The sequence below is a fragment of the Pelodiscus sinensis genome, chromosome 16, assembly GCF_052426305.1.
Source record: "Pelodiscus sinensis isolate ZL-2025 chromosome 16, ASM5242630v1, whole genome shotgun sequence".
NCBI lineage: Eukaryota > Metazoa > Chordata > Testudines > Trionychidae > Pelodiscus > Pelodiscus sinensis.
The window spans coordinates 39,394,915-39,454,471 of record NC_143067.1 but is presented as its reverse complement, the minus strand read 5'-3'; the positions used below and the strand labels follow the sequence as shown (position 1 = coordinate 39,454,471).

The 59,557-nt window shown below is 41.5% G+C and overlaps 1 protein-coding gene, 1 long non-coding RNA gene and 1 other non-coding gene across 6 annotated transcripts; all 3 read right to left on the bottom strand.

The window, feature by feature from the left end:
- Nucleotides 1–5,537: 5,537 nt before the first annotated feature.
- MATR3 (matrin 3) lies at nucleotides 5,538–51,310 on the bottom strand. 4 transcript variants are annotated; one of them, XM_075900122.2, is made up of 15 exons: nucleotides 51,171–51,310; nucleotides 41,521–42,585; nucleotides 31,179–31,240; nucleotides 30,483–30,524; nucleotides 26,637–26,737; nucleotides 24,202–24,254; nucleotides 21,771–21,896; nucleotides 20,300–20,425; nucleotides 19,897–20,067; nucleotides 17,235–17,366; nucleotides 12,692–12,735; nucleotides 12,210–12,600; nucleotides 9,846–10,239; nucleotides 8,906–9,027; nucleotides 5,538–6,584 (listed from the first exon to the last, which is right to left on the bottom strand). In XM_075900122.2, exons 2-15 carry the CDS (start codon nucleotides 42,421–42,423, stop codon nucleotides 6,534–6,536), a joined length of 2,718 nt encoding a protein of 905 aa, XP_075756237.1. In that variant the 5' UTR covers nucleotides 42,424–42,585; nucleotides 51,171–51,310; the 3' UTR covers nucleotides 5,538–6,533. The 4 variants fall into 4 exon arrangements, with proteins under 4 accessions (XP_075756237.1, XP_075756238.1, XP_075756239.1 ...); XM_075900123.2 differs by having other exon boundaries at nucleotides 51,103–51,217; XM_075900124.2 differs by lacking the exon at nucleotides 8,906–9,027.
- A 3,781-nt stretch (nucleotides 51,311–55,091) lies between these two features.
- Nucleotides 55,092–59,051, bottom strand: LOC102461701 (uncharacterized). The gene is made up of 3 exons (XR_331525.5): nucleotides 58,566–59,051; nucleotides 56,732–56,837; nucleotides 55,092–55,378 (listed from the first exon to the last, which is right to left on the bottom strand). It is a non-coding gene; the product is annotated as an uncharacterized LOC102461701 (long non-coding RNA).
- On the bottom strand, nucleotides 55,582–55,780 carry LOC112544599 (small nucleolar RNA SNORA74). The gene has a single exon (XR_003087942.2). It is a non-coding gene; the product is annotated as a small nucleolar RNA SNORA74 (small nucleolar RNA).
- Nucleotides 59,052–59,557: the final 506 nt, after the last annotated feature.

The following is a 59,557-nucleotide window of genomic DNA, read 5'->3' as shown; positions in this document are numbered from 1 at the left end:
GTGGCTTAGCCAAACCTCCAGCACGGGTCAGACAGCTCCAGGCATGAAATATTAATATTAATTCAATCTTATGCCATTAATGCTCCAGGGATACACCAACCAACACAGGCAACTCCATGGTAGAGCTGGCCCCATTAGCATAGGAGTTGCCAACCCTTCAGAATTAGCTTGGATACTCCCACAATTGCCATCAATTCCTCAGCACCTGTAGCAAGTATGTCCTAGTGATTTTAATAAGATAGTTCTGCAGCCATGTGCAGTAGTGGCTGGGGTAGAAGAGTCTTGTGCTGAGGGGGGGAAAAAAGCCCACCCTGGAGGGATCAGGCCAAAACACCATATGAGGTGGTGGTGGGCATGGAAAAGGTAGTACACTGATGTTACAGTAGACAGAAGACAGGCTAGGAGGGTATTTGGTTATATGTATTAAACAGTTAAAGTACATACACCATTCAACAAACAGCACTTTCTCCATTGCTGTTGAAAGTTAATACGTGATTTAATGTTTTTACATGAGAACATTTTCACACTAGAAACAGCATTGGTCTTGGAATAAAAGAGCCATGGCCATTGTTCTAGTCTCTTGAAACAAACTCACTATTGTAATGATTGTTTTGTTGCTGATATTTACAAGGCAGGGATTTATAACCTTGTAGAAAACCTCCTAAAACTGTTTTTTTTTAAATATCTGAGTCCTTCAAAGAATAATCTTGCACACAAGACAGGGCATTACAAGGCACTACACTTCAGTCAGGCCTGCTCTGGGATGCTATGCAACAGACAAAAGAAGCCTCTTACCACATTCAAGCAACAAGCGAGGGAGAATACTAAGAGGTAGACTTATGTATGAGATGTGTCTGACATGTTGCTTCTCCTAAACTTCCACAAGCCAGCTTTGCATGCATCACCTGCAGCATCTGTTGATAGATCAAGGTGCCTTTGCTTCTGCTCCCCGCTGTCAAGCCTCAGGCAGCCCTAGCGGAATCCTGGTTCAGGTGGCAGGAGCCCTGCAGCAGAGAAAACCCTGGGAAATCTCTCTGCTTCCATTGGTACAACAAAATTTGGTACACAAGCACCTGGCTTGCTTGACATGCTGGGTGCAGTAGCTCTGGGGTATTACCAAATGTTTGTCTTACTGCTCACTGTAAATAACTTTCAGCTCATGTGACTGTTAATGTTCTAGAAACACACAGGAAATGTGCCTTGAAATCAGTCACACTGAAGACAAGTAGCACTTGAAAGTTCTTTCGGGGCATATCCAGAGTGTTCTGCTGGCAATAGTAGCAGGACCGCTTCCCAGAGGACAGGGCAGAACCACAGCAGCCTGTGCATGGTAAGGATATAACAGTGTAGTCAATTAACCGATAAGCCAAAGCATATAGGTTAATGCCATAGATTACACATTTTCTCCCCCTCCCACCAAGTAAATTTTTTAGTAGGCTGGCCAAAAGCCTGGCTCAGTCCTGGCTTGCAATGGGTTCAGGACCTACACTTGTGGCAGCTCTATATTTAAAGTGTATTAGGAGCTAGGCAGGCAGCCGGCCGACTCAGTCATGGCTTGCGCCAGATCCGGGAGCTCAAACCTTTTTTAGAGGCAGCAGCACAGGCCGATAGGCAACTGGTCTGCAAAGGAAGCTGGTTTTTAAACTGGCTCCCCTTGTGGATCAGCTCCTGCATGGCACCCTACACTGAAACCTCTGACAGAGGCAGCAGCACTGAGTGGCAGGGGGCTTCTCGGGAGCGGGGCCAGAGTGCACTGGCTGCTAGCCCTGCCCCCAGGTACTATAGAATAGTCAAGTAAGCAATAAGAATTCATGAGGAATTCTATATCGATATTTAACATCCCTAGGGCCTGTGAACATCCCATGGGCTATGGATCACAGCACGACAGGGCCTCTGCATGTCCACACGGGTGTTATGGAGCAAGGCCAACGGATGTTACAAGAGCCTTCCAGCAGCTATCAAGGAGACAGAACAAATTGGAGTGGGAGGGGGATAGAGAGGGTGACTGCAACCCGAGGCAGCATTAGCAAGCAACATGTAGGCTGATGGGGATTCCTCCTCTTCCTTCCCATTCTTTTCCTCTTTGGGAATCCCTATAACATAGTGCACTTCACCTGTGCATGGGGAACCGGCATTAGTTTATAGCACTGATGACAAGGGCCATATCAACAGTCCTGGGGAATAAAGTTTTTGGCATTAATTTCTTAACCTTAACATGGCTGATGTAGCCAAAAAAGTAACAACTATGGATGATGAGCAGTCATCCATTCAAAACTCAGTGAAATTAATTCTACTTTTCCCCCAAGAAAATAGCGCACAGCCTCTGGATGGGACCATCTCCCTCAGTACCGGTAGGCTGGTTTGAATAGGTAACCTGGATTGAAAGGGCTCCCTGTCAAGTCCCTTAAGAAGAAACATAACTCCTTAACTGATTTAAAAGGAGGGTAGGTGCAGGGAGTTCTATGGGAGATCTTTGAGATGTTGGAGGGGAAAAACACACCCTGAAGTGCAAACAAAATAGCCAGCCCTGAAATGTCTCAGGATTTTTCCAGTGTCACATGGTGCTTCCAGACCTGTCTGGTTTTGCTCTTGGCATAGGGCAGATAACCCATCATTACTTTCTCTATGGCATATCAGAGAATCACACCATTAAGAGCAAAGAAGATCATTTTAAAACAGACGAGAGTCAGACTGACCCAAAGAACCTGAACACATCACCACATCACAGTAGATAAATCATAGGCAGTAAAACGAATGATCCTGAGATTAGAGCATGTTAAAAAATACCCATTGCAAACACCGGGAATCTTTCCTTTGACTTCAACAAATATTGAATCAAGTGTCAACATACCATCCCACATTAGTACTTTTTAATTTCCCATTTAGATTCAATTTTTTTTTAATATAAAGAGGTTTTAAAGACAAATATTTTCCCATTTTCTTTGTGATTAAAGATGTTGGACTAAGACTCAGGAGATGTGATTTCAATTGCCAACTCCACTAAAGGATTTCTCCATGACCTCCAGCAAGTTACCCAATTTCTTTGGATTTCAGTGCCCAATCAGTAAAGTGGGAAGAATAATTATTCATGCATCCCATACTTTGTCTTCCTTGTCTATTTAGAGTGCCAAATCTTTGAGGTAGGAACTGTTCCTTACTGTGTACCTGTATAATTCCTAAAGGGGAAAGTGACTCTGATCTCCACTGCGGTGGCTCTATAGGCATTACTGTAATACAAATAATGCTCATAGTCTGAGGACTAGCTGAATTTAAATGAATCCATCACTATTCCTGGCTTCCTGATTGACAAGAGATCTTGAAAAAAAAACCTTAAGGGCCATTCTGCTGGCCAGTGACTGCTCACGCTGCCCCCGTGGTCATGCGTGAGTATAACTGTCTGCTCTCACTCACACGCCTCCCTTTCCATTTGATACGAAACAATTGCATTGCATGCACAATCCACTATCTTGGCACAACAAATCCCTGACTTTGTTCAAGGACTCCAAAAAAGGTAAGAATTAATTCACCAAATATGGAATGCAGCTTCCTTTATCATAACTTAACAGACACAAACAGAAGGACAAACAGCCAGACACATGCACATTTCTATAACAATACAATTTTCAAAAATTCTTTACTATATGCTCCAAAAGATTATTGGCTGCATAAGGTAGATAAAGTAGCCAAAAAGGGCACAGGTATCTGAATCATTAGGGCTAAATTTTCAAATATCTTTAGAGAACATGTCATTAGATTTTCAAAAGTTCCAAGACAGTTAAGATGCTTCTCTGAATCATTAGGTTCCTAAACACTCTTGAAATCTGACACAGTGTACAGTATTTCTAGAATAGCTGATTTCTAAACTAAAAATGTAAAAGTTTATCCAGTTAACCCGTTAACTAAAACTGATTATTATTAGGTTCTGGTTAACCTGCCACAGGCTGGTGGCAGCCCGTGAGGGGCAGACTGGGGGGACTGGTTTGCTGGCAGCCCAGGTCAGCCAGAAGCTGGCAGGGCCCAGAAGCTCATGCAGCCCAAAGCCCGCAAAGGCTGGAAGCCGGTGAAGCTGGGAGGCCAGCAGGGCCTATGCAGCCCAAAGTCTGGAGGACAAGATCCTGTGGAGTTGCTAAGTTTTTTTTTTTTTTTACATCTGTACTCTAGACTATGTCACCATAAAACAGCACTATTGTCTTTAATTTTCTAAAGATTCCTTTATGCTCAACACCTGAAGACCATTCCATAATTCCCACTAACAACTCAGCTATAATTTACCACTCCATTGAAAAAGCTGTGGTTATTTGGTCACTACAATAGTGCTGTATTTGGGAGGGCTATATGATGCCTAAATTGAGGTTGTTTTTTTTTTTTTAAACCAACAGCTCTGGGGGCATTTAAATACATCAGTCAACTACATATGCAGTTAGGAATCAGGTCTCTCCTTCCTCCAAAGGCAATTTTTCTCCCCACCTCCACAAAAATCTCTTGAGAAACAGAGTGACTGCCAATAATGAAGTAAAATGTGGGGGACAAGTTAACTCATGAACTCCTGGGACTCTCTCACATTCAACTGTTGCCTTTTGCACTAATGTGAGGATAATTTCTTATTAACTGATGTCAGTGCAACTTGCCTTTTTCTCAAGTCTTACTCAAGGACTTACACTTTTCTCATTCAAACAGATACAGCTTAGTAGCAGAATTGGTGTTCAAGATATTGCATGTAAAATCCCAGCGCAGTGGGCCTGCCTAGGGTGGGCCCACCATGCCATGGGCTGCTCCAGCTGGGCTGGGCACCTGTTAACTGGTTACCCCAGTAAGAATGGAAGTAAGCCAATGCTTCCTGGGTAACAGGTTAACCCTTTACGCCCCTAGTGTATACTTGTATTTCACTCTATTTTAATCCATTTAATTAACAGAAATTAATTAAAAAGACTGAGTGCAGAGCATAGACTGTCAGAACAGCTTGCTTGCTGAAAAGGAATCATGGAAAAATGAATTATTGGTAATTAAAATTTAGTTGTTTTGACAGCCTTTTAGGCTGTGCTATTTAATTAAGATTTGTGCACTCAATGTCAAAGCAGCATTTCACCCTCATATTTGGTTGACGTTGGGAAAGTTGCATAGAATAAGCATTTCAAATTCTCCCCTAACCCACAACGTAACACTTCTCAGAATTGTACCCTATGCCAAGGAACAAAAGGCAAGAAGTGTTACTCTTTACATTTCAGTCACTTATCTTCATTCATGAAAATCTAAAGGAGTTTGAATCTTAGCATTAATACATATGTATTACCTTCAAAGAACAATAATAAATTCACAAGCAGAAGTGCTTAGAACCATTTCATTAAGCGGCCTTTTAATTTATTGTGTTGCAGTGTGCATGCATTAGGAAGGGAAGAATCATAATGAAATACTAAATCACACAAAACTTAAGCAGAATTAAAAACATTTTCTAAAAGTTATGAGCTAATTAGATACCAAGAGTACACTGGACACAACTGCTGTAAACATGTTGCTTAACATGCCAAACAAGAACAAGATTACTGTTTCCTAGGTTTGTTTATTGATAAATCACTTTAGTAACCTGAATCCACAAATAAGCAGTATATAATCAGAAAGACTACAGATAACACAGATTATACATGCAAATTCCTGATCACATGTCACATGTGCAGGTACATTAATAGCACAGTTCTAGGATTGACAAACCAGTTTTAAAATGCAAGTATGAAAAATTACATGTGAAGAATATAAAGATACTTTTTTACATTTCAGGACTCAAATGCTGCTTTTGCTTGTATCAGATGTACGAAAGCTACAGGATTCAAGTAGCAAGCAGAAAGAGCTCAAGAAAATAATACTGGTCAGAGAAGAATAGGATTTTACATTTCACTAAAAGTATGCTGAATAATATAACAGGGAAAAATCTATCAAGAACCTAGAAAAGAATCACAAAATATTAAAGCTGACTACATACTAATTTTATCTAGAGAACAGCAAATGACATTAAAAGAAACTGCATCCAACATTTAAAAAAAATGCAACCTTTACATTTAAAGACTTTCCCAAATGAAATGCAACGACAGTCTCACACTCCAAATTAAATATATGCTAGGCTCAGACTGAAATACGGAATGTTCTAGATGAAAGTAATAAAAATACAATACCACGTTTTATTTTTTATTGAAGAATGAAATCAAAATTGCAGGATAACTTTTTGAAGCCTGAAAACTGATTTATATAAAGTTTGCTTTTTGTACATGAGCTTTCATAATGGTGCAATAGTTTCTATAGAAGTTTGAAATATCCATCTAAAGAAAACTTTCCTCTGTTGCCATTCCCATATTTTCCATCAACAAAAAATTTCTATTAGCTTCCTTTTTGTTATAACATTTAACACATGAACAGAGCTAGATGCCTACTATATTTCACTAAAACAAAAAAGTATAGTATTTGCCATCTACTATTTGTACTGCATTTAAAAAAGGTCAACATTAAAAACAAAAACCACTTTTCTTCAATTGAGTTTCTTACACTTAAGCTTCTTTCTTTTGCCTGTGATCTTCTGCCATTTTATCCAGAATTTTCTGTAGTAACAAAAAATAATTATTTACAATAAAGCCAATCTGGTTAGGGATGAATTACAAACTAAATAAGTCCCTTCTAAGTATAAAATAAGCCTGCCCCTGGGCAAAATATGCTTGCTGCTTTTCCTACTGTATTAGGTACATGGCAATTTTTACCACAGCGGATCAGTTAAAGCTCCTTCAAAAGTACTGCATTTTCCAGCAGCATATAGCTCCGAACAAGTACATTTACTTTCTACCTATGTCACAAGGGATGTGAATGACTAGTCGACCAGTCACTTCCCCCGACCCCTTGCTGCCTCTATCAGATCGAAGCAGCAAGGGGAGGAGGGTACAGAGGGAGTGCTTCAAAGCAGCAGTGCCATGTGGAGCCCAAATCCCCCGCTAACTCCAGGATCCATGAGGCACTGCTGCTTTGAAACTCCGTGGAGAGCATGGGGCCAGTGGGGGACTGCTTGAGTCCACCTGCTAACCCCATGCTCCCTGCAGCACCTCCGCCTTTGTAGCAAAGATGAAGGTGCCCTTGATGAATCGAATAGTCTGTAATTGACTGTTGCAAAGTGTATTGACTATTTGATTAGCCAATTAATTTAAATTTAACATCTCCATATGTCACCAATCAAATAAGAGTCTTCATGAACATTTACCCAGTTCATACACTAATATCTACCTGAATTAATCTAATCTGGGAATTGGGAGCAAGAAAAAAAAAATGTTTCCATGCCCTGTTCTGACAGATTCACATGTGGCCCTGGGAGAATGACTTATCCTGGGTCTTATCCATCTGTAAAGTGGGGAGAGTACATACTTTACCTACCTCACAGGGTTGCTGTGGGAATTAGTGCTTTGTGGAGCACTCTGAACAGATAAAGCACCATACCATGGATAAGTTTTATCATCTTTATCCAGCTTCATCAATAGGAAAATAATGAAACTAGGTGTATGGTCCAAGGTAGAGAACAGGCATTACACTTACGCAAGCACTGCTTTCTTTTCAATACTTTATTAAGAAAAAATCAAGCTCAAATGAAGAGAAAGGTGACTAACGGTGTATGACAACAAAAAGCTAATTAAATGGTAAATTTAATTGGGATAAAAATCTGAGACTATCAAAACCACTGGATTTGTTTTTCTCTTATACAAGTACCAATACTTCAGTCTCTCATTAGTAAGTACTCAAACTGTATAAAGCTATGGATGAGATGATTTTCTACCATAAGATACTACTGCATGCTTCATGGATTCTCTCCATTACTTCTCCTTTGCAGAGGCTTCATAATAGAGGCCAGGTCTACACTACAGACTTTGAGTGATGTAGTTATACCAATCTAACCCCCTGTGTAGACAGTGCTAGGTCAAGGCAGAGCACCTCCTGCCAACATTTTTTGGAGAGATCATAACTATGCTGATGGGAGCAGTACAAGCGTCTTCATGTACAGCGCTGCAGGGACATCGGTGTGGCTGTGCAACTATAGCACGATACATGAAGACATACCCATAAGTTGCCTTTCTGTTCCCTCTACCACTTGCCCTCTTTCAGTTCCTGAACCAGTGTGAGGCATTCCCATTCCCACAGATGCAACCATTCCCATTGGTTACTCCCAGACATGTGCCTGCTTCCTTCCTATGGAAGGGAGGGAACGAATACCTAGCTTGGCAATGAACTGAAGTGAAATCAACTAAATACAGATGCATGGAATAATTAACATGAAGTTTTATTATGTTTTAATAATGGTGGTAATTGCTGCTTGTTATCAGAATGCCCCAGCCCACACACTGAAAATGCACAATATGATAGGGTACAGAAGCAGCACTGATGACAGAATAAACATATGTTGCACTACTGCCCATTCATTCCATCAAGAACTCCAATATAAACCCATAAAATCAAAAGTTGTATATAAAAAGTCAAAATATGCATCAGTCAAGGTTCTGGTGACTACATAAAAAAAAGCACTCAAATTTTGGTCATGCGCCATCTTCAAAAAACTGCAAGGACAAGATTAACTCATCTTTAATTCCTTCTTCAAAACTATTCTACAGCTTATGTCTAATATAATCAAAAGGATTCACAAAGAACCATCGGGTTCCATACATGATTTGGTCACTATGCATTCAAATTCCAACAGTCAACCTTGGGAGAGGAGGATTAATTTGAAACTAAAATTATTGTGATATGAAGCAACAACTCTTTAGCATGTTTGAATACTCCAGTGTTTCACTGGGTGAATTTGTTTTTTGCTTTTAAGTCTTAACAAGTCTATTCCCCGATCCTTCCCAAACAAGAATCGCTTCACTTAAAATGGACTGTTTTGCCTTACCTTCAACTTTTGATAATGTGGAAGGCTGCTGCAATGGGTCTTTTTTGCAACATCTTCATTTGTGTAAAACAAGGAACACAGTTTGCAATAAAACCCTGTTTTGGGTACCACATAATTCACACCTAGAGAAGTAAAGACCACAAAGTAACTAATAGAATGAATTAAGATTTTTTTTAAACCTTAAATATATTGCTAAGTGAACCTTAAAGTCACAATTCAATTTTAATTGAACAGCTACTTTATTTTAAAAATATCCTTGTTTTCATTTGTTCAAGCCAGAAACTAAGTGACTATGTACACACTTGCTTTTACCATGTTTTTGGAGTAAAACATGATTTTCTATTGGCTCCCTTATCAGAAAGGTATGCAAAGGTTTTAGTTATAATAGTATTATTTTCAATACTGGTAATGAGGACTTCTACACCCCACATCATTACTGAAATGAATATTTTGTGCTGTTACAATGTGTCTCCATCATAATTCCAGGCTGAAGAGGAGCCACTGTCAAAGACTACATGGGAAGAGTTAGAGACCCCAGAGACTGCCACAGAGAGAAAGTAAAGTCTTAATATCCAATGTCTAAGGGCAAGTTTATACTTAAAATGCAGCTGGCACTGCTGTAGCGCTTTAATAACACTTTACATTGAGAGGAGAGAATTCTCCCATTGATGCAATTAATTCACTTCCCCAACGAGGTGGTAGCTATGTTGGGCGAAGAATACCTGCAGATAGAGTACTGCCTACACTGGGAGTTACATTGGTATAACTACACCCCTTAGCAATATAGTTATGTAGAAGTAAGGTCTGATCTACACTATAGACCAAGAAATGAAAAATGAAGTTATGCAGAAATGAAAAATGCAAAAAAAATGAAGTTAATGAAATGAAAAATGTTAGCGTAATGCAAAAAATAGGTTTGGAGAGATGGGAAAATTCTTACCAACAGGAACATTTGGCTGATACGGTCCAATTCTATATTCATCTGGCACAACAGCTTTCTCCTGGATGCTTTTTGTTTCTTGTTCATCCTGTGTATCTGTATTTTCATTTGTATTTTTCTCCGTATCCTGGGTTGCCGTGTTATCAGAAGCTTCAACAGGTTCTGTCTTTATATTCTCCTCAGTTTTGGTACCATTTTCCAATGTCTCATTTTCTTGCTCTGGTTCCTCAATCTTGTCTACTTTAATTTCAGCCAAACTATCATCACCTTTTCCAGCTGATTTAACCACCATCCCTGATTTACGCAGTTTCTGATGATCTGAGTCTTCTTCATCACCAACCTCATCTAGAGTGACAAAACCTTCCATGCTCTGGGGGAAGCCACCCACGTATCGCTGTTGAGAGATGAAGAGGTTTTTCATGCTCGCAACTCTAATTTTACTTGTAAAAGAAAAACAGACCTTTTAACTGCATTCTTTTGAAGAATTCCACACTTCCTCCTTCTGAAGCTACCTATGCATTTTAAACCCTTGTCGAATTGCTTGTTTTTTGCTTGATTTGTAGAATTACTTAGTTTCAAAATGAAGTATTTTAGCCTCTATTCAGAAAGATTTATTTTGCCAGGTTTCCACCCGGTCTTTAAGTTTGCAGCTTTCTGCACCAGTTTCACTGGGATTACACTGACTCACGAATTGTAGTAATTTATAAACTATTATGGATTATAAATACAATTAAATATTTGAAATTTTAGAATGGCAATTATAAGGCTTATCTTACAATAAGTACTTACCTTTCTATTGAAGTTCCATTATATATACACTAAAGCGATGAGCAGTCCTGTGGCACCTTATAGACTAACAGATTTATTGGAACGTAAGCTTTCGTGGGCAAAGACCGACTTCGTCAGATGCATATTTGTATATACATAGTTAGAGTTAGATATACTATTTCTTTTGTTTTCATCTGATGTATTCTTCAGAGAATAGATTCTTTGTGCTTTAGGGCTATACATAACAGTGAATACACGCTAGAGACAAATATTTTCTGAAAATATGGTCACTAATATCCTTCTAGCCTCGTGAAGTAGCTGGGGAGAAAAATCACTCTTACGCTGGGGCAAACCTCCTAAAATGTACCACTGAGATGTTGACTGCAGTCACACAAATGGGGAGGGGGACAGGACCAAAAGTTACATCATATTCCTATTAAAGGATTAACTGTGTTCTTTAAATCAAGGTGGATGGATTTAAAATCTAACTTGCTTTAACAGTGATTTAACTGGCAAGCAAGAAATCTTGATATAAGAATTTTAATCTTGTTTTGAATTTTAGTTACAGTATTTTCCTGAAGAATTGATTCTCACTCTTTCGAGCCTTCTGTTAACCAGGAGGATGCACTATATTTATACACATTTACTTAAGCAATTATATAATTTAATACATTTATTCAGATTCTTTTTTGTTAGAAAATGGTTACAGAATCACTTCCTGTTTACTAGATGAATTTTACTTGGGATTTTATCAAGCTATATTTCAATTAAAATTGCACACAAACAATTTAAGTTTGGTTAAATTAAAAAAGTACCTTAAAATGAACTGTAAACATAAGAAAAAGATTTATCAAAGCATGTCTTGCATTCTACTAAACAAAAGTAGCATTATCTATACTTAGTGAAGTCAACTGATTGCTTCTGGTTAGGGATGTGAATGGTTAATTGGTGGGGTCCTGCTCCAGCCCAGGACCTGCCCACAGCAGGGAGTGCTCCAGCCTGGTCACAGTGGACAGGGGCTGCTCTAGCATAGCAAGGCTGGAATAGTATCTCCCCGCCCCCCCTTCTCCCTCTATTAAGCATTTAAAGGGTTAAACAATGTTTAACTAGTCACATTGTTAAACCCATTAAATGTTTAAACTAGTCAAATGATGGGATTTTACATCCTTATTTCTGATCACCGTGTCTTGCAAGCTTTTAGGACCAGTATCTCTCATCCTCAGATGTTTTCTCCATTTCCAATCCATGGAGAAAAAGAAACTTTCCTGCTTTTACAACCCTGTCTTGTTTTTCAACTCTGATTGAACTAGTGATTTAACCTTGCTAACTGAATAAACTGAAATGAAGAAAATATTTTCTCTGCCTCTACAGAAGGGGCTAATACTTTCAGTTCAATTATTTGACTTTGAAAGTTTGGTAGCAAACATGTCCTGCTTGGAATACTATTTAAATAATTATAGCCAAACAAACTGTTTCTTTCCAGAAAAGGTGTGTGTCTGTTTTCAAGACCAGCACAAAAGAACTGGAACTACATGGAGGAACACAAATCACATAAATAAGGCTGCTCCCTATCCATACACCATGCCACAAGATTACCTTTTTAAGTTTCTTCTTTGCTGCAGGGGTAGCTCCAACATTTCCTTCAGTTTTTGTGGTAGTGTCATCTGCTGCATCCTTTTTTTCTTCAGCAGCCACATCACCTAAATTAGCAACATCAGTGTCATCGCCTGCTGAGCTGCCACTTTCCAGCAATGCTGCTGCTTCTTCCTCATCTACTAGCAGCTCATCTTCAGATTCAAGGAGTAAATTAGGTTCATCTTGGTCTGTCTGTTCACTACCCTTTGCAGCTGATTTCTCAGCATCATCTTCCTGTTTCTCCTCTTTATCTTTATCTTCAGCACTGCCACTTTCAGTTTTCTGAGTTCCATCTGTCTTAGATTTTTTATCACTTGGAGAGTCTTTACTATCTGGAGAATATGTCCTCTTTCTGTGAGGAAAAATATTTACCTTCATTATGTTTTGGTTTAATTATTTGAATTTAGGGTTTTTAAATAAATTATATTTGAAGATGACATTACCTAGCTTTATCTTTTTTCAGTAGTTCAACTCCTTTGTTGGGAATCTAAGAAATAAAAAAGCTTTTGTAAGTTATGGTGGATACATATTAAGTATTAACATAATTATGGGTTTCATTCAGAGCATGAATTACACCTCGGTTGCTCAATTCCATTCATTGTGTCCAATGTTTTCACCTTTCTTCCAGACATTACAGAGAAAACTCAAAGTGGTTGCTTTTCTCTTGCACCAGATTAACACAGGGGTGGGGAACCTTTTTTGGGTTGGGGGCCACTGACCCCCAGAAAAATCAGTCCAGGGGCCACACACAAGTGAGAAAAAAAACACACACACGCCCCTTAATGACATGGCCCCGACTGAGAAGGAGAAAGACATTCCCCTTGCACACCACCCCACAGCCATTGGGGGGCCCAGCCTAGTAGATTTAGTATGCTCCAGCCCCGCAGTGGGGCCGTTAGGAGCTGGAGTGCCAGTGCAGGCTCCTCAGTGCTGGGAGGAAGGGGGTTGTGTCTTACGGGCCGAATCCACACAAGCTGGGGGGGCGGGAGGGGAGAGACCAAATCCAACCCCAAGAATTAATGTTCCCCACTCCTGTATTAACAGATGGCTTAAAATAGGGCTACCCAACACATGGGCCATGGGCCGCATGTAGCTCGCTTGTTTGTGGTTTGGGTTTACATGGGGCTCAACACATGGGATCCTTTGAACATGGCCTCCACTGGGAACACGTTCCACAACATCAGGCGTCTCTCAGGCAGGGGTGAGCATTGAAAGACACAAGTGGACAGGCTGGCTGGAACAAATGGGTACAGGGTGTCGGCATTTCTAACCTCCAGAGAGGTGGTGCAGGGGAGCACCAGGGCATTGTGGAAAGTACTTTGTATTCATGCAGGTCAGTGTGAAAGAAGTTATTTGCATATATATGCAACCACACTTAAGTTGCGGCTCTCAGCATGTGATGTGAAAGTTGAGGAGCCCTGGCTTAAAGGGTTAAGAATGTCTACATTATTTTCCTTTTGATAACAACCACCTTTCCACTCTTCACATCTTTGGTCTACAGGCAGTCCCCGACTTATGCGGATCCAGTCGGATCCGCACTTACGAACGGGGCTTTTCTCGCGCCGGAGCTCACGTGTCACTGGTCTGGTGTCCCTGGTCTGCTGGGGGGGTCCAGCGACTTTGCTGGACCCCCCCAGCAGACCAGGGGGACAGGAGCAAAGCCACAGAGCACGCCCGCTGCAGGCGTGCTCCAAGGCTTTGCTCGCCGTCTCCCTGCAGACCACGGAGACGGAGAGCAAAGCCGCTGAGCACACCCGCAGCGGGACAGCCTGGGCACGCTTGGGCTGTCCCGCTGCGGGCGTGCTCCGCGGCTTTGCTCCTGTCCCCCTGGTCTGCTGGGGCCGGGGAGGGGGGGTGCAACTAGTGCCCCCCCCACCCCCCCAGCAGACCAGGCTTTTCTTGCCTACCCCTGGGGTAGAGCAGCTAGGGGCTGCCGGGTTGGTCCCGCAGCACCGCTCCGGACCAACCAGGCAGCACCCCAGTTGCTCTGCCCCAGGCGTCCTGGAATCAGCTGCTGATCAGTTTCAGCAGCAGCTGACTTGGGGACGCCTGGGTTTCTTAAGTTGAATCTGTATGTAAGTCAGAACTGGCATCCAGATTCAGCCGCGGTTGAAACTGATCAGTTTCAGCAGCGGCTGACGCCAGTTCTAACTTACATACAGATTCAACTTAAGAACAAACCTACGGTCCCTATCTTGTACGTAACCCGGGGACTGACTGTATTTTCTTCCCCTTGTCTTAAATGGCATGTTTGTACTGGAAACTTCCCTACCCCCAAAACAAAACCCCAAAATGAACAAAAAACCCAAGGCACTGAGTTGCAGAACCTGTGTCAGCCAGCCTGAGCTTGTGTTATGGAGCTAAACATAGCAGGGATGATGTTCCCACTTAGGCTCAAACTCAGTGAGGGGAAGGGTCTCAAAGCCCAGGCAGGAACACCAACACTGCTACGTATAGCCCTCTAGCACAAGTCCTGCAAGCTTGAATCAGACTCATTGTTGGGGTTCGGTTTATCATCTTCATCCCCCACACCCTCCCACTGAGTGTAGGCATATAAATAGTTCATTTTTCAAAGCTGCCTTTTTGTGCAGTCAAGTCTCTTCTTTTAAATGTGAGTGGAAAACCCCCAAAATCAGAACAGTCATTTGAATGTTGCATTAACATTGGAAGTGTTATTATATTAGTTAACTATATGAATGTGGTGTTGTAATCCATTACACTGCAGGAAGTACACTGCAGTTCAGATGAACTTCTGATTATCATATGTTACACATTTGTTTTGAAGTTCTCTATTATGAACAGCTTGATCCTTGCCATCCAGAGCCCTCTGTATTAGCCCTTGCACATGTATCACTAGGAGCTGTTTATATTCCTCCACCCACCTACAAAATACAAACATGGAGTATAACAAAGAAAGAGCTGGCTCTTCATTATGCACCCTATCTGCAAAACAAAAAGATGCACAATATGCAATCACAGCAATTGAGCTGATTTTTACAGCTGAAACAAGGTGTTCAAGTCAAGGAATTCTATTTAATCCTATTATCTAGCCAGACCAGACTTTAAAGAACTATTAGTAATTCAAGATTTTCTTTCATCAATTACACTGAAACCTTAAATTACATTTACTGACAAGCACACTCTGCATACAAATGTGTTCCTGAATATGTATGCTTCTAAGATATTTAAACAAATATATATTAGTCATGTAAACGATCAGAGGTTTCAGTGCCTTCTGTACAAGTTTCGGAAAAAATAAGAAAAACCCAAAATTAACAAAATTGTTATTGAACACTTGACCCAATGGTCAGACTGACTTGATTATAAAGATGAAGTCTTATCACTATAATGATCTGTCCAGTAATATTGTCTATGACCTGTTAATTTTATATATGATTCATGTTTTGGTATTGGTGGGACAACTCAATTCAAATTTAAGTGAATTTGTTGCTAGGTGTTTTAAGGAATCATATACATTAGTTTCTAGTTACAGATAAACCATGAAAAGTTGACTTGAATCAAACCTATCTCCTCCCACTACTCACTGTAAAATTTTGCATTTCTGTTACTTTGTGTCAGCAACCCAATCTTTTATTCAAATTTTGCACTCTTTAGAGTTCCTTGGATCAGGTGTGCCCAGGACTTAAAGGAGGCTGTTACAATAGAGACTGAAAGATCTATTGAGTTGGTACTACAGAATTATAGCAAGGTGTCAGGAAAAAAGCTTGTTAACAGTATGCAAGTTAGTTGCTAAAAAATTTACTAGCGAGGGTGAGGAGAATGCATGTAATCCATAGCATTATCCTATACATTTTTGCTCATCGGTTACTTGGCTACACTAGTACATCCTTAGAACATACTGTAAGTTTCAACACAAGTTTTAGCAAAAAGCCACACATAAAATCTTCTCTATACTTAATATATGTAGAATGCAATATAATAAATCAAGACTGAAGGAGGAAGAACAGGTGGAAGTGCAGACAGATGGAAAGTCAGAAATTGGTGGATCATTTTGAGGAAAATAAATTTGAGAACATTCAGAACACAAGTCTAATATGAACAGGAGTAACAAGAGACCATATTCAACTAATCCAAAGTCATCTTCTACTGCTTTATTTTAATATAGCAATCACAAAATGTGGAACTCTTTGCCAAGAGATTTTGGTTATACTTTTGGATTTCACAAGAGAATTTAAATAAAGTTTGTGTTCATTCACAGTAGCATTGACCACTGTAGGTGTCTTGTCTTTCAAGGCACAGAGATCATTGGTCTAATCCAGTATAGCCACTCTCATACAGCAACAATCTACCAAAGAAATCACATTTCTTATTTTTGCCAGTGATGCAAGCACACCAGTTTCATGATGTGCGACCTCAGAACACTGAATGCTGACAGCTGTTACACTTAAAGGGTATGTCTAGACTACATGGCTCCACTGACGGAGTCATGTAGATTAGTTTACTAGACATAGGAAAATGAAGCGGTGATTAAAATAATCGCTGCTTCATTTACATCAAAATGGCCGCCGCGTTGTGCCGATCAGCTGTTTGGCAGCACAGCGGGGCAGTCTGGATACGCCGCAGTCAACAAGGGAAGCCTTTGTCGACCGCTTCGGCAAACCTAATTTCACGAGGTATACCGGAGCGGTCGACAAAGGCTTCCCTTCTCAACTGCAGTGTGTCCAGACTGCCCTGCTGTGCCACCAAACAGCTGATCGGCACAGTGCAGCGGCCATTTTTATGTAAATGAAGCGGTGATTATTTAAGTCATCGCTTCACTTTCCTATGTCTAGTAAACTCATCTACATGGCTCCGTCGATGGAGTCACGTAGTCTAGACATACCCAAAGGGAAAGGATTAACTGGAAACTGTTTACAAATGGCTACATTTTTATATAAACACTCTTGATAGCTGCCCTGTTATTACTGGGGCTACCTACCCAATAAAACACCTCAACATATATTGCATTTTTAAAACAGCACCTACCCTTAATACCAGCTTCTTGTATTTTTCAGACAAGTCCACCTTCACACATCTACCCTGGAACCAAAGTGCTTTGTTTGAACAATGCTCCACCATTGCCAAAGCATCTTCTCTGGTTTCCATCTCTATGAAAGCCTAAAAAGATTAGAATATATATAAAAACCAGAAGAAGTGCATATAACAATGCTATTACACAAAGTTATTTAAACTAGAACATGGCTAAAGCCTATATCTTTGATTTCACTCCTGGACTTCAAAATGAGTATCTCCAGTTTCTTAACACTACCAAGTTTTACGTTCTACTCGTAACACTAATAAGTTGCACTTATACTCAGTCTTTGAATTAAGCAGTATTTTCACTGCAAAAAGTTCTGAAATTACATAGCAGGAGCCCAGCTGATCTAAAACTGTCAACATAAAACAGTGTCATTGTATTCCTTGTTTTAAATCTAATTAAACTCTCAAGTCAATAACTGTATTCTGTGCTAAAGCTAAAGGTGTGAAATCCTACTTAGAATAGTTCAATTCAAAATTTCTGGAGAGATTGCAGAATGGAGTGTGAAACATTTGCTCACCCAGAAGAACTCTGATGCAGGGACCTCTTCTGTTTAACATAAATTTGCTGGGAAAAATCAGTGAGGCAGTTTTGACTCGTGTCATCAGTACACAACCAGTGTAACTTTTGCATCCAACACACAGTGGGTAGGAGCTATACATTTCTAGTACACTGGTTCTGGCTCAAACCAGATTCTGGCTAACCGGGGAAAGTAACTAGAAAATGAAGTAGGCTTGGTACCTGCTTCCCCATTAGTGAGCAGTAATTCAACTTTGCTCAAAACATTTGCAATGTTCCAAGAGACTTCTGAATCCCTGATTGCTTCTGGAATGGATCCCTAGAAGGGAACTAGAGGCCTATGAAGTTTTTTACTTCTCTTGGATGTGGCCCACCTGGCAGGCATCCATCATTCTTTCACCTCCTCTATGAATTAATATAATACTTGTTATACTGCTACACCATTGAGTCAATTTTATTTCCCCTCACTTAGCAGTATCAGCCAAAGGATCTTGATTCAAATTAGGGTATGTCTATGTTTCAGGAGGCATAAGGGAGTGTTCGACAAAGGCTTTCCTTGTCGACCGATGCGCGTCTTGACTTGCACGCTGTGCCAACGATCAGCTGAGCCGGCACAGCGCGGCACGTTTTTATTTTAATGAAGCTGGGGATATTTAAATCCCAGCTTCACTGACTATGTTGGGTAGTCTAATTTACATGCCTCTGGCCACAGAGGCATGTAGTCTAGACATACCCTTAGTGTTCCCACAGAACTTTCTAGTTCTCCATCCACTCCAGGTGCAATTCAAGATACTACTGGAAACAACACACTCAGTAAGGGGACTATAACATCCTTTGCAATTTGGATACTCATCTCTCCCACATAATCCATCAGCTCAGGCATTCAACATAACTGTCAAATTTAGAAGCCTGTGGGGCTCTTGAGACGGTGTTTCAAAAGAAGGCTCTCAAATCTGGAATTTGATTTGTTTTTTACTCCAGAGCCAGTGTGGCGACTGTAGTCTAAGGCTGATATGTTTAAAGAGTCACTTGCTTGTTGGAGTATATTTTTATGTTATTGCTGAGTTACTCCTTTGTTTGTGGGTGGCGTTACCTAAACATTTTCAAGTATTTGTTTTTGTACTTGTGCATTGAGTAAATTAAACTCAGCATTAATACATTAAGCTACATGCCTAAACAGGGACAAACAAAAAGGATATTTGTAATAAGCAGCTAACATTGTTGTATCTTTATTCATTTTAACTGTGCAAATTTAATGTGCTAAATATATTTTGACATCTAACTGCCTAAAAAAAAATCCAGAGCTATTTAGCTGGTAAAGACAACAAAATTTATCAGAACTCAAATACTTTGAAGCTCACAATTAGCTGTACATGACACCCCCCCCCAACACACACGTATACAATGTGTTTAACCTTGCGCACAATAAAGTGTTCTAATCTATTGTGCATGCTCAGTAAACAATTTTCAAACAGATGTGACTTCAAACTCCAGCAAGATAACTGGCCTACCTTTGGAAGGAGGTGGTAAAGTGAGGGGCTTTTTATTGGTGCTATGTAATTATTTTTGAAGATTTTTATGGGCAGTCTACACTTGGCTTTTGATACTATTTTTAATTGATGTAAAGATCCCAAGCTAATTAAGTATTGTGCCCAAAACTACATGGTTTCATACATCCAGAACGTTTATTAATTCTTCTCCTTTACTAGATACTTCACAGATATGGCTTAACAGTTTAAAGGGAGATACATGCTGGCATAATGTGAAACAGCCCCGATATTTTGCCATGTTCTTCAGTAGCTTCCATATTTATACTGAATAAGAAAAGGTGATAGAACGCAGGTATCAATCTTCAAGATCAAATGTAAATGTTTTATTCTGCTTTGCACATTTCTCCCTATTTAAAAAAACCCTGAACTTAGTTTTTTCAGATATTCAGATTGTGTCCACTTTGGAACTCACAATCCCCATTTAATAACATTCCCAATCTAAAAATCTTGAAAGAGCCTCTGGTTTCTTGCACACAGATTCAACCTTCCATTTAATTAAACACGAATCAACTGATTTATGAAAGCGTTTAGGGTGAATTACCTGGCTTTTCATTCTCATCAGTATGTAATTCTTTATTTTTCCATACGGCTCAGCTAGTTTGATTACAGCATTGTCGGAATATCCTGAATGAGGTAAATTACTGAGGTGAATCACACGACCAGGTTCTGGCTTTGGTGGCTCAGTTTTTTGGTCAGGCTTCCCTTCTGGTTTCTAAAATTAAGAATTTGTGAAATCTTAAAAATAAATACTACAAAAAAATCTGACAGTTACAGAACTTAAGTAAAAAACATTTATATTAAAGATTAAGTTCCTGATTTTATTACCTATATTACAAGTGAAGCAAGTAAAAATTAATGAAAAAACTAAAAACATTAAGATGATGTAACACTGAATATATTACACTGAATAAAAATAAGATTTTAAAATGAAAAATTGAATTTACCTTTATTCTTTTATACTTATGGGATAAGTGCACTCTTACGGGTTTGCCAAATACTAGAGCTGGTGTTGTCATATAATATTCCACTGCAGCCTGGGCATCTTCAGTGGTGGACATTTCAATAAATGCCTGAAATTGTACAAGATTAATTTATTTCTGCATTTATTTCAGTTTTACTCTTTTAGGATTGAATAATTTGTCTTGTGTGCCTCATATATAATAAGATGCACTTTTAAAACTTTTTATAGTGGCATTAACTGTTCATGCAGTTAACACACTATATGCAATTACTAACTAGGTGTACAACAAAAAGTAGTAGAGGCTCAACACAAATTATTGTCACTATAAACTTTCATCAAAGTTATGAATTTAAAACAAATTAAATGTAATGTTATCTTGAGATAATACAAGAACAATAAGAATGACCGTACTGGGTCAGACCAAAGGTCCATCTAGCCCAGTAGCCTGTCTGCTGACAGTGGCCAGCACCAGGTGCCCCAGAGGGGGTGGACCCAAGACAATGATCAAGCGATTTGTTTCCTGCCATCCTTCTCCAGCCTCTGACAAACAGAGGCCAGGGACACTATTTCTATCCCCTGGCTAATAGCCTTTTATGGACCTAACCTCCATGAAATTATCTAGCTTCCCTTTAAACTCGGTTATAGTCCTAGCCCTCACAGCCTCCTCTGGCAAGGAGTTCCACAGGTTGACTATGCACTGCGTGAAGAACTTTCTTTTATTAGTTTTAAACCTGCTACCCATTAACTTCATTTGGTGTCCTCTAGTTCTTCTATTATGGGAACTAATAAATAACTTTTCTTTATTCACCCTCTCCACACCACTCATGATTTTATATACCTCTATCATATCCCCCCTCAGTCTCCTCTTTTCTAAACTGAAAAGTCTCAGTTGCTTTAACCTCTCTTCATCTGGGACCCATTCCAAACCCCTAATCATTTTCGTTGCACTTTTCTGAACCCTTTCTAAGGCCAAAATATCTTTTTTGAGGTGACCACATCTGTACACAGTGTTCAAGATGTGGGCGTACCATAGTTTTATACAGGGGCAGTAAGATATTCTGTGTCTTATTTTCTATCCCTTTCTTAATAATTCTTAACATCCTATTTGCCTTTTTGACCGCCGCATTTAATATGCTGCATTTAATTTCTGTTTTCTGTCGGAGGGAGGGGAAGGCAGGGAAAAAACAAACAAAAGCCATTAGCACTCTTTCCTTTTCAGTGCTCCCATTATAGGACTTTAAGAAACCAATTAATTCCAGGGAACATGGTAAATTCCCAAAACTCATTTTAATTTTTTTTTGTTCTCAGACAAATCTAAATAACCAACAATTTGAAACAAAAAAGCAGCTAACTAAAAAAGTGCTCACTTTCACAGATGTTGTAAAAGTTGTCTGTTCACTGATCCTTTATATTATCTGCTTATCAATTATGCCAACATATTTAAATAAACTTACCTCATTAATTTTGTTTAGAATCAGATGATTTGTAATTATTCCAAATGGCTCAACAAGCTGCAGCAATTGGTACCTCAGGTTTTTCCCCCTCTGAAAATCCATAATGTGAACAACTCTGCTTGTTTCCTGATAAAAGCAGAAAGAACTAGTAAAGTTTGAGTAGCATGAAATTAAATTTCAGCTGAACGAGTCATTATTAAAGGATATCAGTCCTCAAATGTGACCTGCAACTATCTGTGAAAATAACCATTTTATGAATATCCTCTCTCCATCCATAGCTGAATACATTAGGGCAAGGTTTCTCAAACTTTGTGATAATGCGACCCCCTTCTAAGTTGCTCGCAACCCACAGTTTGAGAAACGTGGCATTAGGGCAAAGCAGAAAATTCCAAGGGTATATGAGTAAGTTAAATATGCCAAAAGAGTTTGAGGATTTCTCAAAAATCAAAAGGGGGGCATGATGATGAAAAATTTGGGAACCACTGCTCTAAACAATAGAGTAATTTCATTCCCAGAAACCAACAAACAGCAGCAGAACTAGGGGCAGGAGGGATTTTGCTATGCCCCTGAGATTCTCATGAATAGTAAGGATTCAGACAGGGGACCATGCTCATTTTTTTGTTTTTGCCTAGATCTACTGTGCTAAAAAGTGTGTGCATGTTTAAATAAGTGCCTTGCAAAGCCTGTATTCTTTGCTTTAACTATCACATGTTCCTTAACGGATTAAACTGTAAACTAGACACCACATCTGGGCTGGACTCTGGGACAACATGCAAAGCATTTGGAGATGCTTGGGAGGTGTCAATAATAGGTACTTCAAATCCTACAGTGTTTGGACAGTAGAGTTCCTTATCCCAAGGAAAGGAACCAGACAGTAATCAGTTTGTAACCAGACAGCAATCAGGGTTTAAGGGCAATTCAATTTTTTTTTTAAACTAGTGCATTTGTGTCAGCATTACACAATGCACAAACAGAAAGACCAAAAACCTCAAACAATGGAGAACATTCTAATGTATGTGCTGCTCCCTGCTACAACCCAACCTAAAGCTTACTGATGTACTTGTCTACAAACACTCAAATGCAATGCTTGAAGCTTCAAGGAACTTGGAAAAAGGTCTTTTGAATGTTTTGGTCAGGTGTGCCTGACTTCTTCCTTTTCTATTTCTCAGATGTCTCTCACCAAGGGTACGTCTAGACTACAGGCTTTTGTTGACAGAAGTTTTGTTGACAGATGCTGTTGACAAAGCTTCTGTCGACAAAGAGCATCTAGACTATAGCCAGTTCTGTTGACAAAGCAAGCCGCTTTGTCGACATGACAGTGTAGACGCAAAGGACCGTGTAGATGTAATAACGCCTTCTGTCAACAGAACTCTGTTGACAAAAGGTGTTATTCCTTGTAGAATGAGGTTTACAGCCATCGACAAAACTGCTGAGTTCTGTCGACGTTATGTTGACAGAACTCAGTGGCAGTGTAGACCCAGGGATAGTTTTGTCGACAAAAGTGGACTTTTGTCAACAAAACCCTGTAGTCTAGACACACCCCAAGGTACACAAGCACCAAAAGGGCCTGAAGAGCGATGGCCAACACACAAACTCTCTACTCTCTGTTAAAATTACAGAGCAGCCTAAGAAACCTCTTACAAAAGGAGTTATAAACCTGTTTTTTCAAGGTTTTATGGCTAGTTATGATCTGGCATAGTATGGCTCAGAGTAGGCTCTGTCTCTGAATACCAGTCTCGAGTATCTCAAAAGCAGTATGTGTCTCCAGATTTCAAAAATGCCATTTTGTACCAACAGTAACACGGTCTCTGACTACCTGGTACATGGACTGACTACCATTTTTACAACAGCCAAGAAATCACACTCATAATGACTGTCACTACCAACTTATACTGTATTCAAGTAAGGCAGATATTAAAGATTCTATAAAGGCAGACTGGTCCAGTGGGCAAACTAAACTGGGAATCAGAGAACTGGGTTTTATTCCAGGCTACAGATGGGTTGCGTGATCTGAGGTAGGTAAGTCACTTTTCCATGCCTCTATTGAGTATAGTGATAGAAATGTAGCCATGTTAGTCTGGGGTAGCTGAAGCAAAATGCAGGACAATGTAGCACTTTAAAGACTAACAAGATGGTTTATTAGATGATGAGCTTTCGTGGGCCAGACCCACTTCCCCAGATCAAATAGTGGAAGAAAATAGTCACAACCATATATACCAAAGGATACAATTAAAAAAAATGAACACATATGAAAAGGACACTCTATTGAGTGTGTGTGTGTGTGTGTGTCTCCAACTCAGCACAGTGGGACCATAACAGAAATAACAATAATTCCACTGTCTCCCAAAGACATCTAATTTCCTCCTGTAGAATAGCTTATCGGTATTAGTATAGCTTTGTAAACCTGATAGTTAAAATATTTAATACTAACCATTCTGTCTTTCTGCATATGTCGCGGTCCTGGCATGTTTCCATTTCCAGCCCCTTAATATTAAGGTACAGAAGCAACACTTATAGTTATTGGTGACATTTTAAAAGATCACTTGTAATTCCATGACATGAAAATTTTAATTCAAATTACTGTAACTTTATAAGAAATCAAGTACACACTTAATACTTTAGGGTAAACCTTAAGAAGCAAAAGCCATGGATTGTGACCCAAAATTGGGTTTGCCAGAATGTGTCAAAATCCCACGGTGCTGGCTAGGTTCAGCTACCTGCTCTGGATATTGCAACCTGATGCATGGGGCCCACTATTATTCAGAGCTGGCCCAGCTGTCTATCACAAGCAGAGGTAAGCCAGACCTATTTTGAGCAAGTGGCACAGCAAATATCAGGTCACAATGCCACCTGCACCAAACCTGACTGGCACAACCCTGCAAGCCACAATGCCCAGAGCAGGAAGATGAGCCCAGCGCACTCTGCAGGAGACACGTGAAGATAAAGCAGTTAGTTCCACATTCTCTAATAAATCCCATCCCAATGCACACCCCTCATACCTCCCTAGCAGCATGTGCACATCCCATCTTAAATACCCTATGTTTCACTTCCCTGCCCAGGTCCCTCAATGTATCACTCCCAAACAGCCTGGTGATCCCTTTTATCATCCCATCTGATCTTGCCCAGTGCACCCCACTTCCTTCCCCAAGCCTCTCCACTTGATCTCGAGCCCTCGCCCCCCCATCCTCTAACTTCTTCCTCCATGGCTTCCTGGGAGGCTGTCTCGGCTTGCGGTTTTCACATTTGGCTGGAGCATTTGGAATCTTAGCTTATACTGGGCCATATTGGGCATTTTCCGGATCACAAAAGGCCCATCAAGGTTTACAAATGGGTCCTGATCCCAAAGAGGTTGGGAACTACTGATTTCAGATATCTCAATACAGAAAACACTGCTGAAGTCACATAAGGTTTGCATTGAGTCCAATAGCCTAAGTCAGGCATGTCCAAAGTCTGGCCCGCGGGCCAATTGCGGCCCATGTTCCGGTTTAATATGGCCCCACAGGTAATTTGGCAATATCTATCTTTTATGGCCCCCAACGAATCCATATGTATTGAGATGAATACATTGTAAAATCTCCGTTAATGTCAGTTGGTCTAAATCAGTTATAAATATATTTGGACACAACATGTATACTTGGTGTTATGTTCCTGTTCATATTTTTTGAACTTAAAAGTTGACAGACAACCTTTATTACCAATAATATGTAATGTACTTTACAATGTTCCTGACATATATTTCAGCTTCTTGGATTTTTTTTTCATCTGGCCTTCAGATATGAAAGGCAGAGTGATTTAACACCTGTTTAGATTTGTCATCCATGTGACGAAATGAAAAGTATGCCTTTGCAATAAACTTTGCATAAAATAGTTAATCTGCATTTAATTTTAATGGTTCAAAGAATGTCAGGCAAAATGGTCGGCCCTCACGCATGTTCACTTCATCAAATCTGGCCCTCTTTGAAAAAAGTTTGGACACCCCTGGCCTAAGTGGAATTTAGCAGATCTGCTATGGTGAAAAGTCTCCCATATTTATTTATACCTAAGTGAGCTGAAACATTTTATTAACAGGCAAAAAAAGTTAATATTATGGTTGAGATTGTAGACGCAAGCCTAAGAACTATTATCCTACAGCAACACTGATTATATTATACTGCATATATTAACAGGCTTGTTTTAATTTATTCATTAAGTAGCTAGGCAAGGCCCCAAATTCAGGCTTCATTAAAAAGCATTTTACAAATATTCACAAATTGTTATGAAATTTCAGAGAATGAAAAGAAACTAGTGAAAGCATTAGTTCCCTTTAAAACATTTTTTGCAGTGTTTGCAAGACAGGTATGCACTAACATGCTAGACTTTAGAGAATGACACTTTGAAATCTAGACTGTTTCATCTACTTTACTTTTCCATTTAAAGTAATTAAATAGCAAATAAAATGATTTTATTTGTATTAATAATCCATGGATTAGTAACAAAAGAAAAGATCACTATTTTAAAGTTTCAAGTATCAGAGGGGTAGCCGTGTTAGTCTGAATCTGCAAAAGCGACGAGGAGTCCTGTGGCACCTATAGACTAACTGAAGTGTAGGAGCATAAGCTTTCGTGGGCAAAGACCCACTTTGTCAGATGCATGTAGTGTATTTTAAAGTTTGAGGTTTTTCATCTGACAGTAACAGCTTCAAACAGAAACCTAAAATAAAATGTGTGACTAAGTTAATGCTGTGAGATCCTTCAGTTTCCTGAGCTAAGTTCTGACTATTATGCTGCATAGAATTACATTTGTCATTTAGTAGAATCCAACATTTCAGATAATCATTTGGAGGCTTGAGAAGAGTGCATTGAAAAAAGATGTGTTTACTCATATTACCTCTCGGTCCAATTGGTGGTCCAAGATGAAAAGGAGGTGGGGGAGGCCCCAAAATTCCTGGTGCAGGATTTGTAGATTGCTGTAACATAGACCGATCACCCCTAGAAATGTAGATTCAAAACAAAGCACATTAATTTTTAAAGAGAAAAATCTTCTCCCAATCCCTAGAAGAGTTACGTCCATATCATCATTAGAGTTTATACCATCCCCTTGAGGGAATGGAAAATTACAATTAATTCTAGAAACCTGTCTCACTAAACTATTCTACAACTTCCAAATAGCCAGAGGACTAATCCTGCATTAAGAGGTAGGCCCAAAAGATGAAGGTGGCCAATTGCTAATGAGATCTAGCACATGGTAAGAAACTTCTGAGAAGATGGAAGTTAGTGGGCTTTCTAACCCTGCCTTGGAACGTCACCTGCAGGGCTCGACAATCTATTGAATATACTCGCCAAGGGTGAGTAGATTTCAGCCCGGCGCCCCGTTTACTGGCAGCGCGCGTATGCAGCTCTTACGCATGTGCAGTGCAGGACTGGCGAGCGGCTTTTGCCACGGTTCGTCAAGCCCTGGTCATCTGTATCATCCACCTCTTGTTAGTAGGAAAGAAAAAAGTCCTGTTTACATTTAGAATATTCTTTTTGCAACCGTAAGGGCTAGAAAATGTGTTTTAGAAAAAAAAATTCTAAATCTGTTGATGGTTTTTGGCCCTTCTGTGTATCTAGGAAAGCTTCCTCTACACAACTAGAGTGGATTGCAGAAACGTGTTTTTCTATATATAATTCTTCAAATAATAAAATTTTCCTGCAGGACAACAGTGACATCATCACATCACTCTGCGTCCCGCAGGTTCCACACTCCCATGGCCTCCCTGCATCAGACACTGTTTGGGATCCAGCAAAGCCGCCTGGCCTAAGCAGATTCCACCTCCCGAAAGGCCACAGCCACAGTTGAGCAGGCATGACCCTCTGGAGGCAGAACCTGCCCAGGCCAGGTTGTCAGGCCATTTTGCCGGTCCCTGAACAGTGTCTGGGACAGGGAACATTCCATCCAGAGCCTGGGTGCTGCTCCGGATCAGCCTGCTGCAGGGAATCGAGCTGCAACAGCACCATTGCCCCATTGCTCGCAGGGGAAGCCCCAGATAAAGGCTCCCAGGCGGCTCGACCTGGGAATGATAGGGGACTTCCCAACAGCCAGAAGGCCTGAGGCAGCACATGGGAAGCAGGCCCACCGGGGAAGCACTGCAGTGCCTGGTGGCTAAGGGGAGGCACTGGCTACAAGGCAGGCCTGCCCTGGCGGCCCCCTGCTCAGGGTAAGCAATCACTGAGCCATGCCCCCTTCTGGCGGCTACCTATGGTGAACAACCATGTGCATGGGGCGGCTGAGTTTTGGCTCGCTGCTCAGGGATGGGGGCCACAAAGCTATGCTCCCCACAAGCAGGGGCTCTCAGGCCCCCAACGCAGGGGGTTGCTGGATCTGGTGTGTGGCCCACTCATGCTGGGAACAGAAGTAGGCACAGCATCCCGTGTCCCCCCACGACTCCACCCTCCACTGTCCCCTGAGGGTTTGCACTAACACCAAGGCACCTCAGTGAAAACTGCTGCTGCAGTCCAGCAACTCCTATAGTATCACAGAGGGGTGGCCCAGCAGCGTTCGGAGTGGCTGTCAAGCCGGCCATGTAGGGCTAGAGGGAGGCACGGTGGTGCCCTGAGACCACCCCCACTGCATGGCTCCCAGGTCCTCTTTCCATGCTCCATGTCTGTCCTCAACCACTTTCCTGCTTCCTCTCAGACTCCCACCCCACCTTCTCAATTGGGCATCCCAAAGGAAACCCCACTCTGACCCTCTTTCCAGATTCTCTCTCTGCCTCCTTTCCATTTCCTCTGCCCACAGACATCCCCCTTTTCTGCTTCACAGCATCCCAGCAATGCCACCTTTGTTGCCCCATCTCTCCAGGCAGCTGCCCAAATCCTGCTGTCACAACACTCCCCTCCACAGAAATTCCTGCATACAGGCCTGGTGCCATTTCTCTGTTGGTTAGGTTGCCTGTTTGTGGGAGGGGGGCAGGGTGTGCGTAGGGCACAAAGAAAGGGGATAAGGATTTATGTGGGGAGGAATGGTACGGGGAATATTGGAATGGAGGCAGGGGGACAGGCAGTGGGGGAAGGGATGGAAGGAGAGAGATGAGCAGAGGGAAGGATTAGGGAAGATAGTCAGTATAGGAACGGAGGCAGGAGATGGGGTGTAAGAATGGAGGAGAGAGGAAGGGATAGGTGGAAAGAGGGGGTGGACTGCAGGTTATGGACTATTTTATTGATGGGTAGGGCGGGAGCAGGTACAGGCAGGGGGGACTGGCTGGAGATGGAAGAGCGCAAGTGGACATGAGCTGAGAGCATTCATACAGTGGAGCCCATCCAGGGGTGTGCTGGGCAGGAGCGGAGAAGGGTGCAAGTGACTTGGGGCCGTGGAGAGTGCAGCTGGGCTCAGTGAAAGATTAACAGGCTCTGTGTCTGCGAAAGCTGCCAGCAGGGGGAGTGGGAGCTGGCAAAAATAGCAAGCACAGCCCCCTAGTATTTAAATAAAAAGGTTTGTCCAGCTTCAACTCAATCATTTTTAGAGAGTGAAATTTCCAAGGCAGAGATTGATCACTTTTTCCCATGTTCCACAGCTTTGATCCTTTGCTGAAGTCCAAATCAGACACTGAAGTCCAAATCCAAAAATGTATTGACCATTCTTATGCCAAACAGCTTCTCCAAATCTGGCAACTTTATAGTTAACATTTAAGATTTAGTGTAATTTATTGTAATTTTTATTTACACGCTACTAGTTTATTTTCTTTCCATTTTATAGTCTTAAAATTACCGAAATGGACACTAACAGTCTAACTTCCTACTCACTAAAAAATTATGTAAAATCTGAAGTACTAAAAAGTTTCAAAATTAAAATGCTCATATTTATATGCTTTATTAACAGCCTCACTGCAAACACCACAAAACTCAAATTTAGAGGCAAAGTGCCATGGCTGCACTTGCAATCTGCATCACCTTTCCATATACTGAACTGCCAAGGGCTGACCCTGGTTCCACTGAAATCAATAGCTAAATTTTGCACCACTCTAATAGGATAAAGTTTTGTCCTCAGTGCCTCTAAACCACTTAGGCTCTCAAGAGTGAGATTTAAAACAAGACCTTAATCAATCTTTCTATCCCTATATTTGAAAATCCTAGCCTATGTATGAAAGTTAATAACTTTGTGAATGGATCAAAAGGCAATATAACTGTGCATTGTTAACACTACAGCAATTTTATGCCTTTACTATAAAAATAAAAATACAATTTTAGCCCAAGATTCTAAATGCTATGCTTAATTTAAGCATGATTAGTTCTGTTGAAGTCAGGATAAGGGCTTTAATTTTCAATATTCTGGTAATGGCATTTAGCCCTCTCCTACTGCTACCACCAGGATTCAGAATACAGTTCATTAGAAGTTACCTAAGGTTGCAACAGAAAAAAATTCAGATTTTATGAATACTCAATTTGATTTAAATGATTCTACTCCAGAAAATTTCTCTATTTCCTAGATATAATTATACAGGGAGAGCCAATTCAGTGCTGATTTTCAGTTGGTATAATGTGTAGTCCACATAAGGAAATGTTGACAAGCATCCAATTGGATAAAACTTATGAGTTCTTTTGTTCTGAAGCACTGAATTATTGTATGGTTTCCCATACTTTACAAAGTTTTAATTAAAATCATTTCATTATACACGTCCAACATAGAAATAACTTATATTTTGCATAAGTTATTTCTCTATGCAATATAGAATAAAATATTTCATGTTTTACTTACATTCCATGTCCTGAATCACTATCAGGATTCCACTCTGGATATCTTTAAATAAATAAAAAAAAGGTCCTTTACAAATAAGTTAAACTTGGGATTGTAAAGGACAGGACCTACAAAACTATTTCAAACTCACTTTTTTTTTTAGGGGAAACAGGAAAATGAACACATTGTACAGGAATAGCTTGGACAGAAGGACTGACAGCCACAAAACCAATGCAATTTATAATAGCAGCCATAAGCACTTTAACATTTATTAGGAAAAAAAGAAAAGGGCATTTTCTGAGTAGGAAATGTATTTTTCTTAAATATTAAATATCTAGCGATGATCTATGGTATTACAAAAGGAGAGATTTGTGTCTACATTACATAAGAAGCAGTTCCTAGAAGTGTGTACTATAAGCATAAATAGGCAGTACTGCAAGAAGTTACTAACATTGAACACCTGAAACTTGGCATTGTCTAAAATATATATAAATCAGAAGGGTTTAGTAAAGTCTAAATTGCCTTTCTCCAGCAAATTGAATTACTTTTAGGTCTGAATAGGCTTAAGGGATAATGGCTAAAACAATGTAACATATTGGTCTTTTTGGTACACAGAAGGCAAATTCTTTAAACCTTCTCTGTCAATTATATTTAACTGCTGACTAAATCTACATGCCCTCATGCCATAAGAATGCTTAAGGTATTTCAAACTCATACATTTCAAGAAGCAGCTGACAACGTCGACTGTGGGTTGCTCCATTGATATGGTGGTTCCACTCCTGCAGCAAAGTAAACAGTTATAGTTAACATATGGTCTTTTTTTTTTTTTAAACAAACCATTCCCTCTGCATAGTTATATACCTACTCTTCTATGCAGAGACATTTAACAAATATTTGTGTGTAGATACTGAAATCTGTTTATAGTTTTAAAGATACAATTAATTTTGACCTACCTTAAAATTGTTTTAACCTGACAAAGTGTCCGATGGAAAATGTCCTCTTGAATGTAAGGGCTTGATTCTAGCTTCAGATATGCAAAGCTTATCATGAGAAAGTTATTGGAGTATACCTATATATCAGCCTTTTTAAGCCTGGGAGCCCACGGGTTTCTCTCATAGCCTTGAAGGTTTTTTTCCTAATGCCTTTGCTTTACACCTGAGACTTTCAAAGTAGGGAATGCTAAAATGTGTTTATTTAAATAAACACGTAACCATTGAAATTTTCAGCAGCTAAGCATTTACACTTTTGAGTGAGGCAGCTCCCCAGGAGCTCCTGAGGAGCTGCCTCCCTTCCTCCCCACCCACCCACCCACCCTCTGTTGCCTCTGATACAGGGGTAGCAGCACAGGGAGGGGAGAGGCTAGTGGGGGAGTGGGGAGCTGCATGTAACCATGAATGTTAACCAATGAGCCTGGGCTCACTGGTTATTGGTGTACACATTTACACTTTCTTATAACGTACTTACAAATACTTAATTTAATTGTGGTAGCTCAAAAACAAAAAGATGAAAAGTTGTAGGAATTGAGAAAAACAGCAACAAAAACTGTTAAAAGGTTAGAGGGAATTTCGTCAGTAAAGATTAAAAGAACTGAACGTGCATATCTAGGCCAGATAACTATGTTAGGGAAAGATAGAAGTGTACAGAAACCAAAGAGAAAAGAGTCAGTTTAGGGATGATACAAGAGATAAAACTAATAGGAGTGGAATTCAGTAAAATATTATTTAGGTTAAACATCAGAAAGTTTCATGAAAAGACCCCTTAAGAATGTGGAAAAGACTCCGAAGCCAAAGGCAGAATCTTCACTTGCTTGCGTCATTAACACAGAATTTAAATGATCAAGAAAAATACCACATTTTCCAAAGCTTTAGCACATCTACCAGACAACTACTAGCCAGAGGCGGATACAAAAGAGGAGTATTGGGGAAGGGCAGAAGGGTCTCCCATCTATCGGGTGCAGAGGCAACCACCTGATAAATCCAGTTCTTCAGTCTGTAGGAAGAGGGAGGTTGCTGGGATTTCTATGAAGAAGAAACTCCTAGATCCTGTCTTAAGGTTCAAATTTTCTATCATCAGCCTCTGGCTAGGAAATATCTGATAAATTTGGACTACTTTTGACTATGAGTACTGAAAGAAAGGAGTTCTCCCTCCTTCCCCACAGTTTTCCAGTCATTAAGGGGAACTCTGCTACTCTAGGTTTCTCTCAATGACCACTTTTGGTTTTTCTTCCTTCACAAAAATGTCCAGAGTCTGCTCTCGCTGTTGCTTTCAAAACAACTGGGGGGGAGGGGGGGAGGCAGAGAGAGAGAGAGAGAGAGAAAGAAACCGGCATGATTTCTGAATCCCAGAGCATGGGATTCCAAGCAAGCAGCAGTGAAACTGACCAGAGCCTTATTAATTCCACTCGCTGCTACCAAAGAAAACCATGATTAGCAGCAGAAATACTGGAGCACTTACTTTTAAGTACAATTATATTTTCCTGATACTATATAAATGAGATGGTTCTCTTTGCAACCACAAGAAGTAAATTTGTTTTAAAAATATAAAGACTTAAATTCTGCAAAAATTGATGGGGGTCTCTGTTCTCCAGAAAAATCTTATTCAGTATGAGCAACTTTTCCATTTTAATGAGGTTATAACCATTCTCCAGGGTAAAGTAATCAAGAACCTGAGGGGCTCTTGCACATTGCAAAAGCAGGGAACATGTGGCCAGCAGGGCTCTTGCTACATTTCAACAGTATAGGCGCCCTGATCAACTATTTGATTAGTTGATTAATCTAAATTTAACATCCTTGGCTCGAGCTATCATAAGCTAATTCAGTTCAAACTGAATGGAAGGATAAACAAAAATAAATCTGAGACTAGGGTTTTTACATCAAAAGGGCTAACTTTAAAAAATTAAAGAAATTAGTTAGGGAAGTGGATTGGACTAGAGAATTTATGGATCTAAAGGCAGAGGAGGCCTGGGATTATTTTACGTTAAAGTTGCAGAAGCAATCAGAAGCCTGTATCTCAAGAAAGGGGGAAAAAATTATAGGCAGGTGTTTTAGACCAAGCATCTCAGAGAGGTGATTAAGAAAAAGCAGAAAGCATATAAGGAGTAGAAGATGAGAGGGACCAGCAAAGAAAGCTACCTTATTGAGGTTAGGGCATGTAGGGACAAAGTGAGAGGCTAAAAGTCATGTAGAATTGGACCTTGCAAAGGGAATTAAAACCAATAGTAAGAGGTTTTATAGCCATATAAATAGGAAAAACACAAAAAATGAAGAAGTGGGACCATTAATCACTGAGGATGGAGTGCAGGTTGGCCCAATATCTAGGCATGGCCCAATATCTAAACAAATACTTTGCTTCAGTCTTTAATGAGGCTAATGAAGAGCTTAGGGATAATGGCAACAGAACAAATGAGAATAAGGATATGAAGGTAGATATTACCGTATCCGAGGTAAAAGCCAAACTCGAACAGCTTAATGGGAGTAAATCGGGTGGCCCAGATAATCTTCATCCAAGAATATTAAAGGAACTGGCATATGAAATTGCAAGTCCATTAGCAAAAATGTGTAATGAATCTCTAAACTCAGGGGTTGTACCATTTGCCTTGAGAATAGCTAATATAGTTCCTATTTTTAAGAAAGGGGAAAAAAGTGACCCGAATAATTACAGGCCTGTTAGTTTGACATTTGTAGTATGCAAGGTCTTGGAAAAAATTTTGAAGTAGAAAGTAGTTAGGGACATTGAGGTTAATGGCAATTGGGACAAATTACAACATGATTTTACAAAAGGCAGATCTCGTGCCAAACCAACCTGATCTCCTTCTTTGAGAACGTAACACATTTTTTAGATAAAGGAAATGCAGTGGATCTAATCTACCGTGACTTCAGTAAGGCATTTGATACAGTACCACACGGGGAATTATTGGTTAAATTGGAAAAGATAGGGATTAATATGAAAGTTGAGGGGTGGATAAGCAACTGGTTAAAGGGGAGACTACAGCGGGTCATACTGAAAGGTGAACTGTCAGGTTGGAGGGAGGTTACTAGCGGAGTTCCTCGTGGATCAGTTTTGGGAACAATCTTATTTAATCTTTTTATTACTGACCTCGGCACCAAAAGTGGGAATGTGCTAATAAAGTTTGCGGATGACACAAAGTTGGGAGGTATTGCCAATTCAGTAAAGGATCAGGATATCCTACAGGAAGATCCGGATGATCTTGTAAATTGGAGTAATATCAATAGGATGAAATGTAATAGTGAGAAGTGTAAGGTTATGCATTTAGGGATTAATAAGAATTTTAGTTACAAGCTGGGGACACATCAGTTGGAAGTGATGGTAAAGGAGAAGGACCTAGGAGTCCTGGTTGATCACAGGGTGACTGAGCCGCAATTGTGATATGGCCGTGAAAAAGGCTAATATGGTCTTGGGACGCATTAGGAGAGGTATTTACAGCAGAGATAGGGAGGTGTTAGTGCCATTATACAAGGCATTGATGAGACCTCATTTAGAATACTGTGTGCAGTTCTGGTCTCCCATGTTACAGAAGGATGAATTCAAACAAACAAGTACAAAGAAGGGCCACTAGGATGATTCGAGGAATGGAAAACCTGTCTTATGAAAGGAGACTCAAGGAGCTTGGCTTGTTTACCTTAACCAAAAGAAGGCTGAGGGGAGACATGATTGCTCTCTTTAAATATATTAGAGGGATAAATACCAGGAAGGGAGAAGAATTATTTAAACTCAATAACAATGTGGACACAAGAACAAACAGATATAAACTGGCTGCCAGGAAGTTTACACGCAAAATTAGATGAAGCTCTGGAACAGCCTTCCAAGGGAAGTAGTGGGGGCAAAGGACCTATCTGGCTTCAAGATTAAGTTAGATGGGTTTATGAAGGGGATGCTTTGATGGGATAACATGATCTTGGTAATTAATTGACCTTTCACTATCCGTGGTGAATAGACCAATGGTGGGATGATAGGAGTTACTATAGAGAACTTTTTCCTGAGTGTCTGGCTGGTGAGTCTTGCCCACATGCTCAGGGTTCAGCTGATCGCCACATTTGGGGTCAGGAAGGAATTTTCCTCCAGGGTAGATCGGCAGAGGCCCTGGAGGTTTTTCACCTTCCTCTGTAGCATGGGGCACGGATCACTTGCTGGAGGATTCTCTGTATCTTGGGGTCTTTAAACCATTGTTTGAGGACTTCAATATCTGAGATATAGGTGAGGGGATTATTCTGGGAGTGGATGGGTGAGATTCTGTGGCCTGCATTGTACAGGGAGTCAGACTAGATGATCATGGTGGTCCCTTCTGACCTTAGTCTATGAGTCTATAACAGCTGACTTTATTTATATAAACAGAAAAGGGTGAACATAAGAATGGCCATACTGCCAGAGGTCCATCCAGCCCAGGATCCTGTCTGCCAACAGTGGCCAATGCCAGGTTCCCCAGAGGGAGTGAACCCAACAGGCAATGATCAAGCAATCGCTCTCTTGCCATCCATCTCCACCATCTGACAAACAGAGGCTAGGGACACCATTCCTTACCCATACTGGCTATTAGCCATTAATGGACAACCTCCATGAATTTATCTAGTTCTCTTTTAAACCCTGTTATAATCCTAGCCCTCACAACCTCCTCAGGCAAGGAGTTCCACAGATTGACTATGCGCTGTGTGAAGAACTTCCTTTTATTTGTTTAAACCTGCCGTCCCTTAATTTCATTTGGTGGCCCCTACTTCTTATATTATGGGAAGAAGTAGATAACTTTTCCTTATTCACTTTCTCCAAACCACCGATGATTTTATAGGCCTCTATCATATCCCCCCTTAGTCTCCTCTTTTCCAACCTGAAAAGTCCTAGGCTGCGTCTACATTGGCGTGATCTTGCGCCAAAGCGGCTGCTTTTGCGCAAAAACATGCTGCCTGTCTACACTGGCAGGGAGTTCTTGTGCAAGAACACTGACATTCTAATGTGTGAAATCAGTGCTTCTTGCGCAAGAACTATGATGCTCCCGCTCAGGAATAAGCCCTCTTGCGCAAGAGGCCAGTGTAGACAGGAAACATGAATTTCTTGCACAAGAAAGCCCGATGGTTAAAATGGCCATCGGAGCTTTCTTGCGCAAGAGCGCGTCTACACTGGCACAGATGCTGTTGCGCAAAAGCACACCTCTTGCGCAAAGGCACATGCCAGTGTAGACACTCTCTTGTGCAAATACTTTAATGCAAGAACTCTTCTGCAAAAGAGTATTTGCGCAAGATCATGCCAATGTAGATGTAGCTCTAGTCTCTTTAATCTCTCCTCATATGGGACCCATTCCCAAATCCCTAATCATTTTAGTTGCCCTTCTCTGAACCTTTTCTAATGCTGGTATATCTTTGAGATGAGACCACATCTGTATGCAGTCTTCAAGATGTGGGCATACCATGGATTTATATAAGGGCAATAAAGTATTCTCTGTCTTATTCTCTATCCCTAACATCCTGTTTGCTTTTTTGACTGCCGCTGCACACCTTCAGAGAACTATCACTGATGACTCCAAGATCTCTTTCCTGATTAGTTTTAGCTAAATTAGCCCCCCATTATATTGTATGTATAGTTGGGGTTATTTTTTCCAGTGTGCATTACTTTACATTTATCCACATTAAATTTTATTTGCCACCTCACTGTTTACTCCTCCCCCTCTCCAGATCATTTATGATTAAGTTGAATAGAATTGGTCGCAGGATCAAACCCTGGGGGAAATCCACTAGTTACCCCTCTCCATTCTGAAAATTTACCATTTATTCCTGTCCCCTAACCAGTTCTCAATCCATGAAAGGATCCTCCCTCTTATCCCATGACAACTTAATTTATATAAGAGCCTTTGGTGAGTGACTTTTTCAAAGGCTTTCTGGAAATTTAAGTACACTATATCCACTGGATCTTCGCCGCCCCCCCGCCACATGTCTGTTGACCCCTTCAAAGAACTCTAATAAACTAGTAAGATAGGATTTCCCTTTACAGAAACCATGTTGAATTTTGCCCAACAAATTATGTTCTTCCACGTGTCTGACCATTTTATTCTTTACTGTTGTTTCAACTAATTTGCCTGGTAGTGACATTAGACTTATTGGTCTGTAATTCCCAGGATCTCCTCTAGAGCCCTTTTTAAATATTGGTGTCACATTGGCTATCAGGTGAAACCCTGATTACTCTGTCAGAAGTTGGATTTGGTTTGTTTTTTTTAAAAGGACACTACTTTGTGCAGTATTTTCAAGATGTGAGCTCCCACAGTTTGCTCTGCAATTGCAAACTCATACATCAATAATTCTAATGTATAAACATGTAAGCAAGAGCCAATTTATTCCACTATATACCAAACATTCACTATTTATAAATAGTAGTCCAAATTTGGAAAGGGAGATCATTTAAAGGTTTTTAAAAGGCAGTGAAAATAGATTTAAATAATTTAATATAACCCCCACACACACTTTAGAGTTTACAATGGACTTTTAATTTGCACAGTTTCCAAGGCTGGTAGACTTAGTAAATGTGTATTTGAAATTGGCTTATTTACAAGTTTATTCTTAAAGCTGATTTAGATAGCCAAACACAAGTAGAACACCCAACACTCCACTAAATTTCAAATTTCCTCTTGTTCTTTTGTAAATACATGAATAGGTTGGAGTCTCAATTTAATTCTTCAAGTGAAGTTTTTTTTTTTTTTTAAAGCGGAGGTGAAGTTAGCTTATCTAATTAGTTTAATAGCTTTACGTCATTCTATTAAAAGGGTTCCATTACGCTAGATTCCTTAAAATATTTTTAAGAGTGATTAAGGATAAAAGCTTCCTCAATTCTGAATTTTCAGGGCATATTTACACCCTGACTTTTGTCTATGTGGGTGCCTGACATGAGAGCCAAATGAACTTATTTTTCTAAAGTTCTAAGTATCCTCAGCTCCCACTGAAGTCAATGGTAACTAAAGGTATTCATAACTTTAGAAAAAATACATCAAGCCTACTTATTTAGGAGCCTAACTTAAATAGCCACAGCTCTAATAAATGCACATGTACTTTTAGAAACCAATGTCTCAAACATTTTTCTTTTGAGTTAACCCAACGATACTGTTCCCTCTACTACAATGGGCCTGTTTTATTTTACGAGGAAAGGGAGAAGTAACATTTGTCTAAATCCCACTCTGTGATGCAAGGGGTCAAAACTGCTATAAGTGCTTAATCTGACAATATGGGCAGTATTTTTCACAAAGATGTTAGAAAAAGCTGCTAGTCTTCAGTAAGAGATTTATATACAAAGTTAAAGGAACATTAGTAATATGTGTAGAAAAGGAAGGCAACTACTTATATTTGTAAAATCAAGTTAAGTTTTTCCCTTTGGCAGACTTTGATAAAAGTCCCTTCTCAATCCTCAATGATACTACAGGCAGTCCCCGACTTACGTCGGATCCGCACTTACGAACGGGGCTCTCTCGCCCAGGAGCTCACAGGCAGCGATCCGCCACCTTGACCTCCAGGGCGAGAAAAGCTGCTCCCGGTGCCCCTGGTCTGCTGGAGACGGTCTCCAGCAGACCAGGGGCACCGGGAGCGAAGCCCCAGCCGCGGCGCGGTCCCGCGCCTCTGAGGCTTTGCCAGAGCAAAGCCTCAGAGGCGCGGCACCCCGCTGCCACTGTGGCTTCGCTCCCCGTGTCCCTGGTCTGCTGGGGGGGGGGGCGCAGCTAGTGTGCCCCCCCCAGCAGACCAGGCTTTTGTTGCCGGACCCTGGGGCAGGGCAGCTGGGGCGCTGCCGGTTGGTCCCGCAGCGCCGCTCTGGGCACTACTGGACCAACCCGGCAGCACCCGAGCTGCTCTGCCCCAGGCGTCCTCAGTCAGCCGCTGCTGAAACTGACCAGCGCTGACTACAGGAAGCCCGAGGCAGAGTTGCTCTGCCCCAGGCTTCCTGGAATCAGCGCTGATCAGTTTCAGCAGCAGCTGACTTGGGGACGCTTGGGGTTCTTAAGCTGAATCTGTATGTAAGTCAGAACTGGCGGTCAGTTTCAGCAGCGGCTGAATCTGGACGCCAGTTCCGACTTACATACAGATTCAACTTAAGAACAAACCTACAGTCCCTATCTTGTACGTAACCCGGGGACTGCCTGTATTCTATTGTAGAGGAAAGAGAAGATATTGATACTGTAATAAGCTAGAGTTATCCCAGCTCAAAAAAGCATACTACAATCTGCTTCCCCAAGAATAGGATACAGATAACATGCTAAAATCTGGGACTCAGGAACAGAAATACCATAACATGAGGAATATCTAACAAACTGGAGAATATATGGTACCTATAGCATTGTATGAAAATACTTTCTTCTTGCAGTGGTGTTACTTCTGAGTAAGAAAGCAGAGCCAGAATTCGGATCCTGGCAAAACAGAGGTACTAACTTCCAAATATTTTGTTATGATGTATTGGAAGTTTTATGATGTATTGGAAGTTTAAGTCTATACATGTATTATGTTTACTAACAAACAGTTTAAAGGGAGCTGAAGAATGTTTGTAAATTTAAAGTCTTAAATACCCAGTCAAAAGGGGAACATTTTTCGTATTCCAGAAAAGCTTCCTTTCATAATTGGCTTCTTTTATTCAAGTTTATGCCAAAACAAAGTGAGCAGAATAGAGTAAGCCTAAGTGCTGAAAAGAACCTCTGTATCAGGATTAGTTGATACCATATAAAGTCAAGATGTTAACATTTAACTTCTATAACCAAATAAGATTTTTTTTATAGGACCGTGGGTTTATTTTGTTTATATCAGTTAAAAACTTCAAATGGAGGAAAAAACTAAATACTATTGGAGTTACTTGAAGTAATAATTAATAAATCTGTATTTGCTTTGTCAGGTTAGTAAATACAACTTAACAGCTTAATTCTCAAGTTATATGAACACTTGGTTTCATCATTTTAGTTGTTTTACAATATTTTCAAGATCAGGCAATACTTCCAGATGTTACTGTAAAGAAAAAGTTAACAACAATGACACCACATTAAAAACAATCGTAAGGCAAATATGTCTTCTTAACTTGAATAATTTTCTCCAAAGTCCAAATATAATGTAATTGATTTTGACCAAAGGGACACTTAAAAATTCAATTTCCTAGTATATTGAAAATCAGCAAGAATGAATAAAACCAAAAAGCTGAAAGTAAGAGGGCTCTGAATAATGTGAGCAAATAAGCTAGTCTGAGTAAATTGTTACCTTGTCAGAGGATTGACATAGTTATGAATAATTTAAGAGGGAAGTCTGATCAAAAATACACCAGAAGATCCACTCTATTTGCAAGTCAAGTAAAGAACACTACTAGGAACACAGAGCAGGATACTGCAGCAGCAGACTTTTTCCTGAGCTTCTAAAGGGACAGATGCAATATGTGACAATAAAAAGTGAGTCTGAAGTGTGCCTAAGAAAGTTGTGGAAAAAAAGTAGAAAAAATGACGACAAATTTCAGCCATAGTATGAGATAGAGTGTTAAAGTGAAATTAAAAAGGCAAGAATGAACTAATCTAAAATGTGAATTATACTCCTGCAAATAAGTTCCAGGGCTCTACATTAACTCTTTCCCTTTGGCCATGGACAAGGAAAAAAGCAGTGCTGTTCAAGAATGCATCTTAACTACATAAAATTCGCAATCAAGACAGATGTGAAGGAGAGCTGAATCTAGCTTCCTGAATAGCACAATAGATATAGTGCTAAAAAAATAACAAAAAACACACCAAAAAACCCAACCCTGCATAAATGCTAGATGTTTGTGGTTAAGAGAACATGTAGGATGTAAAATATAAATAAGATATCCCAGCAGATGTTAGCAAGTTTGGTCTGAAGTTAAGCAATCTGGGCAAACAGAATATTAATGTAAAGCCCTGGTTTAAAGTGTTCATTAACAATTACTTTGTTTATTTACAAAGTGCCTTTTTCACTCTCAAATTTTCAGATCATTTTAAAAGTAATTAGGCTATAGAAATAGTCAAAGAAATAGGTAAAAACAGAATAGATACTACAATGTAAAGGAAAACAGAAGCATCTGATGCATAACTCACCTTATTAGAATGAACTGGCATATCACATATAGAGCACAGATGGGGATAACCCTTCGGTAAGAATCCATGGAAGTCTTCAATATTGCTATTGGGAGGAGCACCTCTTTTTTTCTCAAAGAGAGATCTCTCAGGACCAGGACCACGACCCATTCTGTCATACTCACTTTCAAATTTATGATAGTTATGCGAAGTCTCACCATAAAAAGAGTCATCCCTACACCTTTCTCCATCTCTTAATCTGTCATCTTCATAATCCATTCTGTCATAATAACCAGATTCTTGAGAACGACTTCCATGGTCATAGTCAACCACCGGGTTGAGACTAGGACCACGATCATCAAAACTATCTCTTCTAAAGTGCCTTTTTTCTTCCCAATCATCCCTAGGTACTCTGTATGGTGGCTCCCGTGTAGATGATCTGCCATCTCTACCATAACTCAATGAAGGACCTTCTTCAGCTCTCCTCCTTTTAAGTTGTAGAAGGATTTGAGGCAAGTTTTCAGGAGTAATCTTGTCCTCAGGATAGCGACTCAGTTCATCTAAGTCTCTAGCGGACAGACCGAAGCTGGCCAAAATATTAGTGGCCTGGTCTGCATCTCCACGGTGTTGAGAAGACAAAGGGAGTGGACCTCTACTTCCAATGTTAAAAATAGACTGTAAATTATGGGAAGAGGTACTAGCAGAAGACAGTGCACTATGAGATCCTTGTTGGTTCAATGAAGAACTCATTCCAAGATTCATTAAGCTAGCAAGGCGTGCAGTACCCTGGTTCATCCTTCCAAGAGATGCTGGCATACTTAAAGACTGGGTAGCAGCAGCAAGAAGGCCTATTCCTGCAGACAGGTCACGCCCATGACCTTGTGAATCCCTACTTAGAGATGACTGCTGGAATGACTTGGACATTGTAGAACTATAGCTTGTCTATTTTATGGATCAAAATTTTAAAGATGGCTGAAAAGAAAGCTCACACTAGAAAGGTAAACTTCACTTCAAAATGGTAACGCCAAGAAAAAAGGATCAATAATGACTGTAGATCTTCTTCAAGCTGAGAAACACCAGACAATTCTGTAGAAAAACAAGCAGTTTTAGTCATAAATCCCTTTAAAACAGATGCAGTTTTAAACTTATGCATCATGTTGATCTAAAAACATTTAAGATCTCAATCTTACAAAGCTTATTACATAGCTCAAACAGATTTGAGATGTACTCAGAACCTACATACATTATTTCAGATAATACAGTAGTTTTTCCACCTATACAAACTAATCTCCTATAAAAAATGAGTCATGCTGAAGATAAGTGAATTTCAGAAGCTTTAGATGTTAGAAAGCATCTCAAGTTTACTACCACACAAGCCTTGATCTTTAGTGGTTTTGTATACACCCTACATTACTATGCTAAGTTCCAGAAGACCACAAAAAACACAAAGCCACGGAAACCAAGATGAATTTGGTATATACACATTTGAAAATGAAAACTATACCACTATAGAAAAGGGCGAAAGGGAAGTTATAAGTAACTGAAGTTTGGGTAACAAGTGTCTATAAGATCTAGTAAATGAGGCCAAACATAATATTCAACCTTTATGCAGTCAAATCAAATTACTGAAGTGAAGACAGATGTGAACAAGAAAAATAAGTTTTAATTTGGTAGAAAGCAAGAAAGACCTCTTGCTCATATTGCAATTATATGGTTAATACCACATATTAAATGAATCTATCCTTCTAATTACTATACCACAGCCATAACATCAGCCTGTGCTATCAGATCTTAAGCTGAGTAAGGCCAGGTTTGGTCAGTACTTGGATGGGAGATGTCAAAGGAAACCCTACGGTTGCAGGAAAAGGCATTGGTAAATCATAAGATGGTGCTATTTCCCCTCATCCCCATCAGTTCTGAACCAATACACTATCAGGAAACACTGATAATGCTGCTGTCTTTCGGATGTGATTTAAAATTGAGATCATGACCTCTGTGGTTGTTAAAGGTCCCTTGGCATTTTTCACAAGAGATGAATATTATTTGGAATATACCTGGGATACTAGAACTGAGCAATATATTCTACCTAATTATATTTCTTCTGCTGTTTCAATTAGATATGGTATTCTTTACTTCCTACACTGTTGTGTAAAGTTTCTTTGCACTTCTTGACAGCTATTTTTAAAGCGATTTCATTTTTGTGGAGAGGTGAGCTAGTGCATTTCCCCCTCACATTTGAAACTCTACAGACTGATGGCACGTGCAAAGCAATACAATTCCCCACAAAATAGATGCCCTTCTCTGGTAGCAGAGAATAACTGCATTTAGGTTCTGTAAAGAATACACCCTTTGAATTCCTGCAGGGCCAATCGCTCAAAACATAATGGCTTTGCAGCAGAGAAAGAAAAGCCCCAAATCATACACCCTTTTGTCAGGAGGGGGAACATTTTGGGTGAGACACATTTTGGGTGAGAGACAAGGAAATAAAAGTGGGCATCTTCCACTGAAGAGATGAATAGTGGAGAAGCTCTACAGTACACAGACTCTTACCCTTGCAGAGTTTCCCATTCCCTATATTTCAAGCATGTGATCCTCACAACTGCTTATTGAATTTAAAACTTGTTTTCAGTGGTAATTAACACAAAGTTTTTCCACCAATATATTTAAGTATAAAGCCCTTTGGTACCCTTTGGGTGAAAGATGCTATGTATGTCACAAGTATCAATGTCTTACCAAATATTTATGATTTATATCAAAGACGTAGAAGATCCTTCAATAAATGTGCATAACACACAAAGACAACACGAAGGACCACCTTCAATGCATCCAGTGTAATGAGTGTAATTTTTGTTTTACTTATGGTTAAACATCTGCAGCCTTTTATAATTATTTCACATAAGTTTCAGGTGCGATCTACAAGATTAAGCAGAATGGGAAAGAAACTTATTTCAAAAGAGCAAATGATGTGGAGAGATAGAAGGGTATTCCAGACATCAATAGTTACACAATAAATTATTCAGTGGCAAGAAAATAGGGTGGGACAGAAAAAGCAGGTGGCTAGGTGATATGGCAAGATCCAAGACACAAGCTGAAAGTGTTCCAGGAGTCTCAAACATTTTTGGACTTTACTGTAAAATGAAGAGCCAATTAAATAAGTTCATCATGAATATGAGCAAGTCTGAAGTCAGTAGCAGCATTCTCTAATAGTATAAACTATCTTCAAAATATTTTAAACTACTTTACAAAAAAATTACTTCATTTTATATACACTTGCGTTAACATATATCATTAAAATACAGTTCATTTATACATTTGTAACAACGGGACAGAATATGGCTTTTAATAGTGCTTTTCTTAAGGTATATTAAGGAGCTTTGCAAAACAATAAGTTAGAAACTGCTAACAAAGGCTGAGCATACAGCCATATGCCCAGCAACAGCTTGATGCATATAGCTTTAAACATCAGAACCTGTTTAAACTACAAGTTGGACAGAACACTAATGTTATCTACTCTTCAAAAAGCAGTATTTCCCGCAAATCCATTGGGCAGCTCTCATCATGCTTTTTGACTATTAATTCACTATTCATAGCTCTGGTTAGAATATCATGGAAATAAACAAGGAGCATCTGAGTAGTAGCACCTCAGAGTTCTGCTGCAGAGAGAAACTGAGTTTTATTCTATAGCCTGGTTCTACATATAAATTACTTCTGCAAAGTGTTACTGCAATGATGCTGCAGATCTGTAAAGAGGAAAAAGAAAACAAAAGCCAGAAAAAAAAAGTCTACAAACACAGAAGACACAGCAGGGAGAGAAACTCAGGAGAGGATGAATGAAGACAGTTATGCAGAAAGCATTGCTGACAGAATTGTGGGTCTTTTTAGTAGTTTGTGCACTATACATCTGTTTATCTGTGTTAACTTTCAAGTAGGATATAGAGGGGAATTAAGTTTCTGGGTGGATCTCTCTAAATATTTCCTTATCTCATTGGCACCTGATTGCCACTAGTCTTTTGTTTGTACATTAAAACCAAAAGTGGGAAGGGTTCATAAAAGAAAGGGAAAAAGGCCACTAATCTCATAACCAAAGGATGTTTAATTTCCACATGGTCAAGTTTAAGATCTCATTCAAAAGACAGCATTTCTAACAATGCAAGCCCTTGAAGGACTGCAATACAGTGTCCATACCAGATTTTGACAAGTCACTGATGAACCTGCACCCCAAGATTTTCTGACTTCAAAGTGAGTGTGTCATCAACTGAGCCACAGTAACAAGATGACCATGACTGATCGAAGCAGTGGAAGGAATTGAGTTTTGATTTAACTCAGTTCAAAGTTTCATAATGCTATGAAAGTGTTATTAAAATTTTAACTATACTGGGAACAGATGCGTTTTGGAAACTAAATTTTAAATATAAAGATTCAGTCAGAAAATGGATATTAAACTTTGAAAGTTTATAGAAAAAGCTGTTTCAACATACAATTTTAAAGGTACAAACAAGAACAATGTCCATCAATTTTTAGAAACAAGTTGCACAAGAAATTTCTCCAGAATAAATCTAATTACAAGTTGACAAAAATGCAAAAAAACTGGAACGATACTGAACGTGTAGCTGCCATATGCACAGGCAGATTAATGCTGATTTTCAAACAGTACTGGGTTTTTGTTCTATTTTAGTATTCATATTGTTTCCAAACATGAAAAAGTTGACAGCTATATTGTGCCATCCACTTTCAATGGAAATTCCCCCATGAAAATCAATAAGAGTTCCACTTTAGACTTATGTAATGCTATTTGCTAAGTTCTCAGGATACATTAATCTTCTTTGGCCACAAAAACCTCAACATCAGCATCTTTAAAGTACATTTAGTTTGAAAATACTTTAAATAATTTTCTTACCTGCATAAATACCACCGGTTATTAAAATAAAAAGTTTTAAAATTCTAAATGACAGTTTGTGGTGTTTTACAATTTTTATTTCTCAGTTTAGACAATGAAAAAAATCAAAACTTCCATTTTGTTTCTAGTCAGTTTCACTTTCTGGTTTTCTTCCACCAGTACAGTACTGTAAACACTTGTTAAATAGTATTACAAAAATAAAAATAGTGAGAACATGTTTAATAATATTGTAGGGACTTTCTTAAACAATATTTTTCACCTAAAGTACCTGAAAAATGTAACCCAGCTTCAATTTATAAGACTTTGAATTAGCATGTAAAATGTGCACATTTTCTCTTTAAAATCAGACCTACTAAGAACACACAACTTCCATTAAGAAAAATTAAGGATTGATATGTATACTGTGGTACAAATACTTATATAATATGTAGAAAATTAAAAAGCCTTCATAATTAGGAATGTTAAAATGATACAGAGACAGTGGAGGAGAGGTGTCCAAGAGGGATGACCGATGAGCTCACGTTCACTGGTTAACCGTGTACTTCAATACACATTCATATCCCTATTAATAATGGCTTCAATTTACAAAAAGATATAAGCCTCTGATGCTCATTTGCACATTCTTAAAAATAGTTCAATAAATTTAATAAAGAACTAGTTAAAACAGTGTAAAAAATTTCAGCTAGCAACATAACCGTAAAACAGATAATTGAAATGCTGACTAATTTAAGTGTAATGGTATTAATATGCAACACTAAAACACTAAATTATTTCGAAAAATAGACAAAAACTTCAATGTATCTTATTTTCGACATCCAGGTTGCCTCATCTTATGAAGTGAATGGACAGGAAATAAGGCACCTGTTTACTAATAATTTATTCTAGCAACAACTAACTTGATCCATTTCTAATATGAACAAAAGTAATAAACTGTCTATCTTCAATGCTATGTTTCTACTTACACACAGGTTTTATGCAAACTGTTTTACTGATCATAAGCTTCAGAGGGGTAGCCGAGTTAGTCTGTAACAAGAAAAACTTAATACACAACAAATAGTCTGGTAGCACTTTAAAGACTAACGAAATATGCAAATGGTAACATGAGCTTTCGCGGGCACAGCCCCACTCAGGTCATCTGAGGAAGTGTGCTGTGCCCACGAAAGCTCATGATACCATCTATATATTTTGTTAGTCTTTAAAGAGCTACCAGACTATTGGTTGTTTTTTTAAGTTTTCACTTATCACAGCAATACCAAATGAACTACACAAATATGCACACTTCTTTCTACATTTGTTTCCAGCAACAGAATCCCATTGAGTTCTGTGCAAGGGAACAGCCTCTTCCTATATACTAATAGGCTGAAAGAACAGGCTATGGACAGAAAAGGACTGCACCTCCAACTTAATCATGCCTTTTTAAAAAACTTTTAGTAACAGTTAACACCTACAATTTCTGTAAAAAGGATTAAAGGAAATATAGGAAAATCCCTTCCAGACCCTGCCCCTCACCACTGCCAGCTTCCTGCACCCTTCCTCTCACCCAGACCCCTCACGGGGGCTGCTCCAGCTGGGTCAGGACATACCCATTGCAGACACGAGCTGCTCCAACAGAACTGCAGCACCTCCTGCCCTCGGTGAGTGAGGTGCTGCTCCAGACCCCAGAGTTAGCTGCAACTGGTAAGCATCGCCCATTAAAGGTGATGCTTACTAGTTAACCACAAACTGGTAATCAATTCCTCATTTTCGCCTATTAATAAGCACTTGAATTTTTAGAAGAGAGTTCAGCATGTTTCCTTACAATGTGAGGCATTTGTAAGTTTTTCTTGTTTTCATGATTCAGATATTCCTGATAAAACTTGTAAACAGAAAAGTTGCAGGCAGGATCTGTTTAGTAAGTACAGGTTGGACCTCTCTGGTCCGGGACCTGAGTGGTCTCGAATCAGGGAGTTTTCTGGACAAGGGAGGTCAAGGTCCCTCTCCCAAGTGCCAGCCCCCACTGATGCCAATGGGTTGTTCTCGCCACTGCCAGCCTGGCCTGCGCTCCCAGCCTCCAGCTCCACTGACACTGGCCACGGCTACACTTCTGACCCTGGACAACATCGCTCCCAGTCCGGCTCTCTGGTCCAGGAATACCCATGGTCCTGCCAGACCACAGATGTTGCCAGACCAGGAGTATCAGATTTAGAGTATCAAGCAGTACTTACTCTATTGGTTTCTCTTTTGTCATGTAGTCTTGGAATGCCTGTAGCATCCCAGTTATTTCCACATCACAACTAACTGTAAAGTCTTCAAGTTCAGAATACTCCGCAGATAAACTCTTCAAAATACAAAGACCCTGGTATAACCAGAGTCTCTACTTGCTTAATATTTTTATTTGGATAGTTTCATAAAGGTAAGGTGCTCAGACTAGGGATGTTAAGGACTAGTCAAGAGAATAGTCGACTAGTCGCTTCCACACACACCCTTGCTGCCTCTATCAAATAAAGAAAGGGAAGGAGGGGGGGTACTTCAAAGCAGCAGTGCCACGCAGAGTCCAGAGCTCCATGTAGCAGTGCTGCTTTGAAATGCCACCGCAGCGTTTCAAAGGGGCAGTGCGGCACATCTGATCCTGGATACTGTCCTGGCATTTCAAAGCAGCAGCGCCACACAGAACTTACTCTGGGGTCAGCTGGGAAGTTCTCAGCTGATCCCAGGCTCCAAGCCACTTTAAAATGCCACACAGAGCCTGGCGACAGCTAGGGAGTCCCCAGCTGCCCCCAGGCTCCAAGGCATGCTAGCTTTGAAATGCAAAGAGTCCCCAGAAGGGACTTCATGCGCCTTTCCTCTTTGAAATGCATAGAGCTTGGGGCCAGCGCAGGACTCTGAGTCCCCCACTGACCCTGGGCTCCATGCGGCCTTCCAACTTTGAAAGGTACAAGAGCTCCCGCTAGGCAGAAGTGCCTATTGACTAATAGATGGAAATTCCATTGACTACTCTACTAATAAATTGCTAGTTCAGACACCTACAATAGGTAACCTTAAGTACAGAGAAAGTAAGGGTTTTTTTAAAAACAAAGAATGCTGTCAGTCTCCTAGATGTGAGCGGCTTATCTCATTCTGTATGGAAAAAATAATACCCCTTATGTTCTCTGAGCATCATGACACTCTTTATACTAATTTTTTTTTAATGTAAATATAGCCAAAGACCAGTAAGCAGTTAAGTTTTATTTTTTTGTATTTAGGGCACTATTAGGTCATTCTGCCCTAAACAGTATGCTTTATAAAGCAAAGACAGTTAAATGGGCCATTCAACTTTTTAAAAAAAGTCATTATCTCTGCCTGAAGATTTTTTAATCTAAAGTTGAAGAGCATTTTGTGGGTGACCATTTAGGCACTGTGCATGAAATTAAAACATGCATGTCTGCCTTAGCAGCTTATTTGTATGTATCTCTCTAGTGGCAACAGAACAATCTTTTGTTCTAAAAAAGAAAATGCAACTGCAGAAACACAAGGGGGCAGGGAGAGAAAGACTGAGGGATATATGTAGCACTTGTTTCAATTCACTTTTTGAAGTTCACTACATTTCAAAAATGGGGGTAGCCAAGTTAGTCTGTTACAGGGGAAAAAAACAACAAATGGTCTCCATCTACATGTTTTGTTAGTCTATAAAGTGCTACCAGACCATCTGTTTTTTTTACTGCATTTCAAGTTAATGGTGTCCGTTTAATACAACATTATTCATAATTATCAAATTTTAAATACAAACTTTTCTTCTTCCTGAGCCCAGGAAGCAAAGATTTAAACAGGCCTATGCAGTACCATGCAGCACATATGTGGTTCAAGTTCCATGAAAGTGAAACAGGCTAGAAAGATGTGTTTTTAAAGTAGATATTTTCTCTGTGCCTTTGGCCAGGATGTCACCACCTCTGGAAGTCTTCAAGAGAAATAGCCTTCAGAAATGCTATTAACAGAAGGCACATGTATTTATTAATGTGCTGTTTAAGTCTTAGAATGTGTGTTTATGAAGTAAGCTGCTGACTCCACAGTTTATATGTGAAGAACAAAAACTTAACCTGGGGCATGGGCACATCCACTTAGACACACGGTTTAAGCTTCAATGGCACCAGCAGCGTTCCAGGACAGTCACGTACCAGTCCACAGGATCCGAGTACATGCCAGGTGCCCACAGCAGCTGGAGGCTAGCTCACCACGTGGGCTGAGCGAGTCCCCCGAAGTGCAGCGGAAGGGGCCCAGCAGGACGCTGCGTGTCTCAGCAGCAGGGAGGGGGCGGGGGCACGCAGCCACCGCAGGGGGTAGGAGCCAGGAGCGCGCGCCTCGCTCCTACGCGGTCATCCGAGCCGGGGAGCGCGCAGGGAGCGGGGCCCGGCGGGATGAGCCGGGGCGGTTCCGCGAGCGGCCCCGGGAAGCGCCCACCGGGCTCGCTCGGGGGCAGGGCGCAGTACTGCGAGCCGGAGTGAGGGGGCGCGCGCCGCAAGGCCCGGCAGGAAGCCAGGCCCGGCCCGAGGCCGCACGCGGCGCCGCATTGTTCCCTCCCGCCGCAGCCTCCGCTTGCCGCACGGGCGGCGCTCTCCCGAGGGGCCGGCCGCGGCCCCCCGCCGCCCGCCCACAGGCTCCGGCCACGCAGCGGGGCCTGATCACCGCCTCCCGCCGGGCCCGGCCTACCCGTTCCGGTTAGCAAAGTCCAGGCCCCGTCGCAGCCCTCTCACCCTGAGGGGACGCCGCCAAGGCCAGCTCCTAACATGGCGGCGAAAGCGGCGCCCAGCCCCGCGCCTACCTCAGGCCCGCGATAGCGCCTCCGTCCGCTGTCGCACCACCAACGGCTCCAGCGGCGGGGGGGGAGAGGTGGCTGCCGCTCGTGCGCGAGCCTCACATCTCTCGCGAGACCGCCGCAAAACAAACGCTTCTTTGCTGCGCTCTCGCGAGACAACCACAACCCCTGCGCGCGGGGGGGGGGAGGGGGGTGCGCGCGCACACCCTCTCGGTCGCCTCCGAGTTGTCGAATTCCCACCGCCTTGATGGCTGCCTCTGAAATGTCGCGAGACTCTCGCTCGCACTCTGTGACCTGCTGGAGGCCTTTATTCTCCCGCGCATACCGCGGCCACGCCACAGCGCCTGGTTTCCCACAGAACTCTCGCGAGAGCGAGTCCGGTTGCCTCGGACCGTACGCGCGCCTTCCAGAACGAGGCGCGTTGCGCTAGGGCAGTGTGCCCAGTGTCCCACGGGCCTGTCCGCCACCAGCGCGCCCACGTGGCCGGGGGGGGGGGGCGACCTGGCCGTCACAGCACACAGCCCCCCCCCCCACGGGTCGCCATCAGTCTGGCTTGCCACAAGCCCCTGCCCCCCTCAGCCCCCTCCCCCCACATCACACCCCCTCATCAGCAAGGGCTGCAGCCCTGGTGTCCGACACACCAACCCCCAGCCACGTGGCTACGTGGCCAGCGCAGCGTGGCTACTTGGTGTAGCAGTAGCCACTACCGTGGCCTCGAGCTGGTTAGCACGGACCTACGCCAAGCCCGCTCTCCTCTCCCCCCCGCCGGGCCCCACACCAGCACTAGTGGCATTCCCATTCCAGTCAGTCTGCCCTTGCAGGCTCAGTCCCACTCATTGGGGTACAAGCCTGTCAGAGCAGCAGGGAGCTCAGTAACATGCCTAGATTTGCCTTGCCCTAGCATATCACAGCACACCTCTCTTCTAGCACCTAGTGCTGAATCCCAGTGACAGCCCTGCACTTTTGAAAACAGTGGGGTTGCATCTACACTTGCGGCTTCTTGTGCAAGAAATATGCAAATGAGGTTAAGCAGGGAATATCGCCAAGCCTCATTTGCATACTCGAGCCACCATTTTTGCAGAAGAGGCTCCTGCGCTAGGAGCTGTCTACACTTCCCCTTCTTATGCAAGAAAAACCTTCTTGTGCAATGACATTATGCAAAAATGGCAGCTCATTAGGTTTGCAAATGAGGCTCAGCAATATTCCATGCTTAGCCTCATTTGCATATTTATTGCACAAGAAGCTGAGAGTGTAGACATGGCTGTGCAACTAGATAGAAGCCTGAGGTGATAGAGGCCTGCTCATTCCCTTGCTAGGTGCTTGCTACCTGGCCTTGGGTCAGATTGTGTGCAGACTACAAAATCAGATACCCTTCAGGCAATCTGGCCTTTGGTGTAGATCGAAAAAGACCAAAATGCTGACTTTTGTATGTAATCATTTCCACTTTTGTCTAGAGTGGTGACGCCCCCTTGCAGTCACCTAAAGGCAGAATTGCATTATACTTCCATTTCTCTGTGTGAAGCTGAAGGCTGAGACCAAAAACAAAAAAAAATTAATTGTAGATATTATACTGTCATTTTTCAGGTTGCCGAAGTTTCAGAATCAATACATTTTGCTCCAATTAAAATAGTCCGAGGAATCAATGTCTGCAAAGTTTATGAGTGATTTGTTTTGCAAAGGGGAGGGCTGAATGCATTCTTCAATGTGGAATAGTCATATCTGAATTTTGAGTTTTTGGGGGAGAAAATGCCTCCTGTTTAAATTCACCACTCACTTCATGTTAGATTGCCTATTTCCAAATCTATGGTGTGACCCCTTCCATCCGGGCACTAATGTAAGTCTGTGGGTTTTATTGATCACATTTGCACCATACAGCAATCTATACAGCGCTAATATCCTAATGTCTTGTCCCAGTCAGCACCAAGATTCCTTAATTTCTCTAGGGAATCTCTTCAATTGTTTGAAAGATTTTAGCCTACCATCTAATCATTAGATGATAGGCAGCATGGAGAACCTTTTTGGGTCGGGGGACCACATGTGAGAAGCAAAACAAACAAAAAAAAAAGCCCTCACTGAAATGGCTCCCGAGAAGACACTCCCCTCATTACCCTCACATATCAGAACCTATGGGGACGATCTAGCCCCATGGTGGGAGAGTGGGGACAAGATGGTTGGAGCACCAGTACAGGCTCCCCAATGCTGAGGGGGAGGAGTTCCTGGGTCTTGGGGGCCAGATCCTAGCAAGCAGGGGGCCACATCTGGCCCACAAGCCTGAGGTTTCTCCACCCCTTATCTAATCCGGTATGAGGACTACATCTACAGAGGATGGTGTGTAATACTCCCTTTTCTCAGCCTTGTGGAGAAGCAGGAGCTAAAAATGTTGATATCTTCCAGGCCTGGAAGAAGATCTTCACTCCCCCATCTGAGACCTTGGTCAGCAATGGGAGCAAGTGGACTAGGAAAAGCATCATCCACCTTGACACTGAAAGGAACAGCGAGAATGACATCACCAATAACCCTCCCCAGTTTTTTCTTGCTGTGTCTCAGAGGTGGAACAGCCATGTGGTTGATTCTGTGAATTGTATTCAGCTGACAGGATGGGAATATTTTAAAGTTGTATAATACCTACCAAAGTGTATTAATTGTCCATGTATCACATGCTTCCTTGTGCAATGTATCTTTTATGGAATAGTATAACTATTCTGTATTTTTCATGACTTGCAAACTATATTCATCTTTCAGAAGTCAGCATCTGAATAAGTAGACAACTTCTTTTCAATACTAACTGCTTTTGACAGTGAATATTTCTATGTATATAATTTGTAGAGTATTGAGTCAAATACGTTTCCAATGGATAAGAGAAAATTGACCTAACTGTGTGTTTGTAGGTGTAAAGTATTTGAATTGTGGATTTTTTACATCAAATGGAACACTATTTAGTGCTGTAACCCTGAAAAGCATGAAATATTGTAATTTTAAATTCTTGTCACTACCAGCACGTTTGCACAAATGATGTAAAAATGTAAACATGCAATTACACACAGCATCCCTTCGCCCACGTGTAATCATCTAACAACTTTAGTGGTTAACCATTACACATTTACCTAAATAAACACATTTTAACAACTCTAATTTGCACAAAGGTTATTTCTTCTACACTAAATGCTTTATCTCAGTGCCTCCCCTGGACTGGTAAATTTGTACACAAAGTAGTGTATAATGCAACATACATCTCTAAGGTGGGTGGAAATAATGTAGTCTAGAATCAAAACTAAACATACATATGAGAATGCAGGTGGCCAGCCTTGACATTTCCCAAAATAATCCTTAACCAACAATGAATAGTCTAGTAGCAGCACCTTAAAGACTAACAAAACATGTAGATGGTATCATGAGCTTTGTGTTAGTTTTAAGGTGCTACTAGACTATTTGTTGTGTAAGTTTTTCCAGTTACAGACTAACTTGGTTATCCCTCTGAAGTTTTTGAATACTTAACCACTCAATGTTCATATAAGGGAAGGTATTTTTGAATGGAGAGTTCTAGTTCATAAAAAAAGAAAAAAAAGACAAAACAAAGATCAATAGAAGCTTCAGCCTCTAGTGGCTTCTAAATCATGCTAGAGCAACTATCAACCCCATAAATAAGTTCAAATAGTGTATTAGTCAGCATAAGGACTACGGCTATTAAAGCTAGGGGCAGATTAAGGAACCCCTGTCATCTGGGAGGATCTGGGACTGACTTTCATCCCTTCATGGGGTACAGCCACCACAGAACATCCGCCTCCCTTCAGAAGGGCAGAAGTGGTCAGTGGGTCACGATGCAGCCAAACTATGGATTTTCAAGATTAAAGGACTCATTTCAACAGGATAAGCAGGCAGTGTTAAACATAAGCATTTGAAATAAAGAAAAAATGGAAAAGCCTCGTATTCATTTTTAAATAATATTTTAATAAAAAGGGTAAGAGGAAACTAGCAATCCATGTCATCCTTCCCGCTTTTCATGTTTATCTTACTAGGCTCCTACTCTGCAAAAACTTCTTCACGGGAAGTCCCATTTGAGTTACGAGACTACTCACATGCTCACTCCCACCTCTCTAAACATCTTGACAGTCACTCTTTACGGCAACAGCAACAGATTCCTCTTCTTTTCAGAGACCTACTGCTGCTCCCATTTGGGCTCACTCTTGAATGCTCAACGTGGCTTTTATCTGTAACTAGAAAAAACCCCCACATAAGTCAGCAAGTGGAGCCCTAAAGATCCATCTTTAACAGGAAAAAAAGTAGTGAGGTGACAATTGTCTGCATTTCTATCAAAAAATTGCCAATTAACACCATCATATCTCATTTTCAGACAGGAGGTTGGGGGTGGGGAACATTCACAGACACATTTTATATTACAGTACTGCAGGAAAATGATTGTGTTTGCATCCAGACTAGGACTTAACTCTACAGAAAGTTATTCCACTCTCAAGGATGCAACGTGCTATCAAAACCTGGCACTGAGGGCACCAGAACAGTACCAGAAGCACCAGGTAACTATGATGGCACATTTCTCTCCCAGCAGTGTAACACTAGCACAGGCACAGAACTGCACTGGGCTGCTGACAACTGCTGGATGAAATAAACAGACCTTCCATGATTTGGAATGTGTATAAGAGAATTACCTCCAAATAGGCATCTCTTTAGTCCCCGCATTTGGGTCCTGCCTCACTGAAAAGCATTTTCTCTAGCTATCCGCTACAAACTCGGCTGAGCTAAAGGAGCCAGGGTTAGCACTCCCAGACTGGAAGTGCTATCCTAGCAGGCATGCATGCTGACCCCATTCAAATATAGCTGAGGCCGAGAATTCTGAATATGACAACTCAAATATTAAAATTGCCCATCCCTGTTTGTGGCTCAGAGGGATTTACACCAGGAAGTTTCAAAAGTTTATCCTTTCCCCATGCCTTAACAGCATTAAATATTGTTTCACATCTACAGAGCTAAGCACTAGGGATGTCAGCTATTCATCAACTACCTGATAAGCATAAGCTTATTGGATAGTTGAATAATCACTCAACTAGACACTTCCCCCCCACCTTGCTGCCTCTATCAGAGAGAAACAGTGGGAGGAGCTGGTACTGGGGAGAGGAGCTGGCTTAAAAGCCACTGCCCTCTACTCTCCCCCCCCCCCAGCACCTTTTCTGCAGGAAAGGCAGAGGCATCCCTACTGCTATACCTCTCCCTCTGAAATGTACAAGAGCCGTCCTTTGAAATGTACAAGAGCGATCCACAGCTCTTGTATATTTCAAAGGCAGAGGAACAGGGAGATAGGGAGCACCCCCCTTATTGAGGGAGCACCCCCCTTATCGACTAATTGAGTAGTCAATGGAACTTCCATCGATTACTCGATTAGTTGATTTAATCGAAATGTTAACATTCCCTACTCAGTAAATAGAAGACATTTCTCCTCAGGGTGAAATAAGAACAGTTTTCTTCTTAAGACACAGCTGCATGTGTGTAATTGGCTGCTCCCATATTTTGTAAGACTCATTAGATCTCCCCAGTGCCAAATAAGGAAGAGTTACCTGTCAAGTCTTCATTTTGTAGAGAAGCTCTTTGCTTCCCTGATGTGACTCTTGGTTTACATTGTTCCCCTTCTGAATGCATGAGCTGCAGACCAATTATGGTAGCCTAAACAAAGCAGAAGACATACAGCACAACAAACCTTGAGTTTTAAGATACTTTTTAAACCAATATTGAACAGCTGGTGTTTGAATTGTAGAAAAAGATAAGGCAGTTTCCCGATTACAAATTCCATCTTCTGTGAGCCCTCCACCACAATGTAATTATTAAATGGCGTTTACCCACACACAGAGATGCTACATGGAATAATTTACAGAAATGCACAGTCTTGTGTAGTTCAGCCATTGATCTGAAACCAGCTGAAGAACAGAGTTACACAGAGAATTCCACCCTAACTTTACATGTAACTGGATATTTTGTTTTTTAAGATGGAATTTAATAACCCAGCTTTAGAAAGGACAAACCAACCCAGCTGGGCTAACAGTCTAGTGGTAACACCACACACACACACACACTATAATCACAATTCAGTTCAGAAGCCCAATTCACATAGAAAAGTTCATTGGCTCCAAAGAATTGATGTGGGGCCTTTGAAATAAAACAGGAACAAAGAACTTCCACACTCCCATGCTAAAAGGGCTAACGTGGGCAGCCAGGTCATAAAATCATAAGCGATCATGTCTGCTGGGCAAGTGTTGAGACTGATGTTGTATCTCCTTCTTGCCACCTAAGTAGGATCCATGTTATTACCAGTTGCATCCTGACATGTAGACTTTAAACTATCTGGTGCAAGATCAGTTTTCTTTATTACTTATCTGCATGGTGCTTAATACAATGGGGTTTTATCCTTGACTGAAATTCTTTGGCCCAACCATTATACAAATACATACGTCACAGTTCTAAGTTATGGCTCTAGCAGGTCCTTTGTACACTCAAACAAGCTCACTGTCATGGTATCTGTTAGCCAGGCCCAAATGTTTAAAAAATCAGGTTCCAGAGGATTAAGTGGGTTTTGGGGAAGTAAGGCAACTGTGGGCAACTGTTAATTCAAGAGAATTACTACTAGACTTAATACCACTGACTTGACAGCAGTTAAAGAATGCTACATGCCACAAAAACTGTTATAAGTCAAAATTAATACAACTTTTCTGACACACATTTTATGAGCAAATGTTCTGCCAGCAACGTAACATCATCGCAGGTATAAAGTGAATAGGTGACCGCCACCAAGTAGGGACAGGTGCCTGAGAGCCACATGGCACTACCTAAGCAGCATGGCTGCATCTAGACTGACATGATTTTGCGCAAAATCTTGCCGTCTGCCTACACTGGCTGCGAGTATTTGCGCAACAACACTGACTTTGTAATGTACAAAATCAGTGGCACTTGCGGAAATACTCCGATGCTCCCGCTCAGGGATAAGCCCTCTTGCGCAAGTATTCTTGAGCAAGAGGGCCAGTGTTAATTACTTGCGCTAGAAAGCCCTATGGCTAAAATGGCCATGAGAGCTTTCTTGCGCAAGAGAGCATCTACACTGGCACACATGCTTTGGCGCAAAAGCAAATCTTTTGCGCAAAGGCACATGCCAGCATAGATGTCCTCTTGCACAAAAACTTTTCCATTAAAAATATTTGCACAAAATCATGCCAGTCTAGACACAGCCCATGCATGTGTCTCTGGCAGCAAGCAGTGCTAAAACAGTTAGAGGTCAGTAAAAAGACATTACGATTCAGCCCAGGGACTGTTTTGTGCTTTTTACTCACTGCCAAGCACCATAGGATTAACACTATTGTTCATAAGACCACATTCTACGAGCAACATTTTTGCTACACCGACCTCTCAGAAGAGACGCCGTCCTGCCTCTCCCTGCGCTGGCTTGCTTAGATGCCAGGGGGGGAGTTTTTTCTTGCACTTTTCAGATAGTCACGATCTTCCCTGAAAGAAAACACACACCAGCATCAACACCCAACGCGCGCTGGTTTCCCAGCAGCACGCACTGAGCCCCTGCAGGACTCCAATCCACAGGCCCGCTGGCTGTCTCAGGCCTGGGGGGGGGGGCGGCTCCCCCGAGCAGCAGGCAGGCCCCCGGGCTGCAGCGGCCGGCGAGGTCTCCCCAGCGGGACGCGCTGCGGGAAGGCTCGGGACCGCGATCGCCGGGTCCGGCCCAGGAGGCGCGCGGGGGTCGCGGGCCAGTCCCCCCCCCCGCATGGGGGGCCTCGGGGAGCCCGGCGCGGAGCCCAGCCCCGCACGTGGCGCGGCCATGGCTGCAGCGGGGAGGGGGGGGGGGCGCTGCACGGCCGGGCCCGGCGGCGGCGCGCGGGGAAAGGCGGGAGGCGCGGCCCGGCCGGGGAGAAGGGTGCGCAGGCCCCGCCCCCGGCCCCGCCTCCTCCTGACGTAGGGGGGAGGGGCGGGGCGCCTGCTCTCCGCACGCTCTGCAGGGGCCGGGCGCTGGGGTCCCGCCCAGCATGGGCCGTGGGGTGCTCGGGGCCCCGGGGGGGGGGGGGGTGCCGAGACGGGGGGTGCTCGGGGCCCCGGGGAGGGGGGGTGCCGAGACGGGCGGTGCTCGGGGCTCCGGGGGGGGGGTGCCGAGACGGGCGGTGCTCGGGGCTCCGGGGGGGGGGTGCCGAGACGGGGGGTGCTCGGGGCCCCGGGGAGGGGGGGTGCCGAGACGGGGGGTGCTCGGGGCCCCGGGGAGGGGGGGTGCCGAGACGTGGGGTGCTCGGGGCTCCGGGGGGGGGGTGCCGAGACGGGGGGTGCTCGGGGCCCCGGGGGGGGGGTGCCGAGACGGGGGGTGCTCGGGGCCCCGGGGAGGGGGGGTGCCGAGACGG

Bases quoted from the DNA above. Each gene is read 5' to 3' on its own strand.
- MATR3 (XM_075900122.2), bottom strand. From the start codon at position 42,423: ATGTCCAAGTCATTCCAGCAGTCATCTCTAAGTAGGGATTCACAAGGT. The intron at 26,738-30,482 runs GTAAGTAAAACA...CTACATTTCTAG, and splicing joins AGTGATTCAGGACATGGAAT to GGGTGATCGGTCTATGTTAC. The intron at 9,028-9,845 runs GTAAGAATTTTC...TTACTTCTCTAG, and splicing joins TCAGCCAAATGTTCCTGTTG to GTGTGAATTATGTGGTACCC.